Source organism: Carcharodon carcharias, chromosome 31, assembly GCF_017639515.1.
Source record: "Carcharodon carcharias isolate sCarCar2 chromosome 31, sCarCar2.pri, whole genome shotgun sequence".
Lineage (NCBI taxonomy): Eukaryota > Metazoa > Chordata > Chondrichthyes > Lamniformes > Lamnidae > Carcharodon > Carcharodon carcharias.
In genome coordinates, this window is record NC_054497.1 from 16,608,786 (window position 1) to 16,680,874 (window position 72,089).

The 72,089-nt window shown below is 42.6% G+C and overlaps 1 protein-coding gene across 3 annotated transcripts; it reads left to right on the top strand.

Annotated features, from left to right (window-relative positions):
• Window positions 1-12,317: 12,317 nt before the first annotated feature.
• On the top strand, window positions 12,318-56,796 carry LOC121271670 (branched-chain-amino-acid aminotransferase, cytosolic-like). 3 transcript variants are annotated; one of them, XM_041177795.1, is made up of 11 exons: window positions 12,318-12,451; window positions 22,729-22,803; window positions 31,560-31,760; window positions 36,230-36,340; window positions 36,913-37,032; window positions 38,843-39,006; window positions 43,425-43,567; window positions 43,972-44,057; window positions 46,272-46,412; window positions 48,428-48,502; window positions 52,065-56,796. In XM_041177795.1, the coding sequence occupies exons 1-11, from the start codon at window positions 12,410-12,412 to the stop codon at window positions 52,104-52,106; spliced, it is 1,200 nt and encodes a 399-aa protein (XP_041033729.1). In that variant the 5' UTR covers window positions 12,318-12,409; the 3' UTR covers window positions 52,107-56,796. The 3 variants fall into 3 exon arrangements, with proteins under 3 accessions (XP_041033729.1, XP_041033730.1, XP_041033731.1); XM_041177796.1 differs by having other exon boundaries at window positions 52,744-56,796; XM_041177797.1 differs by lacking the exon at window positions 36,230-36,340.
• Window positions 56,797-72,089: the final 15,293 nt, after the last annotated feature.

A 72,089-nucleotide genomic window follows, 5' to 3' on the forward strand; every position in this document is an offset into this window, starting at 1 on the left:
CTTCTCAACTTTGACTGCCAATTGGTAGCTATTCTATCAGCAAAGATACATCTGTACAAGCTTTTTTTTAAGTTTACAGTTTTCTATTTTTTTAAATCATTGCCCATGCCTGGTTTTGCCAGGTTGTGCAGCATATTTACCCTATATGTGCCTCTCAATTTTAAAATGCTGAATCAGAAGTGGTAGCATGGTGGTAATATCATAGCTGTATATCATGGTTTTAAAGCAACCGTTTTGTTCCTAGCTTTCTCTACGTAATATCTTGGGAGGCACCAAGTGTAAGTAATCTGATACCTTTCCACAGGAGTGAATGGAAACTGGAGGGTCAGTTATTCTGACAAGAATGAGATGGAGATTTGGCAGCTTTTCATCTGCTCTTGCTGTAGGCTGTGTGTGATACAGCGCAATGCAGGATAAAAATAGGGGAAATAATGTAGGGGAAAAGTACTTACCAAAAGAATAAAAGTTGAATGAAGAAAATAACGAGGTAGAACAGTGTTGATACAGCTCTGGGACCTCAGTTGGAATCCAGGTCAATTTGATGTAATATTAACACACTGTTTTCTGCTCAGAATTTTGAGTAAAACTAGGTTGAATAAGAGGGAACCAACCAAGTTTGAAAGGAGCATAGGTCTACTGGATCAAGTCGTGTGTAACTGGCCTATTCTTATACACTGCTTGAATCATAAAGGCTGTCCCAGTGTCATCCCAGTCACATGATGTAATCATGGCTATCACTAACCCCAGAGGCTCATTGGTGCTAAATTCAAATTCAATTTAAATTAATTAAAAGACATACAAATTAATTATCCCTTTGTCGAACCCTTTTGTAATTCCTATACTTGAACCAGGCTGGTCAGCAGGACACAAGCTGTTGGTTATTGACCAACAAGCTTGGTTTACTATTGGAAGCTGGCAGAGTATAGCTGTGACTTGGGGCTCAGTATTCTTTCCGTTCAGTTCTAGATAACTCTGCATCTAGTATCACCATGTGTAGGGAGATCCCGGCTAGACCAAACAATGAGAATCTTATCAGTAAGCTGTGCCAGTAATCTGCGTGACTTTAGTTAGTTGAACTCAAGTAATGCTCTATATATAGTAGATAGGAAGTTACAAGATTCTGATCTAGTGATGTTAAGGAACTAACAAAATGCCCCTGTTTCCCATTTCTGTACTTGCCATTCCTCAATTTCTCAGTAATGGTGACCAGGCAACTATCAATTGTTGTAAAAACCCATCTGGTTCACTAATGTTCTTTAGGGAAGGAAACCTGCCATCCTTACCTGGGTGCAGGATTCCCAAATTGAGAAATTATTGATTGAAAATGGAAAGTTCCATCAGATAGAGGCAAATGTTTTAATTCTATTGTGATAATTCGAGTCTCTAGGTATAAGGACAGAAATGAGAATTCAACCAGTCCAAACTATAAGCACGTACAAGGTTGTGAAGGGAAAGAATATCATTTTAATGGATGATGATTAACCTTGAAAGCATTCTGAAGTGAATATGCATGTTCCAACATGAAGCTGATCAACTCAACTTCAATTGACTAAGAATGAGGTTATACAAAAAATCTAAGGATAATGTTAAAACTAGTTATTGGCAATGTGCTGAATTAAATATAAATGTTCAAAACTATTAATCTATCAGCCGTACATAAAATCCAACTGCAAAATAGCCTATGTTAATCTTACATGTTGACTATTTATTACAGAACATGAGTTACAGAGTCCAGTTGATGTTTTGTATGATATATTTAAATAAAATCTAAGTGTGTAAAGATTGAAACTCAACTAAAGATAACAACCTGGATCTTGAGAGAAGCAACAATCATTGTTGGATTACTGCTCCGCTTGAATGTGGCCCCGCCTTGAAGCAGCTCCATATTTCTTGCCAGGTCTTCCATACCTGACTTTACCAGAAATGCCACCACTGGGACACTCCGTCACAATGCTGTAGATATGGGGGGAGTGGGAACGGATGTACACGACATACCCCTTTTTACAGCATTAGCTGCCTTATGGCAAGTTTAAAGATCCTAGGAAAATGTTAGTGAATGGGCGAGGTGATGAATGAGTAGGGTAGTAGATCAATGTTAATATAATGAACATATTTTCATTAGTCAATAAAGGTTAGAATTGCTCATTAGTTATTAAAGCTACTTTACTCTCTTAGCCTTACATGATAAACTGGACAGCACCAGATAAAATTAGCTTTCTGGTGGTTCTCCCATTCTTACTCAGACATCATAGGCTTGTAACTTTGACGGGTCTAGGTCTATCGAGAATTTCCTAGAATCCAGCATTATGATTCAACACCACTTTTTGGACTATTTTTCCTACAAGGCCCACTTCATGCCTCTTGATCCCTTCTCAACACAGCTCCTGTCACTCAACTACACTTTTTTTATTCATCCACAGAATGTTGGCTTCGCTGGCTGGGCCCACCATTTATTGCCCATCCCTGGTTGCCCTTGAGAAGGTGGTGGTAAGCTGCCTTCTTAAACCGTTGCAGTCCATGTGGTGTAGGTACACCCACAATGCTGTTAGGAAGGGAGTTCCAGGATTTGGACCCAGCGACAGTGAAGGAACGGTGATATATTTCCAAGTCAGGATGGTGAGTGGCTTGGAGGGGAACTTCCAGGTGTGGTGTTCCCATCTATCTGCTGTCCTCGTCCTTCTAGATGGTAGTGGTCATGGGTTTGGAAGGTGCTGTCAAAAGAGCCTTGGTGAATTCCTGCAATGCATCTTGTAGATGGTACACACTGCTGCTACTGTGCACCAATAGTGGAGGGAGTGAATGTTTGTGGATGTGGTGCCAATCAAGCGGGCTGCTTTGTTCTGGATGGAGCCAAGCTTCTTGAGTGTTGTGAGAACTGCACTCATCCAGGCAAGTGGAGAGTATTCCATCACACTTATGCCTTGTAGATGGTGGACAGGCTTTGGGGAGTCAGGAGGGGAGCTCCTCATCGCACGATTCCTAGCCTCTGACTTGCTCTTGTAGCCACAGTATTTATATGGCTGGTCTAGTTCAGTTTCTGGTCAATGGTAATGCCCAGATAATGGGGGATTCAGTGATGGTAATGCCATTGAACATCAAGGGGCAATGGTTGGATTCTCTCTTGTTGGAGATGGTCATTGCCTGGCACTTGTGTGGCATGAATGTTACTTGCCACTTGTCCAGGTCTTGCTGCGTTTGGACACGGACTGCTCCAGTACCTGAGGAGTCACAAATGGCGAACATTGTGCAATCATCAGCGAACATCCTCACTTCTGACCTTATGATGGAAGGAAGGTCATTGTTGAAGCAGCTGAAGATGGTTGGGCCAAGGACACTACCCTAAGGAACTCCTGCAATGATACACTGGAGCTGAGATGACTGACCTCCAACACTCACAACCATCTTCCTTTGTGCTAGGTGTGACCCCAACCAGTGGAGAGTTTTCCTCCTGACTCCCATTGACTCCAGTTTTGTTAGAGTTCCTTGACGCCACACTTGGTCAAATGCTGCCTTGATGTCAAGGGCAGTAACTCTCACCTCACCTCAGGAGTTCAGCTCTTTTGTCCATATTTGAACCAAGGCTGTAATGAGGTCAGGAGCTGAGTGGCCCTGGCGGAACCCAAACTGGGCGTCAGTGAGCAGGTTATTGCTAAGCAAGTGTCACTTGATAGCACTGTTGATGACCCCTTCCATTACTTTACTGATGATCAAGAGTACTGATGGGGTGGTAATTGGCTGCATTGGATTTGTCCTGCTTTTTGTATACAGGACATACTTGGGCAATTTTCCACATAGCCGGGTAGATGCCAGTGTTGTGGCTGTACTAGAACAGCTTGACTCGGGGTGTGGCAAGTTCTGGAGCACAAGTCTTCAGTACTATTCCCAGAATGTTGTCAAGGTCCATAGCCTTTGCAGTATCCAGTGCCTTCAGCCATTTCTTGATACCACATGGAGTGAATCGAATTAGCTAAAGACTGGCATCTGTGACCCTGGGGACCTCTGGAGGAGGCCAAGATGGATCATCCACTCAGCATTTCTGGCTGAAGTTTGTAGCAAATGTTTCAGCCTTATCTTTTGCACAGATGTGCTGTGCTCCTCCATCATTGAGGATGGGGATATTTGTGGAGCCTCCTTCTCCAATGAATTGTTTGATTATCTACCACCATTCATGACTGGATGTGGCAGACCTGCAGAGCTTAGATCTAATCCGTTGGTTGTGGGATCGCTTAGCCCTGTCTATCACTTGCTGCTTATGCTGTTTGGCACGCAAGTAGTCCTGTTATTGCTTCACCAGGTTGATATCTCATTTTTAGGTATGCCTGGTGTTGCTCCTGATTTGTCTTCCTGCACTCTTTATTGAACTAGGGTTGATCCTTTGGCTTGATGGTAATGGTAGGGTGGGGGATATGCTGGGCCATGAGGTTACAGATTGTGTTTGAGTACAATTCTGCTGCTGCTGATGGCCCACTGCATCTCATGGATGCCCAACCTTGAGTTGTTAGATCTGGTCAAAATCTACCCCACTTAGCACGGTGGTAGTGCCACACAACACAATGGAGAGTATCCCCAATGTGAAGGCGGGACTTCGTCTCCACAATGACAGTATCGGTAGGAGTGCCCACCGCACAGTCATGGACAGTTGCATCTGCAGTAGAGATCTGAAGAAGAGTCATACGGACTCGAAACATTATCTCTGTCTCTCTCTCCACAGATGCTGTCAGACCTGTTGAGTTTTTCCAGCATTTTTTGTTTCCATTTCCAATAACAGTCCTTTGTTTAGAATGTGATGCTTTATGAGCACATGCACAGAAATCTGCTAATTACTCCTTGTTTCAAATAGAAACAAAGATTTTAAAAAGTTTTTAATACAGTGAAAAGGATTATGATGGAGAAAATATAGTGCCTTCTGCAACACATCTGATAAAGAAGGCAGCTGTTAACAGCATTTTTGGATTTGTTTTCTCCAGGGAATGAGTGTACAAAGTTTCCAGCCTGACAAAAACACTGCCCTTTAACTGTCCTGAACCTTTAACCTCTAAAGGCCATTCTAAATGTCTTAGAATGAATTGTATATTGTAAAATGCTGTTTCTCTGCTGGTGGGATCATTTCTGGATTAGCATTAAAGTGGCAGCAGTTGTATTCCACTAGCTCCCTCCTTACCCTCGGAAGCCATTTCAAACCACTAATCTCAGGCTTTGTAGACCTTCGCAATATGTGACGAAATGAAAGCAAATAATGTTGATATTCTGATTTGAGTCATAGGAGCAGGGGTAGGCTATTTGGACCTTCGAGCCTGCTCTGCTATTCAGTTAGATCAGGGCTGATCTTCTACCTCAACACCTTCTTCCTGTTCTATTCCCGTATCCCTTGATGTCATTGGTTTTTTTTGATTATTCATTCAGGGGATGTGGGCATCGCTGGCTAGGTCAGCACTTATTGCCCATCCCTAGTTGCCCTTGACAAGGTGGTGGTGAGTTGCCTTCTTGAACCGCTGCAGTCCATGTGGTGTAGGTACACCCACAGTGCTGTTCAGGAGGGAGTTCCAGGATTTTGACCCTGCGACAGTGAAGGAACGGTGATATATTTCCAAGTCAGGGCGGTGAGTGACTTGGAGGGGAACTTCCAGATGGTGGTGTTCCCATCTATCTGCTGCCCTTGTCCTTCTAGGTGGTAGAGGTCACAGGTTTGGAAGGTGCTGTTAAAGGAGCCTTGGTGAGATGCTGTAGTGCATCTTGTAGACGGTACACACTGCTGCCACTGTGTCAGGTGGAGGGAATGGATGTTGAAGGTGTTGGATGGGATGCCATCAAATGGGCTGCTTTGTCCTGGGTGCCAAGCTTCTCGTGTGTTGTTGGAGCTGCAATCATCCAGGCAAGTGGAGTGTGTTCCATCACACTCCTGACTTGTGCCTTGCAGATGGTGGACAGGCTTTGGGGAGTCAGGAACTGAGTTACTCTCCACAGAATTCCCACCCTCTGACCTACTTTTGTAGCCACAGTATTTATCTGGTTAGTCCTGGTCAATGGTAATTGCCTGGATGTTGATATTGGGAGATTCAGTGATGGTAATGCCATTGAATATCAAGGATAGAAGGCTAAATTGGAGATGGTCATTGCCTGGCACTTGTGTAGCGTGAATATTACTTGCCACTTAATCAGCCCAAGCCTGAATATCATCCAGATCTTGCTGCATTTGGACATGGACTGCTTCAGTATCTGAGGAGTCACAAGTAATGCTGAACATTGTGGAATCATCCGCACTTCTGACCTTATGATGGAGAGAACATCATTAATGAAAGAGATGAAGATGGTTGGGCCAAGGACATTATTCTCAGGAGCTCCTGCAGCAACGTCCTGGATGATTGACCTCCAACAACTACAATCATCTTCCTGTGTGCTAGGTATGACTCCAACCAGTGGAGAGTTTTCCCCCTGATTCCCATTGACTCCAGTTTTGCTCAGGCTCCTTGATGCCATGGTATCTAGAAATCTATCGACCTCTGCTTTGAACACACTGAATGACAACCTCCACTGCTCTCTGGGATAGAGAATTTCAAAGATTCACCACCCTCTGAAGAGATTCCTCTTATTCGGAGACTGTGTCCCCTAGTTCTCAACCCCACCCCCCCAGCCAAGACAAACATCCTTCCTGCATCTACTCAGTTGAGCCCTGTAAGAATTTTGAATGCTTCAACGGGGTCACACCTCTTTCTTCAAAACTCTAGAGAATATAGGCCCAGTCTCCTCATCTCTTCTCATAGGACAATTCTGCCATTCCAGGGATTAGTCTGGTGAACCTTCTTTGTATCCCTTCTATGGCAAGAATATCCTTCCTTAGGTAAAGAGACCAAATCTGTACAGGTGCGATCTCACCAAGGCTCTATATAACTGCAGCAATACTTCCTTACTCATGTACTCAAGCCCCCTTGCAGTCAAGGCTGATGTACCATTTGTCTTCCTAATTGCTTGTTGCACCTCCATGTTAGCTTTCAGTGACTTATGAACAAGAACTGCCAGGGCCCTTAGGCACTTCCCAATCTCTCCCCATTTAAGAAAGACTCTACATCTTTGAAGCTATCCACTTTGGGAGGAAAAACACATTTTTCCACATTATATTTCAGTTGCCATGTTCTTGCCCAACCACTTAGCTTGTCTAAATCCTCTTGGAACCTCTTTGCATCCTCCTCACAACTTACATTCCCACCAAGGTTTGTGTCATCAGCAAACTTGGAAATATTCAATTTGGTCATCACATCTGAATCATTGATATAGATTGTGAATAGCTGGGGCCCCGAGCACTGATCTTTGCGGCACCCCACTAGTCACAGCCTGCCAATGATCTGTTTATCTGTACTCTTTCTGTCCATTAACCAGTCCTCAATCTATGCCAGTAGATTACCCCACTCCCACGTGCTCTGATTTTGCCTGCTAATCTCTTGTGATACCTTTTCGAAAGCCTTCTGAAAATCCAAATACACTGGTTCTTCCTTATTTATCCAGCTAGAAACATCCTCAAAAAACTCCAACAGGTTTGCAAAACATGATTCCTCTTTCATAAGTAATTTTATAACACTAAAGCTAGGATTAAAATACCAGAAATATGCAACAGGTCTGTCAGTAACTGTAATGAGAAAAGAAGCATTAACATTTTGGATACATAACCCTAACCAGGACTGGAAGGCAAGCGATTGGAAAGAATCACGTACATTGCCTCCCATGACAAAAACAATTAATGAGTTGAACAAAACAAAAATTGCTAGAAAAACTCAGATGCAGATGTTCTGTGGAGAGAGAAACCGAGTTAACATTTCAAGTCTGTATGACTTCTTCAGAACTAAAAGACCTGCTGAGTTTTACTAGCAATTTTTGTTTTTTTTTCAGATTTCCAGCATCCGTAGAATTTTGCTTTTACCGTAATGAATTGAACAGCTTATGAGTGAGAAGTTGCTGACAACAGTTCTTGACCTTGAAGTAATGTTAGCGGGGGGTGTTGGAAGAAAGGATAGGACAAAGAATTAAGTTAATATATTAAAAGCTGTTCAGTATAAGTTGATATTGACAATGACCTTTTGAATATCGGTATGAGTCATTGAAGGATTAAAAATGAAAATTGAAATCAGTCTTTGCACGTTGTTAGAGTGGCAATCATACTATGTGCAGCCTCCGCTCCGTTTCCCATGTGGAATGGAACTAAATAACCTGTTACCTCCTCCCCCATTACAAAACCAGTCGGCTGCCGCCTCTTTGCATCTCCTCCCACTGTGCAAAGCCAAAGAGACGGCAGCTGACTGGCTTTGCACTGGGGGAGGAGATGCAAAGAGACGGCAGCTGACTGGCTTTGCACTGGGGGAGGAGATGCAAAGAGACGGCAGCTGACTGGCTTTGCAATGGGGAAGGAGATGCAGTCAGCTGTCGTCTCTTTGCATCTCCCCGCCCCCTGCAACGCCAGTCAGCTGGAAAGACAAGAGTCACCCCTCCTGCTGAGGCAAGTGTTGCATGATGGTTTGGTACACAGTAATGCAAAGCCTCCAGATGGAATTGGCGCATATTCATAAGCAGACCCAGTGACGGATGGGCAGGAACGTTCCCGTGATCTTCAATTGTTGCCATTGCTATATGAAAATACAAAGGACACACAATGAGTTACTTTTCTGAAGCACAGTAACATGATTTACACACTCATAGATACCAATCACAAAAATAAACAAAGGGCACATGGTTACAAAGATAATATAAAAAATGTTAACAGAAAAATGAAAATATAAACTGATATGTTAGCTTTCACTGATATTGAAGTTTGTAATGCAAAAGTTCAGCTGACAATGAACTCGGTGAGTAGTGCCATTAAACTCCAAGATTTAATGCAGATGCTAGGTTCAATATTGTTAATTTTCTGTTCCTTCTATCATCGGAAGAGTTTGGGTGTTTGGTGAAATAATTCTGACTGGAAGAGTTGAATATTTACTCCCTATTCCACACGTTAGCGAGTATCAAAATAGGATAGAGCAGATGAATGCATGGCTGAAGAGGCGATGAAGGAGGCTGATAAGCCCAATGTGCAATCTGCAGACTCTGTCACATGTGGCGCAGATAACTCTTAAGAGTTCAGTAGGTGGATTGTTTGGAGTTTTGTGTGCTCCCTCTGATCACCTTGACTTAGCCTCTGCATGTACCCAATGAAGTCTCCCAACATGTTTGATGCCTTCCCAGATGAGCCTTCTCCATTATAGTCAGTCACAAGCCAGGGTCTCCCTTGAGTTGACAATCTCTTCAGGGATGCTTTGAGGACACCCCTAAAGCATTTCCACTCTCCTGTGTGTCTCCTTCCATGACTGAGTGCAGAGTAGAGCAATTGCTTCAGGAGTCTGGTATCAGGCATACGAACTACATGTCCTGCAGAGTGGAGCTGCTTTTGAGTGATTTGTGCCTAGATGCTTGGTAAGTTGGCTTGGGAGAGGATGTCACTGTTGGACTGCCTTTCTTGCCACCAGGATTGGCATTGTGTTATGAAAAATGTATAATTTTTAAGTTGAATATATATATTTGTGTGTTAAATAAGGAATAAAGCGATCAAGTTTCATTTCGGTTTTGTTTGTGAACCTTGGTGCCTGGAAGTCTGGATGGATTTCTGACTGAAAGGTCAGATCTTTTGGGTTTGTTTGTATGTGTATATTTTAAATGAGGTTTTACAATCCCCAAAGGTAAAGAGATGGGTTAAAAGTTTAGTGATTCTGGAGGAAAACTGTGCTGTTGCGTAGTGACAGTGGTCAAGTAACACAGACATAGGGAGAGACAGGAGAGAGTTCAGTGTGTGCCAGAGAGTGAAGACTGGTATTTTCAGTTCCCTGAGAAGAAAACATCAAAAGGGTATTGGGACAGTAGTTGACTGAATGGTCGGTTATGGAACTCAGTCAAGTGTTTGGTTTAGCAGACATGCTTCTGGGTGACTGAGTTTAGAGTGCAGTTTTTGGGTGTTTTGGGAAGAGATATGAGTTTGGTGAAAAGCATCGATTCAATGCTCAGGAATTCACCAGAAAAAATTGTTTGCAACTGTGCCAGTCCCAAGTGAGAAGCCTTTGGGTGTCAAGCTAGTGGTAACTTTTCATTGGTTTATGCGACTGTGAAGATATTGCTGGGGTAAAAGAATAGTGTGAATTTGAAGCATTTTCTTGTATTTGAATTGAGATCTTTCCAACATTTTTGCCTGGTGTAATATAGTTCATTTTTTTCTTATTTAACAAATATTTCACTCCTATGAATTTGTTCAGTAACTTTCCTCCATGGTTTCTAAAAAAAAGTTAGGAATCTATCAAGCCAGGTTTCACACTGGGATCTGACTTGTCCAGTATTATCAGCTGTGATCGTAACAATAATAATAATGTAAAGGGCAGAGAGGGAGGGAAAAGTTTCTAGTTCGTTCAGGAGAATTTTTGATTTTTAGGTAGTAAGAGTAGAAAAGCAGAATTTTTTTTAAAGATGTAAAACTTGCAAATCATGATGGTTGGAGGGACCTGGGTGTACTTGCACAAGGAACACAAAGTTAACATGCAGGTACATCAAATAATTAGGAAGGCAAATGACATATTAGACTTATTGCAAAGAAATTGGAGTACATGCATAAGGAAGTCTTGCTACAATTGTACAGAGCTTTGGTGAATTGTACCAGTGTACTTTGTGCAGTTCTAGTCTACATATTTAGAGAAGGATATGCTTGTGTTGGAGATGGTACAGTGGAGTTTTATTAGATTGGTTCCTGGGATTCAAGAGTTGCCCAATAACGAGAGGCTGAGTTAACTGGGCTTTTGCTTTCAGGAGCTCAGAAGAATGAGAAGTGATCTCATAGAAATATACGAGATCCTGAAGGGGCCTGACAGGGTCAACACTGGGAAGTTGTTTTCCCTTAGGGAGCAGGAGGGAAAAAGAAGTTGAGGCTGAGCATCAGCCATGATTGTATTGAATGCTGGAGCAAGAAGGAAGGAGGATGTAGGCGGAACTATATGGTCTACTCCTGTACCTATTTCTTTTGTTTTTATGCTTTTGTCAGACTGTTTCTGCTCCAACCAGGAAGGCCGATTGCTAGAATTGACTCTTGAGAATGGGATGGGACAAGTGAATCAGTTGTTAGTAGGACAATACTTAGAGGACAGTGATCATAGTATCATAAGGTTTAGGTTAGCTATGGAGAAGAATATGGAGCAATCCAGTGTAAACATAATTAATTGGGAAGGGCTAATATGCTGATGCTTATGCAACCTGTTTCTCTGCTGTGTATCTTCTCCGCTGATGCTGCCAGACCTGCTGAGTTTTTCCAGGTAATTCTGTTTTTGTTTTGGATTTCCAGCATCCATAGTTTTTTGTTTTTATATCTATAATTCTATACTGGCCACCCTTCTCTCCCTGCAATATTTCTGTTTAACACTGATCTCCCTGGTTGATATGCAAACATAATAGGAGCAGAATTAGGCTATTCAGATCCTCAAACTTGCTCCTCCATTCAATAAGAATTATTAGATCATGGCTGATCTAATTCTGGCCTTAATTCCACTTTCCTGCTCTATCTCTATATCCTTTGATTCCCTTAGTGGCTAAAGATCTACTGATCCCAGTCTTGATTATATTTAATGACTAAGTATCCACACCTCTCTGGAGTAGAGAATTGAGAAGGTTGACAACCCTGGATAAATTTCCTAAATAATTGATGCTTTATCCTTACAGTATGATCCATTGTTTTAGACTTTGCAGCCAGAGAAAACAGCATCTACCTTCAAATCATCTAAGAATTTTATACGTTCAATGAGATTACCTCTCATTCTTTTGAAACCAGATAATAAAAACCCATTCTGCTCAATCTCTCATTGCAGCTAGGATATCCCTCTCATCCTAGGAATTAATCTAGTGAGCATTCATTAAAGACAGGTGTATCCTTCATTGGGTAAGGAGACCAAAACTCTGCACAGTGCTCTAAGCTGTGATGTCACCAGAACCCTGTGAATTGTCCTTACCCTTGTACTCCAAATCAACTTGCAATAAAGGCTAACAAGTCATTTGCCTTCTTAATTGCTTACTGGACCTGCATGTTAACTTTGTGGCTGTTTACAAAAAAAACACGCAAATCCCACGAATACAGACAATTACTAGTCCCTCGCTTTTTTTTTAAAATCCTATTCTTCTTGCAACAGCAGATAATTTCACATTTCCCTACATCACGAGGGCGCGAGAGGCGATTTGGCCCATCGAGTCCATGCCCTTGTTAAAGTTATTGATAATTGCCTGTCTGCATTGCTTCGCAAGGTTGATCCCCTGACTCCTGCTCTACCCAGCTTGGCTGCAGAGGCGGAACCTTTATTTGCAGCGCTCGGGTGGAGCTGCTGGTGTAACCGACTCAGATTCCTTTTGAGGCTTTAGTGCAATGGCGGCGGTGGCAGCAGCAACGGGAGCGGGGTTGTTGAGGGTGAGTGAGGGCCGGGGGTGGGAGGCCGACAAGGTAGCACTTGGTTTAATAGTGCGGGGACTGAATGAAAAACTCGGGGCTTCCACATTTTAGTCAAACCCCCGAGGGTCAGAAGCTGAGGCCGGATCCTCATCTAGAGACACTTAATGATATTGTCCGTCCCCAAGGCACTGGTTCTGAAGTATCGCTCTACAGGCTGCAGCCGCCCTCGATACTCCCCAAAAGGGATCCTTCAGCTCTCCGCACAGGCAATGTGTTAAAGAACATTTCCATTTGATTGTGGAGGCATCCCGAGCCTGTGCCACCTATTGACATATGTGTTTTAAACCGGAGTCACTAGATGGTGATATGGTGTGTTACAATTCACTCAGGGAGTCCGAGTTGCTGTGGCAACATACACTTTTACGTGACTGTTGTAGTCTGGAGCTATGGCTAGCGATGGTAGAGGCTCCAATGTTCTCCATCACAACATGGCTTACCAGGAATCTCTCCCACTCTTACTGCCTGCCATCCGTGTGTGTTGGAAGTAATTGTAGGGTTGATGCTCAACCTGTTTGGCCATGTTATGAATGCACCTTTGTTGGCCATCAGGTCCTAGGGTAGGATTCAAACCATGAGCTGGTTTAGCAAATGGGGTGCTATGCACTGTGCCACAAGACCTCCCCAATTGCTGGATGACAATGAGGAAATACTCTAGCCAATTTCTCTCCTCGGCTTGGGGCACCAAGGACAATTGTAGCTGCAACCATTACTAATCTATCACCACTGACTGGGGATGCAACCTGGGACTTTTGGCCTGTGTTAAACTTGAATTCAAAGTTCATAAAGAACATTGGTATCTAAAGATTTTGGGACTTCAAAATAAAAGTGAAACAATTTGTCAATGCCCAGAGGACAGAATCCTTTAATTATAATTTATATATAAAGCATAATGTGCATTACTGCTTTCCATTTCCTCTTCCACAGAGGCTGTTATGCTATCATGGTAGATTGTATGGCTGGTTTGTGTGTATTCAGGAACTGTATGACACTGGAATTTGATTTTAATAAATATTACAGCCTTTGTTTTTAACTAAAGCATTAAAAAGTTGTAACATGGTAGTTTTTTTCAACAATGTTTATAGTGCTGAGCTATTAATAGAATTCTTCACTGCCTCTGATTTCCTCAGTGTTAAATGGAACAAAAAAATCCAGTAATGTAGGAAAACATGGAGTGAGGCAGCAAAGATCATTTTGTAATGTTGCTGCAATGTTATGTAATAAAATTGGTCTTTAACAGGGATAGACACACTTTGTATCAAGCTGTTTTAATGTTTGATGAGTACTGACAAAATATTGAGCTTTTCTGAGAAGTGTAACAAATTTTTAGTTTCAGGTGAGGGTCAGACAATAACATTTAAATATGTATCAGCCACATAGTGCAATGAGGATGTACTGCTAAACAGTTTATGGCTTCACAGTATTAACTGGTCAATGAGAGCTGAATAGTGTCTTACATTATGTGACTACAAGAGCAGAAGGAACTATTACCAACACACTCTTTTGCAAGAAGTTCAGAGTTAGAAACATGGTGGAGGCTCCTCCCAGGTAACAAGGTGTCCTGAGACCTTGGCGTGGTAACGTTGCTGTTTATACTGAGCAACTTGCAGCACTCCACATTGCACATCAAAGGTTAAGTGGTACAACCTGGTTCTGATCAGAGCGAATGGTACAGCCTGGTCCTGAACTCTGGGTGAGCCAGGTAGCCTGAACTACTTAAGTCAAGCCTCACCTTGTAGTTTATTGACACTAATTCCAGTCACGTTTTTACTGATGAGAATGCTGACGAAGGATGTGTCCTGTATTGTTGCAGTTGAAGAAAAATTGGTCTCTGATGAAGGTAATTTATGTTTTACAAACTGAAGTAAACTCATATTAAGATTGGGATAATTAGATGTAAAATCCTTATTTGAGAAATAAATCTATCGTGGAACTTTGTATTTCATATTTATTATATCATGCCGTATTTAGTTTGTTTCAAGTGGATCTGTATTAAGCCAACACAAATCCAGCAACTTATTCAACAGTCTGATTATAGTATAGCATTGATAATCATTTAACTTGTTTGTTGGAGTTAGTGAGAAATAAGTGATAATGTGTATATCTAACAATACTTCTACACACGAAAAGCAACCTGGCTATCAATTACTCCTTTGAGTAAAGGAGTAGTGATTAATTTGGAGTTTTAGATATCCCATTATCAAAAGATCATTAAAGTCGCAGATAAGATTCAGCAGGATGATACTAGGGTTTGGAAACTAGAATTATGAAGAGGTTTGAGATACTGAGACTGTTATTACTGGAACAGTGAAAGATGAGAGAAGATATAATAAGATCTTTAAAATTATTTTATAGAGAAGGATTTCCTCCGGAGGGTCAGTGGTGGAGGGTCATCAATGTAAAATTACCACCAAGATTTGAGGGGAGCCTAAGAGAAATGGCTTTATCTTTCATGAGTTGTTGGGGAATGTTTTACAAAGGGGATGACTGAGGTAGAGACCATTGCATTTTTTAAGGGAAAAAGGAGTAAGTGTTTGAAGCTGAATGAGATGGAGTTTGAGAAGAGATCAGGGTTGTGTAGTTTGTTTTGGATTGCTCTAGCAAAGACTGACACACATACAGGATAAATGATCTCCTTCTGTTGAATATCCTTCTAGCATTCTCTGGAATCATAAATGCGACCATTAGCTGAGTTCACTTTAACCTTGGCTCAGAATTTCTTTAAAGACTATATTACATGTAGCTTTTCAGTTTGTGCAAAAGCATATTTGGTCCAAATATGAAGCTTTATGTTTTGGTGGTATTAACGTTTGAGTTTCTGTACTCAGAATTACATCATAGGTCAAAGTTGACTCCTCGTTTGGTAGCTGGTACCACTCTTGCCTCCAAGTCAGAAGCTCATGTGTTTTAAGCCCCACTCCAGAGGTTTGAGTGCAAAAACCTGGGTTGTCACTTCAGTGTATTACTGAAGGAATGCTGCACTCAGAGGTACCATCTTTTGGATGAGATGTTAAGCCAAGTGCTAGCTGCTTTCTCAAGTGGACATTAAAGCTCCAATGCACTCTTTCAAGTAAGAGCAGGGAAGCTTTCCCCAATGTCTTGGCCAATAATTAACATTGTTAATGATGGTGACTGAATGATATCTGGTCATTATCACACTGGTGCTTATATGAACTTGTGGTGAGCAGATTGGCTGCTGCATTTCCAACATTACAACAGTGACTACACTTTCAAAAGTAATTAATTAGCTGTAAAGCACTTTGGGATTCCCAGAGGTTGTGAAAAGTGCTAGTTAAATGTAAGTCTATTTTTATGGTTGCACTTTTTTTCTCCCTGTCCTCCATAACCTCTTCCTGTTGCTGGTTCATTAGGTGTCACCTTCTGTGTTCTGCTTAACTTTACTTGAGTATTCTTACTTTGCAATCTCATTAGGTAAATTTGGACATCCCTATGAGCAGAAGTTATTGACTTTGAAACTAAAATGCTGTTTTTGAAATCTATCTATTTTGTTACAATCATTCCCATTATGCCATCCACCCCCTTAAACTTCCACTCCCTCCACCACCAATGCAATGGCTGCAGTGTATTATATTCAAGATGCAATACAATATTACAGTTTGTGCTTGCAAGACTCAGACCATAATGTCCATTAGACGTGATTCTGTGATTGGACAGCCCTTGCTGAACAATCCCAAGTTTGCTACGCATTCCACTAACAACCAATTTAAGGTTACCAGTCGGGCTCACAATGTGGCTCATTTATGGTTGCTAGAAGCTACAAATATTCATGTGCAGGTACCTGTCCTCTGCAGGCAAAAGGAACATGTCCAGGCATTGCACCTCGTTTTTATTAAACAAAAGCCTGGGGGACAATAGACATTCTCCATGGCAATGCCTCCACCAATCAGTATCAACTTGCTGGCCAATCAGCACCCTTTTCTCATACAGTTTAAATTGTTGCTCCCTTTGAAATTTGGCATTTTTGCATCTATCCTCATGAGTGGAGGACAAAGCTTCATCAGCAAGTCTCATTTTTCAGCAATACTTATGTTCTGTACTGTTTTTCAATTATTTGAACACCATATTAATATGAATTCCATTTAAAGTTTAGAAACTTTGCATTCTCTAGCCCTAGAATTATTGACAATTTCCACAAGAGATCAGTTAACTTAACATGGATATAGTGGTTGTCACAGTAAGGCAGGAGTGGTGGTGACATCGTGGTATTGTCACTGGACTAGAACTCCAGATACCCAGGGTAATCCCACCATGACAAGTGGTGAATTTCAATTCAATAATCTGGAATTGAAAGTCTAATGATGAAACCACTGCCGATTGTTGTAAAAACCCATCTGGTTCATTAATGTCTTTTAGGGAAGGAAATCTGCCTTCCTTACCTGGTCTGGCCTACATGTGACTCCAGATCCACAACAATGTGGCTGATTCTTAAATAGCCTAGCAAGCCACTCTGTTCTCAAAGGCAATTAGGGATGGGCAATATACGCTGGCCCAAAGAGCTTGGGATGTCCAGCATGTTGATGGTGTTTGGAAGAGTCAAAATGCATTGGCATTTTGGAAAACAATGTCTCAAAGCAGAAGCTTTCCTCAAATGGTTTATCATCTGTAAAATCTTGTGCTGATTGTACTCTAGGGGAAAGCCTGGAAGGATTTTCATCTATTTTAGGCCAGCAATGGCAATTGCAAACTTTCAGTTACCATAACTGAGATTAGCCAGTTTAATGTTATAGTTTTAAATTTGACTGACTTCACCTGCAGTGCCAGAATGTAATGAAGGGCTTTACCTTGCAGTTAATGATAAATAGAGCATAAAATGAAGGGGAGAATTCCTCATGATTAGAATTGAATTATCTGCAGTACACATTCAACGAGATACACAACACATTAAGCATTCAATGCAGGCAGTGCATAAGTGATTGCTTTGTTGACAGACTTTGGAGCCTCATGAGCTTCTTCAATCTTTTAACTTTTATCTCTTCTGTAAGCTTCCCTGCATAGCTCTAGAGGTTCTTTAAATGGATAAACAGACTGGCGACCCCGTCCCTGTCCCAATCTCCTTGACAGTAACTAAACCAGCATCTCCGAGATTGAATTGAGGAGATAACAAACTATAAGCAGATCCATGAGCACCTGAAAGAGGAAAAATAATTGCAGCCAACATGGCCAGACCCATGTTTTTCTTCCTGATGGGCTTGTGTATTTTCACCAATTCCTATGTATATTTCCATTTCCGGAATTGGCAAATTCTTTTTATCTGAAACCTCATAGTTGGGTGGGTGGGGGGAGGAACCAGCTTTGCTAGTGTCTGCTAAGGACAGCATTTAAATCTTAAATTCTTAAAGCCCAAGATGCTTGAGTATAACTGTTCCAAGTTGCATCTCATTAATACGGCTAAGGGTTGGTGCTGGGTGTGGGCGAGTTGCCCAAGAGTCGCTAAAGAATTGGATGAAGGGAAAATACTGACTGTTGCTGTTTTTTACACAAACATTAAGAGTAGAAAATATTATGATATTGGGATTTGGAATTATTTGACAGCTGGCTGGTGATTCCTGCTAGATATGTGTTTGCAGACGTTGGACAAAAACTAGCTTGTTTGTCCCTACAACCACACCAACCCCCTCCACTTCTCTCTCTCTCTCTCTCTTTCTCCCCCGCCCCCAACCTTAAACCAGCTTATATTTCACCCCTTTCTTGGATTCACTCAAGTTCTGTCGAAGGGTCATGAGGACTCGAAATGTCAACTCTTCTTCTCCACTGATGCTGCCAGACCTGCTGAGTTTTTCCAGGTAATTCTGTTTTTGTTTTGGACAAAAACTAGTTCAGATTTCACTCAACAGCCAAACATGAGGAGCAACATCATGGGGTGAGTTTGGAGAGAGCAGCCACTGTCCAGGCAGCCTCACTCAGCAATTGTCAGGAGCGGAGGGGAGTATAACACACTGTCACAAAGCCTCTGCCATAGTATGTTGCCTATGTATTAGAGCAACAAAAAACGATGTCTGTATAACAAAACCTTAACGTTGATACACCACAACCTCTTCGAGATTACCAAGTGCTTATGGTTCTTCCTCTAACAGACAAACCCTTGCACAACATCACACTTTTCATTGCTTTTAGAGAAAATGTTTCTTTAATTTCCTTACCTTGAGTATCGCTGATTGCCTCGACATTCCAAAAAGTTCCAGTGATTCTACTTTTTTTTTTAAAAAGTAGAACATAATGTAATTTTAAATAGAGGGAAACCTTAATTCTAGTTCCATTTTTTTATTAGAGCTTCATGAGCTTCACTGCTAGCAATCTCCACTTAATGTGTCCACAAGCAAAGGACTGTACTTTGGACCAAGCAGAGCAGTTTATATATTAGAAAAGATCCTTTCTTCTAACCTTTGAATTGCTGAGCTAGTGAAATGCAAATGAATCTTTGAGCAATAAATAATTGAAGGCCGTACTGTTTGGAATTTGGAATTCTGATTAATGTATCCTGCATTAACTAGCAGTGTTCTGCTTGAAGATTTTATTCCATTTACATTTTAAAAACCTCTAAGTGATCAGTGTCAGTCATTTGCTGTTCACTTCGAGACGATTCACATTGCTGTAGTCTTAGGCTGCCTTTCACTTACTTCAATGTGCACTATTAGTGCACTATGTTGAGAATTCTACATTCTGCTTTTTAAAAAAAAAAGTAATGCTTTTATTACTGCTCGGAAATGCTTCTCAAACAGCATATTTTGATGTACAAGGACTGTTCTTATGTAGGCAAATGTGATGTAGTCGTTTTGAACATGTTGAGACTCCCACAAGTGATTTAAGGGAAAAGTTGTTGGCATCCTTCCATCTACAAATGATGGACACACAGCAAACAATCTGTTTAAGTTGGGGGGGGGTGTCTTGGTGCACCTTTGTTGATGGCTGTGAAGGCCAATCCTTGAGAGGCAGGCTCTGCCACCAGTACCACACATGAAACTACCAAAAACTTTGCACCTTTTGCCAAGCCACTATAGCCACTGGTCATTGTGGTAGTGCATATCAGCCTAAAGGAGTTGTTGCCATTTCCCTCTTTTGCCAGCTAGTGACTCCCAGGTGCGATAGTCAATGTTTAGAGCTTTCATGTCCTGCTTGCAAACACCTTGAAGCATAGCCCTGGGCGCCCTACTGGTCACCTGTCTCCAGCTACCTCACCATATAGAAGGTCCTTGGGTATGTGACTGCCTTTCATCCTGTGGCCATGCCCAATCCACTAAAGCCACCACTGTTTTGATTACTGCCAACACACTTAGGATCCCTGCCTTTGAGAGGACTGCCACATTGTGATTTTGTCCTGCCAGATTATACCTGTAATGCACTGCAGACAGTGAAGATGGAAATTAGTAAGCCCCTTTTCCTGGTAGCTGTAAGTCACCCATGTTTCACAGCTATACAGCAAGGTGCTGAGAACATAGGCCCTATAAACCGTCAGCTTGATGTTATCCCATGCACATTCTGTGAGTTGGCCAAAGGTGGTAGCTGCTTTCCCTATATGTACATTGAGCTCTGCATCAAGGGACAGATTCAGGTGAATGCAAGGAAACATTATTTGCTAACCACTTCCAGTGGGCTGTTGTTCAGTGTGATCAGGGGTGGCGATGCAACAACTTGTCCCATGACCACAGTTTCCTTGATGCTTATAAGTTTAAGGGAAAAGTAGAAATTGTTCTGTTGATAGAACCATAGAAAAGTTACAGCACAGAAGGAGGCCATTTGGCCCATCTTGTCCATGCCAGCCCAAGGACACCCAGGTGCCCTTTCTAATCCCACCTTCCTGCACCCAGCCCATAGCCCTGCAGCTTACAGCACTTAAGGTGCAGATCCAGGTACTTTTTAAGAGTTTAGAGTTTCTGCCTCTACCAGCAACTTGGGCAGCGAATTCCAGGCACCCACTATCCTCTGCGTTTTTTAAAAAAAAAATTCTTCCTCATGTCCATCCGTGTCTTCCCCCCGCACCCGCCCGCCTCCTCCTTCTCCACCCCCCCCCCCAAAACCTTCTGCCACTTATCTTGAATCTATGTCCCCTGATTCTAGAATTCTCCACCAAGGGAAACAATTTTATCCTGTCCACTCTATCTATTCCCCTCATAATTTTATATGCCTTAATCAAGTAACCTCTCAGCCTTCTTTGTTCTAAGGAAAATACCAATAACAACCTATTCAATCTCTCCTCGTAGCTACACTTTTCTAACCCTGGCAACATTCTTGTAAACCTCCTCTGCACTTTCTGCAGAGCTATTACGTTCTTCCTGTAATGTGGTGACCAGAACTGCACCCAGTACTCCAATTGTGGCCTCACCAGTGTTTTATACAATTTCAACATTATATCCTTACTTTTATATTCTACACCTCTGCCAATGAATGAGAGCATTCCATATGCCTTCTTTACAACCTTGTCTATTGAACTGCTGCCTTTAGGGACCTGTGTACTTGTACGCCAAGATCTCACTTCATCTACCCCTCTTAGTATATTCCCATTTATTTTGTAATCCCTGTAACTGTTTGACCTCCCTAAATGTATGACCTCACACTTCTGTGTTAAAATCCATCTGCCACTTTTCCGCCTACTCCACCAACCTATCTATATTGTTTTGGGGATTATGGCTATCCATTACTCGGCCAATCTTTGTGTCATCTGCAAATTTCCCAATCGTGCCCCCACGATAGTTGGAAGAAAGAAAGCTGACTTGGATTCTGGAAGTCCAGTCTGATCTTCAGATTGACAATTAGCTTTCAATTTTAGTTAAGAATCTAACAATATTTAGCAAATAGCACTGTTATCACTGGACATGCATAGTGAATGAATAAAGATGCACAACAGGAAAAAAACACAATCCAATAAAATTTTGCACTGAGAATCTGTGCTACCATGTAGGGGATTGCAATATAATTGGGTGTGTATCTGAGACTAGTATCTGTAGTAGAATGGTGTAAAGAGTAAGTAATTAAGAGTACTGCAAGCAGGAACCTGCTCATCCTCTTGCTTGGATGAGTCCCACCCTAATATGAGTCAAGGTGTAGCAGTGATCGCTGTTGAAATATTTTTGGAATGGATACTTGCTAATAAATGCTGAAACAAATTAAACACTGCCCTGTTAACAGGATACAAGTGTTGTGCAGTACATTATATTTGTTTGTCTTGCCAGCTTTTGCCATCTCCAGTCTTCATCCCCTCTCCTCTGTCTGGTTCACAGAAGAAACAACATAAACCAAGTAGTTGAACTCAATTTTCAATTTATTTTGCTGAAGAAATCGTATCAGAATGCTGAAGAGGGAAGGAGCACTCAGAAATCCATTTAGATAGGATATTTATTTGCATAATATGCAATGTCTGTACTATCTGCACCCCCCCCCCCCCCCCCCCCCCCCCCAGCCCTGCCAGCCAGCCCAGTACAGAGCACTGGAAAGCTGATCACTCCTTGTCTGACAAGGAGCACTGAATATTTTCTTACAAATGTGTCAATTAGACCATAAAGCTCACATCAGGTTTTTTCCCCTCCAAATGAGTCACTTTATCTAACCCCCTTCCCCAATTGTTTCTTGTACCCTTCAATTACTTTTTGCAGGCAAGTTTTATAGACTCTGCTTCAGGCCTGTTATGCAGAGAATTCTGTATTCTAGTAACCAACTCTGTAAAATAAAACAGAACCCCAGCCCCTAGTGATCCTTCTAGATCCTAAGGATCAGACTGCTCAGTTATCAATAGTGCCCTTCAACATGTTGGAGTCAGCTTGTCACATGTGCCTCACAGGAGCAACTTGGTTGCAACCTTCCAACATAGTGTATCATTTTGGAGCCCAAGTGTCTCAATAGCACCATACCCTCACCCCACCACTGGAAATTAATCACCCATTGATCATTAACCAAGAGTCATTCAAACTCAAACATTAATTGTATCCCTCTCAGCAGATGCTGTCAGACCTGCTGAGTTTTTACATGTATCTTTGTTTTTGTTCACCTTTTGCTTAAGTTAGGCTGATGGCAAATGTCAGCTGGTTTAAAATAATTGAAAATAATTGTTTATTTGTAATGGTTCTTTAACGATCATGCCTGTCTATAAGGAATGCCTGAAGTCTGCGTGGCTCAAAAGTCCTCTGCTATAAGTGCAGTATTTAGTCTGCAACAGGATTGTCTTTGCAGATCCAACTTGTGCAGTAATTTCACCTGATATTAATTTTGGGAATTTTTTATTTCAGATTTTATCAACACAGTTGTTCCAGGCTCATGGCTTTCGTAATGGATCTCGGAGATCTGTTAGCACAATGTTTAAGGTAACCTGGTTGTATTGTTCTGTAGTACCTTGCAACAAATCGATTCTTGTAACTCTGCAGTAATGACGTCTCATTTTTAATGCAGTGCAGATATCAGCACTTGAGTCATTTTTTATTATATTCATCAATGGGAATTGGGTGTTGCTGGTGAGCCACTTTGAACCACTGCAGTCCATGTGGTGTAGGTACACCCACAGTACTGTTAGGGAGGGAGTTCCAGAGTGAACTGACAATTGAAAGAAGAACGGCAATCGACTGGGTAGGAAGCGGCTTTGTTAATGCTGGTGCCAAGGTCAATGCCAGATAGTCTGGCCAGTTTTATTTTTCTTGAGTTTTCTGCATTGATTTGATACAACTGCCTACGCTGGCTTGGCAGGCCATTTCAGAGCACAGTTAAGGGTCAACCACATTGCAGTGTATCTGGAGTGACAGGTAGACTAGATCAGGTAAGGACAGCAGATTTTCTTTCCTAAAGGACACTAGTGTAGTAGATGGGATTTTACAATAGTCCAAGTATGATCATCATTTACTGATATTAGGGCCATAATTTTACTCAGGGTCGGATGCGCACTTGACCCGACCGAACATAAAATATTGTCAAATGATGGCGGGCGTGCTCACACTAAATTTCGCAGTCAGTGGGCATGCGCATGAATCAGATCTGCAGCTGCTGGTATGTGAGGGGCCAATTAAGGCCATTAACAAGCCAATAAAGTGATTTTACACTGCCTATGCCTTTTTAGCTCGTTGCACAGGCAAAAAGGGTGGGCGGAAATCACGTCTTAATCATTTCCTCATCCATGGGCTGGATAAAAGGCAGCACTTCCTCTGTCATTGCCAATTTGTCATTGCCAGTTTGTTGCTGTGAGTACAGAGCTGTCCCAGACTTCCTTTGCATCTCATTTGATTGGCAAGCCTGCCGTTCAGTGTCTCAGGCCCTCACCTTCCCTGGAAGGTTCCCCTGAGTATTGCAGCATTGCGCTCTTTCATTTTCAAGGCAATGCTCCATGAATCCCATTTAATGGGGATAGTGTATTCCACTGGGGGAATCTCCTCTGAAGAGGAAGAGAGGGGCAGTGGGGGGGAGAGGAGGCCAGGTGAGTGCAGGCAGCATCCCAAGGTTAGACCTTTAACAGGAGAGGTACAGGGTCAGCAGGGAGGCTCAGGTGGGAGGGCATGCTGAAGACACCACTACCCAGTGGCTAGAATGTTCAGGCAGCGCTCCAACTACCTCCAGATGTCTGAGGTCCAGTGCTGCAGGAGGCTCTGCCTCTCCAGAGACACTGACAGCAATATGTCACAAGATAGGTCCAGAAATCACCCACAACTGTTTGGGCGGGTGCCCCATGCCAGTGGCTTTGAAGGTCAGTGGCCTTCAACTTCTATGCCTTTGGTTCGTTTTGGGGCTCAGTGGGGGATCTGAGGCGTGTCTCGATCAGCTGCACACATTGCGTCAAGCTTATGACTGATGCAATCTTTAGACACATCTACACATTCATCCAATTTGGGACAGAGTAGGTGAGCCAGGCAGAGAGAGCACAAGGCTTTGCTGCAATGGTTGGGTTCGCCTGCATTCAGGGTGTAATAGATTGCACTCACATGGCCATCAAGGCACCAGTAGGTGAGCTGGGAGCTTTCATAAAAAGAAAGGGGTTCCACTCGATGTGGTCAGTGTCCTGACAACAGGACAAAGATTCTCCAAGTTTGTGCCCGTTACCCTGGAGCTCTCACGATGCTTACATCTTGCGGCACACTCAGGTACCAAAGGTATTTGTAGCTCCTGCACAAAGAATTATTCAGGATAGATTTAGTCTAGCAACAATTTTTCAGGATAGAATTAGTAGTCACATGGAAAAATGTGTTGGAGGAAGAGCCAGCATGGATTTCTGAGGGGAGATTGTGTTTAACTAACTTGCTGGAGATTTTTGAAGAGGTAACAGAAAAGGTTGATGATGGTAATGATGTTGATGAGGTATATATGGTTTTCCAAAAGGCATTTGATACAGTACCACTCACAGACTTGAGAAAAGTTATTGCTCACGGTATAAAAGGGACAATGGCAACACTGATACAAAATTGGCTGAAAAATAGGAAACAGTGTAATGGTCAGTGGATATTTTTCGGGATGGAGGAAGGTTTGTGGGGAGTTCCTCGGGTTGGTATTAGGACCCTTGCTTTTCCTGCCATATATTAATGATCTAGATCTTGGTGTACAGGGGACAATTTCAAAGTTTGCAGATGATATGAAGCTTGGGAGTGTTGTAAACTGCGAGGAGGACGGTGTGGAACTTCAAGAGGACGTAGACAAGTTGGTGGAGTGACCAGATTAGGTGGCAGATGAAGTTCAATGCGGAGAAGTGAGGTGATGCGTTTTGGTAGGAAGAACATGGACAGACAAGAATCATACCCCTTATTAAGGGGATGCAGGAGAAAGACCTGGGTGTATATGTGTATAGATCATTGAAGGTGGCAGGACAGGTGGAAAGAGCAGTTATTAAAGCATTTAGTATTCTGGGCTTTATTAATAAGGGCATAGTGCAAGAGCAAGGAGGTTATGCTGAATTTAAATAAGCTGCTTGTTACACCACAGCTGGAGTATTGTGTACAGTTCTGGGCACCACACTATAGGAAAGATGTGAACCCATTGGAGAGAATGCAGAAGACATTTACGAGAATGGTTCCAGGGATGAGAATCTTCAGCTATGAGGATAGGTTGGAACTGTTCTCCTTGGAGAGGATGAGTCCAAGAGGAGATTTGGTAGAGATGTTCAAAATCATGAGGGGCTAGGCAGAGTGAATAAGGAGAAGCTGTTCCTGCTTGTAAAAGGATCAAGAACAAGAAGGCACAGATGTAAAGTGATTTGCAAACGTGACATGAGAAAATACTTTTTCATGAGTGGTTTGGGTCTGGAATGCACTGCCTGGAAGTATGGTGGAGGCAGGTTCAATCGAGGCATTCAAGAGGACATTAGATCTATTTTTGAATAGAAACAATGTGCAGGGGAAAAGGCAGGGCAATGGCACTAGGTCATAATGCTCGTTTGGAGAGCTGGAGTAGACACGATGGGCTAAATAGCCTCCTGTGCCAGTAAAATTCTGTGGATGGATGCCACCTGGATGACAAGGGCTAGCCCTTGAACAGGTGGCCGATGAACCCACTCTGTCACCCAAGAACTGACACCGAGGAGAGATACAACAGGAGTCATGCTTCCACAAGGACAGTGGTGGAGAGGACAACGGGCTGCTGAAGATGTGCTTCAGATGCCTGGACCGATCGGGGAGCATTGCAGTATCCTCCAGAGTGTGCCTCCCTTATAATTGTCAAAAGCTGTGTCCTAAACAACCTGGTTCTGGCAAGAGGGAACCCATTGGAGGCTGAGGAAAATGAGGCAGCTCCACAAGCTGGGGAGGATGACTCGAGTGATGGATCAGGGGAAAAGCCTGGAGAGGTACAGGGTGAGGACCTCTAGGCAGAGGACAGGAACCATGGAGGCAGGGACACCGGGGATGCTCTGATCCAGCCAATATTCAGCTGGGTATCCAAGGCATCGATGCCTCGTCAAGCCAATGGCACTGTCTCCTTTGCTAACAATCAATAAATAAGAACCCAAACCAGTATGCCAGCACCATATAACATCACACAGCCTGTGCTGCATCTGGCTCCTATTCAAACCATCCAGCCAACTCAGCCCATTTAAGTCTTCACATGAACATAGAGAATGAGCAGTGTCCATCCTTAACACAAAACGTCAAAATAATTAATGCAAATAATGTCACCCGTGACACCCCCATTGTGCTCAAGGTGCCTTCAACTTGCACCTGTGGGGTGCTGCATTTTGGCCCCCTCTGCCTGCCTGTCAGTGGCATTGGAGGCAGCCTGCTGGCTCTGTCCTTTTGGACAAGGCTTGGCGGTCATCCTCTGGCTTCCAGAGCCTGAGCAGGCTCTGCCTGGGAGGGTGCATCCAGCCCCATAGCTGGGCACTCCTCAGTTGTTGCACCATCAGATGCAGCGGTCACTGGCAGATGGGTGGAGGAGCTGGTGCCCTCGTCCAGAGCACCCTGAGAAGCTCATGGAGACCGGGCAGCTTATCTGCCAGCGTGTGGTGTTTGCATCACTCTGCTCACCACTGATGGACGGGCACCCAGCAGAGAGACTAGGTGCCTCATCCATCTCTCTCACTGGCAGTGACCTCCTGAGGCTGTGCACTGGTGCTAAAGGTCAACGCAGAACTTATGCTCCACATTGACTCCTCCATGATGGAGACCACAGCACGCAGACCCTCATGGATCTCCACCAGATCTCCCCATGCATCCTGCTAGACATCCAGTATCTGTCACCTGATGGATGACCCCAGAGGCTCGTCATCTGCATCGAGCGCAGCATGGTCCTGTTTTCCAGCTGTGCTCACTGTTGGCTCCCTGGGACCTCTGCCTAAGCCAGCTCCTCCGAGTGGGGTGTGCATTACCCATGCAGCTGAAGCCCACCGACATGAGTATCTGTGCTGATGCCTGGTTCAGAGAGACAGTAGGGCCCTGGTGCAGATGTGCTCTCATCCTTGGAGCTTAATGGGGGGATCCTCAGGGTCACAGGTGGTTCCTGTGGATGATGCATCTGTGGGAGGAAGGCAAAAGCTCAGTACGTTCAATCATCATAGTCGCTATGCATGCTAGGCAGGCTGAGGAGACAGTGGAGACCTGCATGGTGCCATCTGCATTGGAGCTTCAGTGGGCTCTGGCTGCAACAATTGTTTCTGTTGCAAGGAGCCTGTTTTCAGTACCCACCACACAAACATGTCACCTGCACTTCTAACTTCATCCGAGACCAGCTTCAGTGCGTGGCTTTTGTACTTTGTGAGGGTGCACAGATTTGGCACTCTTCCACCTTTTCTACAGCACTCTGTGGTGTTATGACTGCTCTCCTCCTGACAGGGAAAAACTGCCTCCATTATTGCTTTGTCTCCCTAAAGGTCCTTTTCCTCTCTGTCTCTTTTCCTTCTCTGTCTCTTTTCCTTCTCTGTCTCTTTTCCTTCTCTGTCTCTTTTCCTTCTCTGTCTCTTTTCCTTCTCTGTCTCTTTTCCTTCTCTGTCTCTTTTCCTTCTCTGTCTCTTTTCCTTCTCTGTCTCTTTTCCTTCTCTGTCTCTTTTCCTTCTCTGTCTCTTTTCCTTCTCTGTCTCTTTTCCTTCTCTGTCTCTTTTCCTTCTCTGTCTCTTTTCCTTCTCTGTCTCTTTTCCTTCTCTGTCTCTTTTCCTTCTCTGTCTCTTTTCCTTCTCTGTCTCTTTTCCTTCTCTGTCTCTTTTCCTTCTCTGTCTCTTTTCCTTCTCTGTCTCTTTTCCTTCTCTGTCTCTTTTCCTTCTCTGTCTCTTTTCCTTCTCTGTCTCTTTTCCTTCTCTGTCTCTTTTCCTTCTCTGTCTCTTTTCCTTCTCTGTCTCTTTTCCTTCTCTGTCTCTTTTCCTTCTCTGTCTCTTTTCCTTCTCTGTCTCTTTTCCTTCTCTGTCTCTTTTCCTTCTCTGTCTCTTTTCCTTCTCTGTCTCTTTTCCTTCTCTGTCTCTTTTCCTTCTCTGTCTCTTTTCCTTCTCTGTCTCTTTTCCTTCTCTGTCTCTTTTCCTTCTCTGTCTCTTTTCCTTCTCTGTCTCTTTTCCTTCTCTGTCTCTTTTCCTTCTCTGTCTCTTTTCCTTCTCTGTCTCTTTTCCTTCTCTGTCTCTTTTCCTTCTCTGTCTCTTTTCCTTCTCTGTCTCTTTTCCTTCTCTGTCTCTTTTCCTTCTCTGTCTCTTTTCCTTCTCTGTCTCTTTTCCTTCTCTGTCTCTTTTCCTTCTCTGTCTCTTTTCCTTCTCTGTCTCTTTTCCTTCTCTGTCTCTTTTCCTTCTCTGTCTCTTTTCCTTCTCTGTCTCTTTTCCTTCTCTGTCTCTTTTCCTTCTCTGTCTCTTTTCCTTCTCTGTCTCTTTTCCTTCTCTGTCTCTTTTCCTTCTCTGTCTCTTTTCCTTCTCTGTCTCTTTTCCTTCTCTGTCTCTTTTCCTTCTCTGTCTCTTTTCCTTCTCTGTCTCTTTTCCTTCTCTGTCTCTTTTCCTTCTCTGTCTCTTTTCCTTCTCTGTCTCTTTTCCTTCTCTGTCTCTTTTCCTTCTCTGTCTCTTTTCCTTCTCTGTCTCTTTTCCTTCTCTGTCTCTTTTCCTTCTCTGTCTCTTTTCCTTCTCTGTCTCTTTTCCTTCTCTGTCTCTTTTCCTTCTCTGTCTCTTTTCCTTCTCTGTCTCTTTTCCTTCTCTGTCTCTTTTCCTTCTCTGTCTCTTTTCCTTCTCTGTCTCTTTTCCTTCTCTGTCTCTTTTCCTTCTCTGTCTCTTTTCCTTCTCTGTCTCTTTTCCTTCTCTGTCTCTTTTCCTTCTCTGTCTCTTTTCCTTCTCTGTCTCTTTTCCTTCTCTGTCTCTTTCCTTCTCTGTCTCTTTTCCTTCTCTGTCTCTTTTCCTTCTCTGTCTCTTTTCCTTCTCTGTCTCTTTTCCTTCTCTGTCTCTTTTCCTTCTCTGTCTCTTTTCCTTCTCTGTCTCTTTTCCTTCTCTGTCTCTTTTCCTTCTCTGTCTCTTTTCCTTCTCTGTCTCTTTTCCTTCTCTGTCTCTTTTCCTTCTCTGTCTCTTTTCCTTCTCTGTCTCTTTTCCTTCTCTGTCTCTTTTCCTTCTCTGTCTCTTTTCCTTCTCTGTCTCTTTTCCTTCTCTGTCTCTTTTCCTTCTCTGTCTCTTTTCCTTCTCTGTCTCTTTTCCTTCTCTGTCTCTTTTCCTTCTCTGTCTCTTTTCCTTCTCTGTCTCTTTTCCTTCTCTGTCTCTTTTCCTTCTCTGTCTCTTTTCCTTCTCTGTCTCTTTTCCTTCTCTGTCTCTTTTCCTTCTCTGTCTCTTTTCCTTCTCTGTCTCTTTTTTTTTTTTCCCCCCCCCCCCCGGCCAAAACTCTGAGCATTAGGCGGGCCATGTCACTTGAATATCTCATCCTGCAATGCACTGAGGCCACTCATACTCCCAGCCTGGGCAGCGAAGGGCTCTTAGACCCCTGAATGTTTCAAGCAACGGGCACCTGACTAAAAGTTCTTGGCACAGGTCCATGCCATCTCTGCACTTACCCTTGCTGACTGCAGAAGATCACCTAACCTTTTGCAGCACTGAAGCCATGTATGTCACACCAAGTTGTGCCTGGTGACCTCTTGGTTAGGTGGGGCGGCCTCTCTTGCTGTCCCTGGGTATCAAGATATGCCACCTGGTACTAACCACCTCAACCAACACTCCCAGGGACTCATCTGAGAAATAGGGGCAGAATGCCCAGCTGACTTGACCTCCTGCCTTCCATGACCACCAGGTGCTGAGGCCATGACTGCACACCAGGATGCTTCTTGGATAGCTTCAAAACTGCACCCTTAGCCTCCCCCACAAATCCTGGCAACCTTCAGGGAGCCACTTCCTCTGTTTTTGAACACCCCTCTGGGTCCCCATTGGACCTAATGCCTGACACATTCCCAGTCCCTTGCACGGAAAGACTAGCCAGCAGTCTCATTTCACACTGGGCGGGCCACCCAGCATAATATCACATTCACCGTACGATTTTGGCTGGGAGTGGGTTTTACATCCACTCTGGCCATGCCATCTTCGGGCACACCCCAAAGTTAAAATTCAGGCCCAGATTTTTATTCCATATATATTAGACCATAAGACTACCAATGCATCCACTATCTCTTATTAATTAATTGAATTTAAATTCCCCAATTGCTGTCTTGGGATTTGAACTTCTGTCTCGGGAGCACTAAACTGGGCCTCCACATTACTAGTCCAGTAACATTACCAATATGCTATTGTGCCCCTAATTTGGATATCTTTACAGTAATGCATCACAACGCTGGAGTTTCTCAATGATTCAGCTGGTAATAGCAACATATGACTGAGTCATAGAAAGTGAGATCCCAAGTTGCATCCTAGTCTTGGGGATGTAACTGTTGGCCTCAGTGGCCTAGAGTAGTGAGATCAACCAGGATTTGTGCTCCTGATTGCAATCCAGGGCCTTCTCGTGTGCTTTGTTTGTACATGTCCATGCCTGGCTGTCCTGGCATCTTTAATTGAATATCCTGACAGCAGTCACTGTCTTTGCATGCTCATAGCTGAATGGCCATTTGGGTTAAGTTCCAAAGGGTGGTTGTCAAGAGGTGAGCTTAGATCAAAGATCAGCCTTGATCTTACTGCATAACAGAACAGTCTCGAAGGGCTGAATGGCCTGCTCATTTCTAATGCAGTAGACAAGTATGGCATTGAGTGAGGAAATGGCAGCTCAGTTTGCTTCAGCTTTTACACAGGATGGTGATAGAGATTTCAAAATTACCAGAGACAAATGTAGAATGATTGGAGGAGGTTATTATTCAGTGGTGGTGTTACTGTTTGTTCCTGGAATAGGGTGATGAAGAATCAGCTAGGGTCTGATAGAGAAAGGGACAAAACCCATATCAAACCCCTGCAGAACCTTTCACTTCATCCAGTATCTTCAGTTCTGCACTATTTGTGGAGATGGCTACTGCAAAGGTATTGCTCTTGAGTGGCAATTTTGAACTTCAAGACGGTATCTCATTTTTCTCCTTGCAGTGCTGAGAACTGCAATGAAACCTGAAACGTTAACTCGGTTTCTCTCTCCACATACGCTGCCAGACCTGCTGGGTACTTCCAACATTGTTTTTATACTATTCATGATTGCACCCATTCTTCTTTAAGAAGACAGCATGTTAACTCTTTCTCCTCCACAAACAGGCTGCAGATTTGCAGATTGAGCTTACCAAGCACTCCAAGGAGAAGCCTGACCGTGACAACCTAGTGTTTGGAAAGTCATTTTCAGATCATATGTTGACAGTAGAATGGAGTGCAAAAAAAGGCTGGGACAAGCCCCATATCAAACCTCTGCAGAACCTTTCACTTCACCCAGCGTCTTCAGTTCTGCACTATTCTATAGAGGTAAGCTGTCTCCTTACAGTGGCCATGAGATGGCAGATTTGAACTTTAGGACAGTATTGCATTTTTCCCTTGCAGTGCTCTGATATGAAAATGATTCAAAGTTTCTGATCTAACACACTGCCTTATTTTCCTATTTCATTTCTTGCATTAGTTTGCCATTCATTCCTTTTTTGAATTGTTTAGTTAATTTTCTTTCTAATGCCCTTTTCACAACCTGAGATATTTATGCTATGGTTGGCAGTTTTTCACTTCCTTATAGGTTTTGTTTTTAATAATTCATAAACTATTAGACCTGTTAACTGCTACTTTATGATAGCACTTGATGTTTTTCTGTTGGTCTCCCCTCCCCTTTGTTAGAGAGGCTTATTTCTCCAATTTGACAAAGTTTACATTTACAATGGAGATCTTTCCCCTTTCAGACACTTAGCTGCTAAGTATTCTCAGCCCTTTACACTACTAGTCACATGGTCTCAATGTAAAAGTGTGATGCTGTGCCTCTGCTTTCTTTGTGGTTGACTCCTACATTTGCCATTTTTAACTCTCGGTTTTGGTTTTCAATGACTTTCCTCTACTACTCCTTTAATTTCAGAATAAATGACAAGCTGGCTAACTAGCCTGTATATACATACCTTCCCTCAGTTCCCAGCGAGCTCACAACTGCATGTACAAGTTATGAATCAATAATACACCTAACCAATCGGTACTGCATCCTGAATCCACTCCTACAATCCGTCACATGTAGCATTTCCAATTTCAGCCTGCAGCCTTAATGAAACACCTAGCAGAGTCCCAAAAGGAAGGGAAATCTGAGAAACCCACCTCTGGGTCACCTGTCCTCTCGGCCTCAGACCAGGAAAAGATGAAAGCTCATATGCAGGCAATGTAGCTGTCATCTTGGCTTTTACAGTCATGATGGTCGTGAATAATCCAGTCGGGAATTCAGGAGAAACTTCATTCAGAGTGGTGAGAATGTGGAACTTCTTACCACAAGGAGTAGTTGAGGTGAATAGTTTGATGCTTTTAAGGGGAAACTAAGATGAGGGAGAAAGAAAGGATATGCTAACGGGGTGAGATGAAGTAATTTGGAAGGAGGCTCATGTGGAGTATAAATGCCAACGCACCAGTTTGACTGACTGTATATTCTGAGTAGCTATGCAAATGAAGGAACAAGATGACAATATAAAGTGTTGTACTGTCCCATTTTTTTGTATAGCTCGGTCCCTGCTTAATTCTGACTATAATTTAGAGCAAGAGACAGCAGAAAAATTACATAAGGACAGAGATTCAAGGGTTTCAGTAATATAGCCTTTGGCCTTTGATTTCTGCCTATATTTTTTTTATCAAACACAATTGTGCATCCCCCTTTTCCAATAACCAGACCTTAGTTTGAAGCTGAAGTAACTCGGAAACCTAGCAGATGGTGTAACTTCTCCAAAGCAACTGGTTTCAGTTCTGCTAAATTTTCATTTGATGATTATGGTCAAGGTGAATGCTTTGAGTTGTGGTTTTAATTTAAATTATTAAACGATTGAAATAGATGCGACTAGACATCGTGCACAAACACAAAAGGCTAGATTTTACGGAGCGCCATTGTCCTCGACTGCCTGGCTTAAAAAGTTGGTGGTGAGCACACCCACCGTAATGCTGGCTGCTCATTAGCAATTTAACACTGGGAGCAGTGTTCATTGCTACAAGGTGAGACTTCCATCCGTCTCAGGAGGAAGCCTCGCCTTAAAGAGCTGCCAGCCAATCAGATGGCCAGCAGCTCTGTAGTCCCAGCAGCGCCAGGCAGGAGCAGTGGCTGCTGCTGGGATTACAGGTGGTCCACATGAAGAGGAGCAAAACATGGATGCTGAAAATCTCAAGGTCATAGAGGTTTACAGCATAGACAAAGGCCCTTCAGCCCATCAAGCCTGTGCCAGTCAAACAAGTACCTAACTATTCTAATCCCATTTCCCAACACTAGGCCCATATCCTTGTGTGCCATGGCATAGCAAGTGTGTATCCAAATACTACTTAAATATTATGAGGATTTCTGCCTCTACCACCCTTTCAGGCAGAGTTCCAGATTCCCACCACCCTCTGGGTGGAAAAATTTTTCCTCGCATCCCCTCTAAACCTCCTGCCCCTTACCTTAAATCTATGCCCCCTGGATACTGATCCCTCCGCCAAGGGGAAAAGTTCTTTCCTGTCTACCCTATCTATACCCCTCATGGCTGTTTTTTACTTCGCCAGAGATTAATGCGGAGTTGGTACAAACTTTCACATCGCCCTTTACTGAAAGTCCTGAGTCAACTCTCACTGGACGACTAATTGACATCAAAGGGTGTAGCAGCAACAAGTGACCCTCCCAATCCTGCAGGAGAGCGAAAAACAGGCAGAATAAATAGAGGGGGGGAGGCTCATCACGGAGCCCCTGATTTAAGAGTATTCAATTTCATAATGGACAGGCACTGTGCCAGCTTCCTGCCGATGTGACACCACGTCATTTCTATAAGAATGTTGGTTCTAATGTGCAGTGGTTGCCTCACTCGACTTGTAGCCCAGAGGCCTGTAGCCAGGAAAAACAAATTCAAATCCCATCGTGCCAGTTTGAATTTGAATTCAGTTTTTTAAGAAAAAATGAATATAAAAATCTGGTCTCGGTAAAAATAACCACAAAGCTGTCAAATTTTCATCAATCACAGAAGGTTCACTAGCTTTTTTTCACAGGCGTGAACCTGCCGTAAACCAAACTGATTCAGCTTTGCCGAAAAACCCAAATCATTATGCCCCAAATCATTATGCCCAATGTCAACCATTCACCAAGTGACTTTGTCACTGGAATCTCGGTGCCTGCTTTGTACTCCATCCAGTTGATTGGTGATGTAATTAGACTCTCCATTCCGGGGTGTCTCTGGACACCGAGAGCCTGAAAACAGAGAGGAACTATGACAGGTCAGTTATAGTCGAATTTGAGATGAAATGAGGGTACCAGAGAAATAATGTATAGGTTCCAGTACACTAGACAAGCAGTAACAAACCAGTTGCAGCAGGAGAGCTGGGCATTTGCAGTTTGATCGAGGAGTGACAAACTCAACCAGCCACCGATTATTCACGTGATCCTGACAAGGGGCGAATATAATGGACACGCTGACAGCTCTGGGAAAGCTGGTCATGCGACACACACAGGCAATCCTTTTAAAGCGTGCTCCGATTAGATTCCTTACTGTTGGTTCTTCACAGCTGCAGGAGCCAGGCACAACGGCTGTTAGGCAGGCAGGAGAGATGAGCACACACCTGCTTTTGGGAGGGGTGACATCCTCAGGCAGACAGATGGAGAGAGCTGACCATCTTTTGGGAGCAGAATGAGACTGGAGCCCAATGATCCCCTTTTAATTGGGGTGGGGGGGAGGGGAGTGGGGAGAGAGTTGGACACAATGGAGCCTTAGAACAAACAGCCCATGGTAATTAAAAGTGATCTGAAAGCTGGTTTCCAGCACAGTTGCCCTGTGCCGCTATCTAAATCGCTTGATTCAAATTATTAGATAATTCTACTTTTAGCAAATAAAATGACCAAGAGACATCAGCTATAGACTGCATATAACTCTCTTAACATTGTATTTCTTTTGAAATCTTTTACTGAATAACAAGATATTCCAAAAACAAATTTTTGGATAATCACAAGTTTCCAGTGCTCTCTTTGGACAGGATCAGTTCCCCTTTCTCTCTCTCTCTCTCTCTCTCTCCTCTGACCAATGCACACTTGCTTGCATCTCTGGGTGCAGAGAGGACTTGAGACAATTAAGTGTCTCTCTCTCTCCCCCTCTGTACCTGTGACCTGTTCTAAAAACAGTTAATGTTTTAGGTCAGTGACCTTTGGGTAAGGTCATTGACCTGAAATGTTAACTCTGTTTCTCTCCGCAGATACTGCCTGACCTGAGTATTTCTAGCATTTTTTCTTTCTGTCCTCAGCAAAGAGGAGCCCTTTGTCTGGGTCAAGCTGGCAGGGCCTTGGCAAAGTGGGAGGTGGGCTGGATTGGGGGTGAGGGTGAAGGATGACCTTTGGGAGCATGGGCTTCTCCAGTGGGCACAGGGAACCTGAAAAGGCGGTTTTTCCCCCCCCCCCCCCCCCCAATAGCAGCCTGTAAACTAAAGCTGTTGGGCTTCCCACAATGGTGTGAACCTTCAACTACCACCTGGCGCTGCCACCCTTCCTCCCCCCACCCACCCCTGCCCCGCAGCCCCCTCCATCCCTGTGTTCTCGCAAGATGCATCACATTGGCAACAGCTCCCTTGAGTCAATAGCACTCACTCACTCCTATTGATACCATGGTTCTGAAGGGAGGTGAAAAAAGATAAATGAGCTGATTGGGGTGTAATTCTGTAAGTATATTTTATGCTCTTGGGTGTTACAGTTGAAGTCATTAAAAGACTGCAGTACAATTTGAAGGCAAATGTTTTTATTTCTCTGCTCTTTTCTCCAAAAGCTGTTTGAAGGTATGAAGGCTTTCCGAGGTGTAGACAACAAGATTCGCATGTTCCGACCTGATTTGAACATGGAGCGGATGCATCGATCAGCACTCCGAGCCTGCCTGCCAGTATGTAGGACACAGGACATTTGGACGTATTCTATACCGATTGCATAAAGAATGAAAAAGAAAGATGTGCCTTTACATGGTGCCTTAACATATCTCACAGGAACATCTCAAAGTACTCTCTCTCAATGCATGATTGAAGTGCAGTGACTGTTATGTAGCCAAATATGGCCACCATTTTGCACTATTCTGGTTCTACTCCAGGACTTGAACACTAATGCTGTATTGAGGCAGTGCTATATTGTCAGAAATGTCACCATTCAAATGCAATATTAAACTAAGGCCCCCACTTGCCTGTTTGCAGATCAAGCCCATGGGTACAAAGAAAAAGCTCATTTACACTAAAATAACAATGTGTTTTAATCCTAATCTCAGAAAAGCCTACCAGCATGGTGCTCTAATATTCAACAGCATCCGTTCTCGTGGCTTATCTTTTTTCTGACTGCGGATTTGGTGCAGTAGCCTGCTGTTGTACAAGTTTTCTAAATGATTATTTCTGTGCATGTTGCCCTTTTAGACTGTAGTGGTTCTGCATTCAGTTTCGGAGGAATGCTAACATTTGCTTATACTTCTAGGACTTTGACAAAGCAGAGCTGGTGGAGTGCATTCGGAAACTAATCGAAGTTGACAGAGAATGGGTTCCATATTCTGATGCAGCAAGTCTCTACATTCGGCCCACCTTTATCGGAACAGAGGTATAAAATCCCTGTTCCCAGATTGTTCTGTTATGTCTAGAATATTGTTATGCAAGCTTGTTTAACAGATTCACCTGCCAGTGTTGTTTAATCATGCATACATTAATCATCCATACAGAAACAAGCTACTGGCAGCATTCCGCAGGGATTGTTCCCTCCAGGACACCCTGGTCCTCTCCTCCATCACCCCCTACACCTCAACCCCCTCCCACGACACCTTCCCATGCAGCCGCAGAAGGTACAACACCTGCCCCTTTACTTCCCCTCTCTTCACCGTCCAAGGGCCCAAACAGTCCTTTCAAGTGAAGCAGGATTTCACTTGCACTTCCCTCAATTTAGTCTACTGCATTCGCTGTTCCCAGTGCGATCTCCTCTACGTTGGAGACCAAACACAGACTGGGTGACTGCTTTGTGGAATATCTTCGGTCTGTCCATAAGTATGACCCAGACCTCCCTGTCGCTTGCCATTTCAACACACCACCCTGCTCTCATGCCCACATGTCCGTCCTTGGCCTGCTACGATGTTCCAGTGAAGCTCAACGCAAACTGGAGGAACATCTTCCGACTAGGCACTTTACAGCCTTCCGGACTGAATATTGAGCTCAACAACTTGAAATCATGAACACTCTCCTCCGTCCCCACCCCCTTTCCGATCCCCTTTTTTCCAATAATTTATATAGATTTTTCTTTTCCCACCTATTTCCATTATTTTTAAATGTATTACCATCCATTGTTTTATCTTTACCTTTTAGCTTATTTCGATCCCTTCCTTCCACCCCACCCCCACTAGGGCTATCTGTCACTTGCTTGTCCTGCTTTCTACCCTTAATGTCATCATTAGCACATTCCTCAGCTAATATCACCACCGTCAACACCCCTTTTGTCCTTTTTGTCTATGACATCCTTGGTAATCTCTTTGCCTCCACCTAATCACTGGCCCTCTTTTCAGCTCTCTCTGTCCCACCCCCTTCAACCAGCTTATCTTCCACCTCATTTCTATTTTTCTTAGTTTTGATAAGTCATTCGGACTCTAAACGTTAACTGTATTCCTCTCCGCAGATGTTGTCAAACCTGCTGAGTTTTTCCAGGTATCTTTGTTTTTGTTACTGGCAACTGATCATTGTTTGGGTATCGGTGTCACAAGATCTTCCTCCAGTGGGCTAGAATCTCAAATTTCAGAATAGCCGGGGTGATTTGTTCTTGTGAAGCCAGCACTGTCACAATAGCTACCAGCTTTAATCGTCTTTCTCTCTCCATTGTACCCTGAATAATTTACTCCTCATTTCTCCCCACCATTTAAAGGATTCCTTAAAACTGATCTTTTTGAGCAGGCTTTCAGTGCATTGCCCAAATTCTCCTAATCTCACTCTCTGCTTTCAATGTGAAGCATCTAGAGATATTTATTGGGTAAATGCACTTTACAAATCCAAACTACTGCTTGTCCAGTTCCCTCTTAATTGTTTTTATTGATTCAACCTCAGCAACTGGCTGTGGTAATACATTCCTTTGTGTGAAAATAATTTCCTCTGACCTTATCCTTTGTGCATTTAGTACTAACAAGTGAGTGAATCAGTCTTGTCACTGATTCACTCACCAGTGCTATATGTGATCACATGCCATGTATTTTCTCAAATTCTTAATCTTCTGTGCTACACAAATAATCAGCTCATTTTTGAAGTCCCTGCCATAATTCTCATCTCTAATATTGTGCTCATGCATCTGATCAGCAAGATGTTTTGCTCTCCATTAAACATTTGAAAAGCTGCAGGGAGTGGAGAACAGTTTCACATTACCACATATTTTTTCCCAGCCTTCCCTTGGGGTGTCTCGAGCTGACCATGCCCTACTCTTTGTTATCATTGGGCCTGTTGGACCCTACTTTGCCACAGGAAGTTTCAACCCTGTCTCATTGCTTGCTGATCCCAAGTTTGTACGTGCTTGGAAAGGTGGCGTGGGTGACTGCAAAATGGGAGGGTAAGTGATATTAAAAATGTAAAAATTACATTTGAATGTTTACTTCAATGTTTCTGAAGGCATGATGGAGAGAACTCCATGAAGTTACATGGTCTAGCAGATAAGGTGCCACTCTTGTGGTCTCGGCCTTACAGTCCAACAGCTCCCACAAATGATTCCCTGTCTATGGTAAAAGGGCTCCCATTGCTGATTTATAATCCAGTTATCACTGGATGGTGCAATATGTGGCATCAGGTGAGCATTGAATTTGGTTTAAAACATTTCCTTAAATAACCTGCCAGCACTTGCTCTCTAGGCATACATTTGGAGAATGGCCATTTGAGATCAGTGTCAATGGGATCATAGCTTAAGACATATTGGCATCAACAGGAGAGGAGTTTCTTAGAGCTAACTTTAATTGTGAAATCCAGTTACCAACCCAATAACTAAATTTTATAATCCTGATTTACAAACCTGACCCATCAAATGTTTTATTTCAGTACAACCAGTTATCTACAGCCTATCTACAGTTTCAGGGTGAAAGATTTTTCTTGGGGCTAGATTCCACCTGTAGTAAGGATATATGTGAAAATAGTCAGTGCAGGAAGTAGCACAGAACATTTATAAAATTACAATACAATCAAGCAGTCAACATGTTTTTATGAAAGGAAAATCATATTTATATAGTGAGTTCTTTGAGGATATAAAAAATGGGATCAATAAAGAGGAAACAATAGAAGTAGTGCATTTGGATTTCCAAAAGGCATACAAGAAAATAGGAGCAGGAGTAGACCATTCGGTTTGTTGAGCCTGCTCTGCCATTCAGTGTGGTCCTGGTTGATCTTGGGCTTCAACTCCATTTTCCTGCCCACAACCCATATTTCTTAATTTCCTGAGAGTCAAAAAATCTGTCTATCCCAGCCTTAAATGCATTCAGCAATGGAGCATCCACAACCCTCTGGGGTGGAGAGTTCCAAAGATTCGCAGAACATTGGATGAAGAAATTTCTCCTCATCTCAGTCCTAAATGATTTGCCCTTATCCTGAGACTGCCCCTGTGTTTTAGATTCCCTGACCAGGTAAAACAATCTCTCAGCATCTACCCTATCAAACCCCTTTGGGATCTTGTAGGTTTCAATGAGATCGATTTGGTGCCACATAAAAGGTTACTACACCAGATAAGAGCTCATGCTCTTGGGGGTAATATATTAGCATGGATAGAGAATTGGCTAACTGACAGTCAGTCAGGATAAAATGGGTCCTTTTTTTTTTGTGGATGAGATGTAACTAGTGGAGTGCCACTGGGATCAGTGCTGGGGCCTCAGCTATTTACAATCTATATTAATGACTTGGATGAAGGGACAGCCTGTATTGTAGCCAAATTTGCTGCTGATACAAACTTTGGTAGAAAAGCAAATTGTGAAAAGTACACAAAAAAGAATCTGCAAAGGAATTAAGATATGTTTTTGTTCATTCATTCATGGGATATGGGCTTTGCTGCATTTATTGCCCATCCCTAGTTGCCTTTGAGAAGGTGGTGGTGAGCTGTAGTCCATGTGGTGTAGGTACACCCACAGTGCTGTTAGGGAGGGAGTTCCAGGATTTTTGACCCAGTGACATTGAAGGAACTGTGATATATTTCCAAATCAGGATGGTGAGTGGTTTTGAGGGGAACTTCCAGGTGGTGGTGTTCCCATCTACCTGTTGCCCTTGCCCTTCTAGTTGGGGGAGGCGATAGCGTAGTGGTATTGTCACTGGACTAGTAATCCAGAGACCCAGGGTAATGCTCTGGGGACCTGGGTTTGAATCCTGCCACAGCAGATGGTGGAATTTGAATTGAATAAAAATCTGGAATTAAAAGTCTGATGATGACCATGAAACCATTGCTGATTGTTGTAAAAAAAAAAAAAACCATCTGGTTCACTAATGCCCTTTAGGGAAGGAAACCTGTTGTCCTTACCTGGTCTGGCCTACGTGTGACTCCAAACCCACAGCAATGTGGTTGACTCTGAAATGGCCATGCAGGCCACTCAGTTGTAACAAACCACTACAAAGTCACGAAAAAGGAATGGAATCGGATGTATCACCCAGCATCGACCTAGACACTGGAAACAACAAAGACAATCTCAGCCCTGTCGACCATGCAAATTCCTCCTTACTAACATCTGGGGGCTAGTGCAAAATTGGGAGTGGGGTGTCTCAGACTAGTCAAGCAACAGCCTGACATAGTCATCGTCACGGAATCCTACCTTTACAGATAATGTCCCAGACTCCTCCATCACCAACCCTGGTTATGTCCTGTCCCACCGGCAGGACAGGCCCAGCAGAGGTGGTGGCACAGTGGTATACAGTCGGGAGGGAGTTGCCCTGGGAGTCCTTAACATCGACTCTGGACCCCATGAAGTCTCATGGCATCAGGTCTAACATGGGCAGGGAAATCTCCTGGTTACCATGTACCGCCCTCCCTCAGCTGATGAATCAGTGCTCCTCCATGTTGATCACCACTTAGAGGAAGCACTGAGGGTGGCAAGGGTGCAGATGCACTCTGGGTGGGGGAATTCAGTGTCCATCACCAAGAGTGGCTCGGTAGCACCACTACTGACCGAGCTGGCTGAGTCCTAAAGGACATAGCTGCTAGACTGGGTCTGTGGCAGGTGGTGAGGCAACAAACGAGAGAAAAACATACTTGACCTCATTCTCATCAACCTGCCTGCCACAGATTGATCTGTCCATGTTAGTATCAGTAATTCAGGGCTACAGGTTGACACTTCATTTTTAGGTATGCCTGGTGTTGCTTCTGGTCTGCCCTCCTGCACTTCATTGGAGCCAGGGTTAATCCTCAGGCTTGATGGTAATGGTAGACGGGGGGATGTGCTGGGCCATAAGGTTACAGATTGTGTTCAAGTACAATTCTGCTGCTGATGGCCCACAGTACCTCATGGATGCCCAGTCTTGAGTTGCTAGATGTGTTCGAAATCTACGCCATTTAGCACGGTGGTAGTGCCAAACAACACGATTGGAGGGTATCCTTAATGTGAAGGCGGGACTTCTTTTCCACAACCACTGTGGTAGTCACTCCAACCGACACTGTCATGGAGAAATGCATCTGCCATGAGGTCAAGTATGTTTTTCCCTCTTTTTGGTTCCCTCACGACCTGCCCCAGACCCAGTCTAGCAGCTATGTCCTTTAGGACTCGGCCAGCTCAGTCAGTAGTGGTGCTACTGAGCCACTCTTGCTGATGGACATTGAAGTCCCCCACCTGAAATACAACCTGTGCCCTTGCCAACCTCAGGGCTTCTTCCAATTAGTGTTCAACATGAAGGAGCACTGATTCATCAGCTGAGGGCGGGTGGTACATGGTAATCAACAGGACGTTTCCTTGTCCATGTTAATTGGGCAAAAATTTGGCAGTTGGAGTATAATGTGGGAAAATGAGAGGTTGTCTACTTTGGGAAGAACTGAAAAACAGAATATAATTTAATTGGAGTGAGACTGCAGAATGTTGCAGTACAGAGGGATCTAGATGTCCTTGTACATGAATCTCTCAGCCTGCAGGTACAGCAAGAAATTATGAAGGCAAATGGAGTGTTGCCCTTTATTGCAAGGGATGGAGTAGAAAAATTGGGAAGTCTTGAACATCTGTACAGGGCACCAGTGAGACCACATCTAACGTACTGTGTATTGTTTGTCTTCCTTATTTAAGGAGTGATATTGAAGGCAGTTCAGAGAATTTCACTAGGTTGATTCCTGGGATAAAGAGATTGTCTTATGAGAAAAGGTTGAGCAGGTTGGACTTCCGCTCATTGGACTTTAGAAGAATGAGAGGTGATCTTTATAGAAACATAAAAGGTCCTGAGAGGACTTGACAAGGTCAATGCTGAGAGGATGTTTCCCCTCAAGGGGGAGTCTACAACTAGGGATATAGTTTCAAAATAATGAGTCTCCCATTTAAAATAGGGATCAGAAGAAATTTCTTCCCTCAAAAGGTCATTAATCCTTGGAATCCTCTTCCCCAGACAGCAGTGGAGGCTGGTCCATTGACTATATTCTAGCCTGAGTTGGACAGATTTTGATGGATAAGGGGGTTATGGAGTCAGGCAGGAAAATGATGGTTAGGCCTCAATCAGATCTCCCATGATTTTATTGAATGGTGGATGGGCTCAAGGAGCCAAATTGCCTACTCCTCGTATTTATGTTCAGGAATAAATGCTTAATCTTAACTGTTAATGTGATTAAGTTTCAAATTATTCTGATTTCTAAGACTGCTGTATAAAGTCCCGTTGATGCTGCTTGTGGTATGATATTTTAAGGTAGATGAAACAATCAAATCTATTTCCAATCACAATTGTTTGCATTTTATGCTCTTAACGTTGTGAATAATTTCCTCACCTGAAGGTGTAACATCTAATAGAATCCTTTTCTCATTTCTCGCTACCTAGAAATTATGGTCCTACAGTCTATGTTCAGAATGAGGCTCAGAAACAAGGCTGCCAGCAGGTTCTATGGCTCTATGGCGATGAGCATGAGATCACAGAAGTAGGAACCATGAACATCTTCGTTTATTGGAAGAATGAGCAAGGTGGTACGTGACCTGGCAACTCCAGCTCCACCCAACCTGGCTTTTACATGTTTAAAATGTGTTATGTCCTATTCTACCAACACCACAACATTTGTTTTAAATTTTCAGACTCCTGAAAGGCCAAGCTTGGTATTACCTAATGACGACAGTTTCTGATTCTCTTCATCTTTGTCTTTTTCCAGCTTTTTAGCTGTCCTGCACCATTGGCCTTGGCTTTTCACCTGTGCTGCTCAATAATAAACAACAGGTTACAGATTTTAACTGAGCCAATGAAAGCTCCCTAGTTTCAAATCCCCAGTTAAGATGATGGTGAAAGAACCCTAGCCACGAATAGTTGCTGTTGAACTGATTTTGGTCAGTATTTAGGTTTTGTTGCTTGTTAAAGAATCCTACATTTCTTTCTTCAGAGGTGGAATTGCTCACTCCTCCACTGGATGGTACAATCCTTCCAGGAGTCACGAGGCAGAGCTTGCTGGACCTGGCTCAACAGTGGGTATGTTTGCATTGTGGTAACCAATCTTTATTTGATGTGTGTTTACTGGGAATATATGATATACTTTGGCAGAGACTGTGGAGTAGTGGTAATGTCACTGGACCGGTAATCCTGGCTATAACACACATTGCTGGAAAAACTCAGCAGGTCTGGCAGCATCTGTGGAGAGGGAAAGAGTTAACATTTTCATTCTAATGACTTTTCACAACTGGAGGAAGTTCTTGCCAAAGATGTTGCCAGATCTAAGTGTTTGCAGCAATTTGTTTTTATTTCAGATCTCCCAGCATCCAGGGTATTTTGGTTTTATTTATGGTAATCCCGGCTAATGCTTTGGGTACACTTGTTCAAGTCTCATCATGGAAGCTGGTGGGACTTTAATTCAATTAATAAATCTGGAATTGAAAGCTGGTCTGTAATGGTGGCATGAAACCATCATTGTCTTAAACCCATCTGATTCATAAAGGTCTTTTTTAAGGAAGGAAATCTGCCATCCTTACCTGGTCTGGCTTACAAGTGACTCCAGACCCACAGCGATGTGGTTGACTCTTAATTGCCCTCTGAAATGGCCTAGCAAGCCACTCAGTTCAAGGACAGTTAGGGATGTATAACAAATGCTGGGCTTGCTAGCAATGCCCATACCCCTTGAAAGAATGAAAAAATACCAATCACCCATTTACAGATCATTTGGGATTCTGTCAATGATTTTATTTATCATTTTCCCCATTTATTCTGTCATGTCCTTCTAGATGTGCCTATCTGTCACCTACTGCCTGCTACAAGGGCAGGTCAGAAGCTGGGAATTCTGCAGAGTAATTCACCTCCTGACTCCCCAAAGTCTCCACCATCTACATGGCACAAGTCTGGAGTGTGATGGAATACTCTCTCCAGTTGCTTGGATGAGTGCAGCCCCAACACATTTGAAGCTTGACACCATCCAGGATAAAGCTTGCTTGATTGGCACCCCATCTACCACCTACAACATCCACTCCCTCCAACACAGTGGCAGCAGTGTGTACCATCTACAAGATGTACTGCATCTTTGGCTGCACCTTCCAAACCCATGATCTCTACCAATTGGAAGACGAGCAGCAGATAGATGGCAACACCACCACCAGCAAGTTCCCCTCCAAGCCACACACCATCTTGACTTGGAAATATATCGCTGTTCTTTGCTGTCGCTGGGTCAAAATCATGGAACTTCCTTCCTAACTGCTGTGGGTGTAACTACACCACATGGACTGCAGCAGTTCAAGAAGACAGCTCACAACCACCTTCTCAAGGGCAACTAGAGATGGGCCATAAATGCTGACCTAGCCAGTGACAGCCACATCCCATGAATGCCTTTTTTAAAAAAGGCAGCAGTTGAATAGAGTTCCCAGCTGCTGCCAGCTAGTTTCAAAATGTCAATAGGATTATCTACACCACTGGATTCTTGGTAGGAATAAAGTAGCAATGATTCTGAGCAGTGTTTCAGATCTGTCTTGGGTTCTGCGTCACAAGCCACCCTTTGAAGTGGACCTTGTATCCTCTACGAACTGCCCAATATCTTGCTAAACAATAGCTTGACCCTGGGCATTAACAGTAAGACCACCGTAACACCATGATCTTCATGTCTGTTTCTCCTCCCTTTGGAAGGCAAACTGAAAAACATTTTAGTGAGGTGTGGTCAATTGTAAATCAACAAACTGATTTATTTTGTGATTTATATGAGTAAAGAGTATATAGTTTCACAGAAAAGCTTGACTACTTTCAAAATAACTAACTTTACAGGCTGTTGCACTAACTGGCACTGACTTGCTAAACAAGGTGCTTTGCCTCATCATTGTTCCAAATTCAAACCTACCGCACTTTTTCTTGCTGAGAGGAAGCCAAAATCCTAACAATTTTTGTCCCTCCCTCAGCTCCCTGCTGATAAACTATTAATTATGTTTTTGAAGTGTAATTTAAAATAAGGACACTTCACATTTTGATCAAGAAACAAATTGGTACTTTTATCATTTGGGGATGTTGTTGGCAAGTTCAGTTGTTGCGTATCCCTGGCTGGCCTGACAAAGTAGTGATGGGTCTTCATGAACTGCAGTGATCATTCAGTGATGTTAGGTAGGGAATTGCAAGATGTTCATTATGTTGATGAAGGAACAATTAATGCAGGTTAATGAGAAGTCATGGACTAGACTGTGGGTCCAGCACTATTGAACTTTTGTTTATTTTCAGGGTGAATTTAAAGTTTCAGAGCGAGGGATGGCAATGTCTGAGCTGATCAAAGGACTACAAGAGAATCGAGTGAAAGAAGTTTTTGGCTCTGGTACAGCCTGTGTCATCTGTCCAGTTAGTCGGATCTTGTACCAGGGTCAGGTGTGTCCCTTTTTTTTAAAACATCTTTTATGGAAATTTTTGCAGACCTGATGAACAAAGTGTAACAAGCAGAAAAAGAAATGAAAAAAGCCAAACAAGCAATTCATGAAGCAACGAACACAATCTATCATTCAGCTTGGAGGGACTCCAGAATCAAAGGATAATAATTCTGACATCTCCATTGCTCCAGGGCATTCCAGATATCTAAAAATAAACAATTCTGGCCTAAACTAGATTTCAGCATGTGCAAATTTAACCCATTGGATTTGCAACAAGAGCTCTACTTTGTTTTAATGGGGAGACAAATCCCAGCATTTTTGGTTCCCATAATGCATTTACATGCACCCCCGTTTCTCATAAAGCACTGTTTACACACATATAAAGGCCATGTCACTTTTAAATCACATTACATTTTTATAGGTGGGGTGTGTACCCACATTTTCCTCTAAATTTCTCCCCTCCTCTCTGAGAGCATTGACTCCTTGCTGAGGTGTCGTTCCATAGTCTAGAAGCCCTTAAGCATATTATCCAAAGGCCAATCCTCAAGTGCAAGCCAAGTGAGTTTAAGCAGAATCGTGAATTGTAAATGCCATTTACAACCAATTAAGATTCTCTGTTTGAAATGTAAGCAGGCACGCTGCCATGAAGGCATTGTATATTGTTCCCCTCACTGTCCACTGAGACTAACTATAACGCCCCAGTGCTAGCCCAGCTGAGGTCAGATATTGAACGTAGACTGGAGTTGGGCTCTGGCATCTTCTGGTGTTTGCAAATCAACTGAGCATTTGCTTTACCCATTGAAGCAGCCTCAGAGTTCCAACACTTCCCTGTCTCAGGGCTGGGAAAATTCAGCCCACTGTGATGGTAGGTAGGGAGAAGGAGGAGCCACATCAGGATGGCGTCTGCTGCATTCCTGCCACTGGGCAAGTTTTCCATGGGCATGGAATGGATGTCTGTACCATGGACACAGGCATCCAATTAAACTTTTTCAGACCCAATTAGGCCTTTTTTTTTGTGGGTGTGCCAGCATTTCTGTGGCAGTGGAGTGCTGTCTCTCCACCCCCCCCCCCCCCCACCAAAATCACACATGGAGTTTGCCATTCCTGTGGAGGCAGTCTGCCCCACCAGCAGAGCCAGAGACTCCATGCTCCAAAGAGGGGCCTGCCAGAAGGAAAGGTTGTACATACAGCCCAAAGTATGGACCTGAGGGGTTTCGCCTCCACTTTGAGGGTCGCAGGATCATACAATTTAGGACACAAAGGAGGCCATTTGGCCCATCATGTCTTCAGCCCTAATAACTTTAACTTTAAATATGTGCCTCCATGTTAAGGCCCTCTGGCTCAGCAGTATCATGAACCCACCCATTATTCTTAATGTGGGGTCAGTAGCATAGTGGTAATGTTACTGGACTAGTAATCCAGAGCCTGGACAAATGCTTTGGGGGCAGGAGTTCAAATCCCAGCACAGCAGCAGACACATGGGAACACCACCTGGAAATTCCCCTCCAAGCCACTCACCATCCTGACTTGGAAATATATCGCCGTTCCTTCACTGTTGCTGGGTCAAATCCTGGAACTCCCTCCCTAACAGCACTGTGGGTGTACCTACACCACATGGACTGCAGCAGTTCAAGAAGGCAGCTCACCACCACCTTCTCAAGGGCAGCCAGGATGCTGGCCCAGCCAATGAAGCCCACATCCTGTGAACAAATTTGTAAGAAAAAAAAAGTGCTGGAAAAAAAGTATAAACTGTCTTTCTCTCCACGGATGCTGTCAGACCCGCTGAGTGTTTCCGGCACTTTTTCTTTGTTTCAGATTTGCAGCATCCTCAGTATTTTGCCTTTATATTTGGAGAAAAAAAGAAAACTGAACATCATATGCTAAATGTCAAAGACTCTCATAATGGAACAAGTTTAAAAACGTCATCATGCTATGCAGCAACTTTATTTTTAATGTATGTTAATGATGGAGTTCTGTCGATAAAGCAATTCTTTAAATTTTTTTCTCTTTCTTTAGAACTATCACATTCCCACCATGGAGAATGGCCCAGAGCTAGCTAAACGTTTCCTGAAGGAACTAACAGATATTCAGGTAGAAGTTCAGCATATTACACTAAACTTTGTAAAATATCTAACTGACTCCCAAGATCAAGGTGATAACTGCATATAACTTTGTATAGAGTTTCATACAAACGAGGAGCAGGATTAGGCCATTTAGCCCCTCAAATCTGCTCCGCCATTTAATAAGATCATGGTTGATCTTGATCTTTGACAGTAACCTGAAATCTGCATCCTGCCTACCTATCACCCCCTTACCAAGAACCTATCTACCCCGCCTTAAAAATATTCAAAGACTCTGCTTCCACCACCTTTTCAGGAAGAGAGTTCCAAAGGCTCATGACCCTCAGAAAAAAATTTCACCTCATCTGTTTTAAATGGGCAACCCCTTATTTTTAAACAGTGACTCCTAGTTCTAGAGGAAACATCCTCTCCACATCCACCCTGTCAAGATCCCTCAGGATCTGATGTTTCAATCAGGTCATCTCTTACACTTCTAAACTCCAGTGGATACAAGCCTAACCTGTCCAGCCTTTCCTCAAAGACAATCCCCCCCAATTCCTGGTATTAGTCTGATCAACCTTTTCTGAATTGCTTCTAACACATTTACATCCTTAAATAAGGAGACCAATACTGTACATAGTACTCCAGATGTGGTCTCACTTGTGCTCTGTATAACTGAAGCAGAACCTCCCTGCTTTTGTAATTAATTCCCCTCGCAATAAATGATCACATTTAATTAGCTTTCCTGGAGATAGTGCAAATCTGGGACAATTTCTCTCTCTCTCTCTCTCTCTCTCTCTCTCTCTCTCTCTCTTCTCTTTTCCCCTCCCCCACCCAACCACCCAGTGCTGTTTTAAGGAAAGTGCAAATCTGGGACAATTCTCACCCCCCCCGCCCCCATAGTGCTGTTTAAGGAGAAGAGACTAAGTGTGGTAGCAGGTGAGTTTTCAGGCCGGCCATGACGGTGGGCTTTCCTGCCATAACATTCCAAACCTGCCACATTATGCATGCATTCCTGGGAAACATGCCATTTCCATGGTGGGTGGGCTGTCATTCACCTGCCACACCATCACCCTGCCTCTTCATCATGCCAGGCACCACATTTTAAAGTACAGTGCTCAGGACTGCAGCAAAGAAAACATAGCCTCAAAACACAAGCAGACTGCAGCCCTCGAGTGCCTTTTAGACACTCCGGCCACAGGAGGGACAGTAACATTACCACTCCGGCTTGGTAGGTGATGGCAGTGGTGATCAGTGCCAGTGCTGCACAGAAGAGGCTGGCCATCCAATGCAGATAGAGGATGAATGATTTCATCTGTGCAGCCAGGGTATGGCAACCATCTTATCACTCTAAAGTCACACACTCGAGGCCATCACATATTCACTGGCATCTCACTTGCTGCCAGTTCAAGGGACATCACATACCCTCATATCTCCATCTGGCCTCATCTCCTCCAGAAACTGCTTCCTCAGCCCTCCTCATCTTGAGGCCATTTGCACAGATTGACATGTGTCCCCACACACACCCTGGGATACCACCTCCCCCACTTCCCCAGTACAGCCCTCGTCCTTCAGCCTCTTCCCTTGCCTGAGGCCACTACTCCCCCTTCCCCAAGCAAGCCCTAGCCCTGTAGCCGTTTGAAAATCCACCCAGATATGGCTGACCTAGTAGGTAAAGACCTACCTGTGAGCTCCCCTGAAAGTGATGTGATGCTGTCTGTGAAGCCTGGCGCTGATGACTTGAGTGTTAACCAAAGCAAGGTAGGCAAACAAACTTGGAAGTCCCGAGTGAAGTGCAGCTCGCCGGGTGCATGCCTTATACGTACTGTTGTGAAACACGTCGGCGTGTTTTCCCTATGACATGGGCGGACAATCTAGCCGGGGGGGGGGGCAGGTGGAGATGAATCCTGCAGGCTGGCCTTGTAATGATGTGCTAATGTCTGGCAGTGAGGTTCCCGATGTGGCCTGTTATCAGCAGGTTAAGCGGACGATCGCAAACTGTTTTCACGCCAGTGTGAAACCGATCATGCCATATTGTCTGCTCACTCCACCGAACATGCTGGTGGGCTCGGAAAATCCTGGTCTATGCCTTTATAAAGCATTCCTTCTAAAATGGAGGAAACGATCAGCCAATGTATGTATTGGGTGTATTCCTCCTTCCTCAATGTTAAAAATATTATCTTCAGCCCAGAGATCAGCCAGCTCTGTGATGCCGCTGCCCATAAGGTGCTCTAGAATGGCTGCATGGGTCACAACAAGAGTTGACCTTTTATCTGTCTGGAAGCTGACCCTGAGACTTATTACAGGAAACTAAATTACCATCTGGAAGTGCAGAGCAAAAGACTAGCATTTTTATAAAAAATACTAATTTTTAAAATATCATTCTTGGGATATCGGTGTTGCTGGCAAGGCTGGTGTTTATTGTCCATCCCCTGAACTTTGACAGTTTGAAACCATGATTTCAAGTTGAATTACTTCTGACGCAATAGGGTTAACCATGTGTGAAACTGAAGTCACCTTGGCCCAGAACTGCGGACTTCCTTCCCAAAAGGACAGTCGTCAATTATTATTCTTTTACTAGAATTCCATAATTCACATTTCTAAAGTTACATTTTGAATATAGAATCACGGGTACCCTGAATGGGATATACTCTAGCGTTTACCTTCCCTCTAAAGGGAACTATGGATTAAAGTTTTCTCTTAGACTTAGACTCCAGTACGTTTTCTCTCTTCTCTAATCCTATCAAGTAGCTGAGGATCATTCCAAATGGCAGGTGCTCCATGGGATATTTTAGTTTAAAGATGTGCAAGGCAGACACTGGTGGACTGGGGAGAAAAATCAGTTCTAGAACCTTGGATTACTTTATCAGGAGGCACACAGCACTGATGTTAAAAGGTGGTGCCATTGACTGAGAGATTTACCTTGCAGAGTAATCACTCAATCCTCTGGCAAACTAGGGTGGGGGTATGGGGAAAAAGTGAGGATGACAGCTCTGGGATTAACAATTGGAGATGCTAACACCTTTGGAATTTTGTACAGTGGGAAAGTATGTATTCTATTGAGCAATTTTTCTTAGTGCCTTAGGGAGAGAGGGAAACTGAGTTCTGCTGGTTTTACTGTTAAGCAGGTGCTAACTGCCCAGTTGGCACTGTGCCCAAGCGGGCATTCTTCACACATGAGCCTGGTGTTTGTGAGCTGTTCAACAGTGGAAGGAAACCCAAGCTAACTTGATTCTGTCCTTGTCTGACAGTGCCATATGTTTTTCAGCAAAAGTGACTAATGTTCAGGGATGGAAACCCTGGCTGATTTTTCTCCTCACTTTCTTACTCCAGGAGTCCCCAGGCCAATTGTAACACTTCAGCTGTTGCCCTGGCATAGACCAGGGAATCTGGTTTGTCTGGCACAAATAAATGTTGGATGTGGTATTTAGTCACTCTCCTGGAAAGTGAGAAAGATATCAAATCCACTGCAATCCTTTACCTGAATCTAGTGTGCGATTCTCTGCTGTCAGCATTATAACTAAGGTGTGTTATGGGGAGGGAGAATTGATCAATATAGTATGATTAAAAATATAATTGTATTCTAATTTCAGTATGGCCGGACTTCGAGCAACTGGACTCACCTGGTCATCTAAGCACTAGAGATCTGTTTCCCATTCCTCTCAGTCCTGAGTCAGATGCCATCTCTGTGTCACTTTGTGTTAGAATACGTGGTATCCTTTGTGTTCCTCAAGGAAATATCTGACATATTACTCAATTATAGATTTAGTCAAAAATTTGGATTCAATGGTGCTATCTTTTTTAGATTTATTATTCTGACTAAATATATATTACTAATTGCTTCTCAACTATGTTTCTGTTCTTTATGGAATTTTGGAAATTAAATTCTAATTGATGTCAGTGACTAGCCAAAGGTAGTGCTACCAAAGTGCTTGGAGTTACTGACCTTGGTAAAATGAGAAACTCTTCACTCCAGACGTTAAAAGAAATCATTCATGCTGGAAGAACTGAGGAATGTTTGTCCCTTTTGCACCCTTACCTCCTGTCTGTTAGTTATAATAATCATCACTTAAAGCAGAAAATGTGAAGAAGTTACAGCACATCTGTCAGTGCCTGGAACAGGAATGTCAGTTTAACATTTTGGATCTACACTGTTACACCTGACCTCAGAACACTAAGTTAACAAGGCCTTTTTGTTTCAGATATAGATTAATCTGCTGTGCAGTTTGTATTTTTAGACCATAATTCAGTTTCTCATTCTTATTCCTATAGATATCAGCTGCAGGATTCTGAGTCTCATGGTTTTGCTGGGATAAGTACCAAGAGTTGAGCAGGCTCACTGACTGTAGGCTGCTGAGTCTCCTCCACTGGGTCAGGCTGTCTCTGAATGCAGCCTTCTGCTGTCTCTAGAGAATAGGAACACCTTTGCCATCACATTATACTGAAATTGTTCTTTCTATCAGCATGTTCTCTCTGCTTCTACACATAAAGGCTGCTAGGATGGTGCTAAGTTGTTGGTGGTTGCACTGACCAGTACAAAACATTGTGCATGTAACATTTTTAATGTAAATAATTCAATATTCAACAGCTCCTTAAATTTGACTTTTTCTGTATTGCTGTGTTCCTTACTAAATCAGGAACATATTTGCATTTCTCTGCTTGTGCCTCACTGAAAGACCCTGAAGATACACAGAAACATGGATATTACCATCTGGCATTTTTTTCCCCTGCTTTTAATTTTTTTTTCCCCCTCAAAACTCTCCACCCAGTATTGAGTGCCTGGCTTCCATGCTGTGCTTCCTCCTTATAGATGATTAAGGTTATAGCCTTTGGGGGGGTGGGGGGGAAGAAAAAGTTCAACAACAAATTTGATGAACAAACCAAGGTTATGATGAAGGGTCATAGACCTGAAGCGTTAACTCTTGTTTCTCTCCACAGACGCTGCCTGACCCGAGTGTTTGCAATATTTTCTTTCATTTTGGATTTCTGGAATCTGGCAGCATTTGCTTTTGTGTTTGACAAGCCTGTTGTGCTGTTCTGTGCTGCAGTGCAGTGACTGAACTCACACATATAAAGAAAGCATGAACATTGCCAATTCTTAACTAGTCAGTCAGCACCTGTAAGAGGCAAACAGGTTAATAAGGGCGGAGATGTTGCATAATTCAACATGAATCTCCCCACAAATCTGACTTTTCTGATTGTGAGCACTTTCAATTTTTCCCCTGGTTGTTTTATGCTCTGACATCTCCTGTTCGTGAACAGCACTGTGAAAGTCTCACAACCCAGTCCATTAATGGTATAAGTGAGTAAAATTGGTACCACTCCACAATCTCTATCAAGTAATAGTAATGCAGTAGGCTTCTTCCACAAACCCCATACCATTAAACCCAATCAGGTTTAATATCTGGGACTGCCCTTTGTCACCTCCTTTTCCCTTAAATGTTTTGTGGTTCAGTCTTTGATCTGTGTAGGTTTTTTCTGTTGCAAAACAATTGATCTAGCAAGTGAGAAAATTTCATTCTTGGTTAACTTCAATAGTATTTTGTGACCTTGTGTATATCTGCGTGTCTTAGTGTGACTGTGTGCACCGAAATGTCTGTTTTTCCAATTTCTTAACATGTCCAAGTGTGTATCTGCATGTCTGTCCAAAAGCAGCTCTGCATGCGTGCACATATTCATGTGTCCATTTGTGAATGTGGATATGTACATATAATCCATATGCATGTCCACGTGTTTGTATATTTACATGTGTATATAAACAGTGTCTCATTATTACTGCTTACAATATTAATTCAAAAGCTGCATTTAATTCAGTTGTTATGCCACAAATGATGCAGAACTGCAATTTTGTTTTAAATGCTGATGTTGGGGCTGTAGGTTTAACTCCTTGAACTGGTTTTGGGAACAGCTGAGATTGTGCTCTAGTCTTAGCTGGGTTGACGAGGTTTGGAAATGAAGAGGTTTCTTTAATTTCTGACTGGTCAACTCCAAAGTAATTGTTCCAATTATGCCATCTACTAGCTTTCTAAACTCTTAGCTAAGCTATGCAATCTTCAACAGTATCTACATGAACTATAAGGAGAAATGCACACCCGCCGACCTGAATCTAAATGATGCACAGTGATGTCAGAACGCCTGCCCGACGTCACCGTGCGCCATTTTACACATCGGCGAGTGGGCCCTGCACTGCTCACCAACCGTAAAATTCTTCCCTTTATTTCACCTTATGGCCCTTCCCAACCTCCCAAACATTGATATTCATAATTTTCACTTTATCTAGGGCATTTTAAAATTATTCTGCATTATCTTCTGACTCAATGCTTCAAGCCTTCAGTTTACTGAATTTCTTTCTACACCTCTCAACTGAATCACTAAACAGAGCGTGGTATTCCCCATAGTTAGATGACCAGCTTGGGGTGGGGTGAGGGAGAGGCTGGAACAGCAGGGATGAAACCTCAGTCAGCCAGTCTATTCTGCCCACTAGTGATAGCAGCAGCTGTGGGGAGTTGGAGAACAGAAGCACAAACAACATGTTTTGAGATGTTAGTGTGAAGATCAGGCCTTTAATCCAGTAATCCAAATACAGCTGTTGGAAGGGAAAGTCAAACCTAACAACACACAAACTAATCAATCCTTTGCTTCCTGCCCATAGTTCTGTGCTGGTGAAGGAGGAACAGTGGTCAGGCCCCATGTTCATTCCAGTGTTTGCACCTCACATTGTCTTTAATTCTTCTTCAAGTGGAAAGATGTACCATGTAGTAAAAATCCCAAGTGATTTTAATCACCTTATGCTCTCTTCAAATCAGACTCTAAAATAGTTTTGAAATTGTCATGTTTTTTTGTAGCCTGATTTCTTGACTAGAAAAATATATTCATATTTACTGTGTACAGCTAGATGTGTGTGTAGATACTTCTTTTAGAAGTAACAAAAAAACTCAAACACAGAAAATGCTGTAAATACTGGGTGGGTCCACAGCAGCAGATTGAGGTAGAGACTGTATTAGGTATGATAAAGGGAGCCACAAAGCTGTACTGGCGTTTCTTGGCTGTCCTGTGCTGCATTTTATAGTTTTACCTCTATAATTACGGGTTTGCTTCATTACAGAGGCAAGTGTGAAAAGCCAAAGGGAAAACGTTTTGCAAAATAAATTGATTTATGTAATGTGTGCAGCAGTCAGCAATTACTTTAGTGCAGGTACTGAATGTGAGTTACCGACCTCACTCTGCAGGCTTTAGAAACGAAGAACTTCAACTTTGGAAATGTTTTCCTGTTTTTTGAACTAAGATTGTTAATCAGGTAAGAAAATAATTTTTTAGGGTGAGACGGAGCGCTGGGAATGGAAAGATAGTGGGTGGAGAATCAGAGGGTGGAAGGTTAGTGTGGGAAGGGGGGCTATGTGGAGAGGTTAATGTGTGAGTGAGATGTACTGTAAGGGCAGCTCTTGTCGCTGGATGGTTTTTGATTAGAATCAAGAGAGAAAAACTGTTTCTGTCAACCATTTCTGTCAAATCGTCATAGGTTGAAAAGGTTGAATTCAGCTCGGGCATTGTTGATCCACTGTCAATCTGGGTCAAGTTTCCATTTACTGCTGTGCTCAATGGCATTGTTTAATGTTCGAACATGTGCTGAATACCTCCCAACAAATGCTTGTTGATGGGGTTCAGGACTAATTCAAGGTCTCTGCTAGATCTGAAATCTGTCATGAGGTGCAAGGCAGGATCTTGGTTGCAGATTTTCTGATTTATACTTTACTGTGGCTTTTACAGTGTATTTCCTCTTCATGATTGAAAGGTTTAGTTCAGTACCTAATTATATGTAGTTTTCAAATGAAACTTATTGCTGTAATTACCATTGGAGGCTTTAGGCAGCTATATAAGAGTAGATCAATTGACGGACTGCTGTTAGATTGGAGTTGTTCATTGCAGTCATACCTGAATAGCCAACTGGCAGCTTGGGATGTTACAATTTCTGTAAATAAACAGACCACCATCTCCAAAACCTGGGTTATTTTGAAAGCTTGATTAAATATTCAGCTATTTATAAAATATGCAGCTTCATCTTGTTTTGCTAGTTTTTCATAAATAGCCATTTTCTCTTTTAAAGATAGTATGCCTGATGGTAGACATGTGTCCGTGAGTATATTTGTCTATCACTGTAAATGTGTGACTGAGTATATTTGTGTACCTGCTTTGAATTCTGCCTTTGATACCTGCATGCTGTTTATTAATCTGCATTCATTTCATTGTCAAAACTGTTATGCACACTTGGACTGTTATCGCATCCTATTGCTTGGACAATTCAAAAATAAAACCATAAAAATTAAAGGGTGTTGTATGGTTTTATACTGAAGTGTTGTGTATGCACACCTTAGCTACACTGAGGTGCAGTTATTCACCTAAATGTCACTGGTCACACCAGTGATTAGCCAAAGATTTTTATTAGCACCAAATCATGGGTAAGTTTGTCTGCCTACCCACACTGGATTTTTGCACTCATCTTTAACTGTACCCATTTATAATGGGTACATTTATACAGAAGATTTGGTCCAAGTTCTAATGGTGAGGTCAGGGAGTCCCCTCCGTCGGTTTTAAAATGCCAGACAGGTGGTCTCAAAATGAAGGGGAATGATTCAGAGGAAATGTTTCCCTCATTGTTAGGGAGAAATTAAAATTGCTAAAAGAGAATACAGTAAGAATTGACTGAAAAACCATTAAAATCTCCAGGCAGACATGGCTGCTAAACATATTAAGAGCTGAAGATTACCAGATGAACATTGCACAGAGTCAAACTGGAGAGATAAGTATGACACAAATTAGATTAAGTGTACTGCCCTCACATAGGGAAGGGGCAGATAGTTTTAGCTTAGATATGGGAAGATGAACAATGGACAGAGGGGGGCTTTGATGAAACACAGTCTTGAGTTGTAAGAACCAAGGTCTTTGCGTATGTGTTTTAATTTTGATTGGATAATATAATGTATACATCCTTTAGAATAATTGGTTAGCAAAATCACCTGTTTATGTACTCAACAGGATAGAGTTAGCATGGGACCAGTGTGTTGGTTACTGATTGGATGTATTCAGATGTACTCAAGTGTATTATGATAAAAAGTACAAAAGTAATGAAATGTAATCAATCTGGGAGCTGGGTCTTCATTCTTAGGAATGATTGCGGCTCCCTTGCATATTCTTGAATAAAACCGGTTAAAGGAAGCCTGAATCTCTGTGGTTACTGTGTGATTGGTGAGTGTAACTTCTCTTCAACTGGCCTATGTGGTAGTTGCAGGATTGGAGGTTGGTGTAGTCAGCAGGATTCGCCTGGACCTCTCCGAAGGCGGAACAATGATCTGGTGGGTATTTTCATTTTGAAAGATACACTCCAGTTGTTCATGTCAGACTAGAACAGAGGCCTAATAGGGCATATCTAAACGTTTTTGACCAGGGAGATTCGTTGGCCAATTGAGACGGAATGTCTCGAACTGGGAGTCCCTGTTTAATGTGTGAATGTGAGTATGACTGAGAAAACTGAACTTGAGTTTGTTGCAGAATGGGGAGGTGAAGGAAACCATGTCCCTTCACCTCACCAGGAAGCATAAAAGCTGATCAGAATGAAACAAGAAGGTTGGTAGCCGAGCAATTCCTCCACACACACACACACACACCCCCCCCCCCACTCACTCTCTAAGGAGCGGTGGAAAGCTCAGAATAACAATAAAACTGACAAAGCTACAGTACTCATTTTGAGTCTGTATTTGCAACAAACTAAACTAAAACAGAAATGTCTCAGTCGAGTTGCAGCGGCAGATCGATTTCTCCGAGGCCACCACCCATATTGGGAATATGTGGAAGGATAATGGGGACTTGAAAGTTTCCTTACTGAATTTTTGCAACTTAAAAGAAATGAATTGTTCTGAGTTTCAAGAGCTTTGTGCTGAAGAGAGAGAGAAGGGGGTATCCCTAGGGGAGTTAGAAAATGACGGGCAGGAGCAGAGGGAACGTGAACTTCAGCAAGTTTGTCTCTTTTTAGGTGGAGCCTCCAAGATCCCTTTTATTCCCCCAACTACTACTTGAAATTTCGTTCTGAGTTAAGTTCAATATTATAGGAATATAAATACATACCCTATGTTTGTGTGCAAGGAAGCATTTGTATGTGAGCTTTAATGTGTTTTCTTCCCTCAATTGTCATTTGTGTGTAGTTGAGCACTTTAGAGTCGAAAGCCCCATATTAGATTAAAGGAAAAGTATATTCAAACATTCCAAGGTTTTGAGTATAAGGTTTGAGTTGAGATTTCAGGCAAAAATACCAATTTGAAGGTAGTGTAAAGATAAAACAGGGTTTGCCTTTGTTTGAGATGAACCAACCCTTTCACCATCCCCTTGCAGATTAATAGAGGGTAACCCTTATCACCAGATTCCAAGCTGATTGGGATTGATACATATGAGTTAGTATTCTAAAATTGAGGAAAAAAATTATCTGATTCAAAAGGATCCTAGGAAAACCAAAAGACATAAACACATGGTCTAGGCGGTTCCAATGGATAAAAAGGGGTTTCTTTTGAAGAGGTGAATTAAATATTAAAGGAAATCTGCATTCCAACAGCACTAATTTAAATTTGGGACAATCTTGATGTAAAGTGCAGTGTAATTTAACAGGTTACTTTTGAATAATGAGGATGCTATCCAAAGATAAATGTCAGTAAACCTTACTTCTAATCTGGATACAAATCATTACACATGAAAGAGGTAGTTTTAATTTTGATGGTGTAAATTACAGTTCTTACAAAGTTTAAAATTTGAGGTTTTGGTTCTTGATAAAGTTCTCCAAAGGGAATTTTCATTTTAAAGGGTTTTTGACAACAATTGGCACTAATTCAAATACTGCAAGCTTTTGTGTTTGAGTCCGTTCCCAAAATGTGAAGTTCAGCTTAAGACCTTGACAAAGTTTGGCAGAAATCCAATTTTTGGCCGAGTTATTGAATCTGGTATTTTAAAAAAAAAAGTCAGACATAGTTTAGTGGGTTACTTTTGAGACAAAATGTTGTTTGAGAGGAAGATAAGGAAGCAAAACATGCCAATGCCTGACTTCTGTTTTACAACTGTTATGAGAATACTTTATTGGGCTGTAAAGTCTCTCCTGACAACCTGAACGAGATAAGATAGTAGCTTAGTAACTCGAAACGTTGACTCTTTTCTTCGCCGATGCTGCCAGACCTGAGTTTTTCCAGGTAATTTTTTTTGTTTTGGATTTCTAGCATCCGCAGTTTTTTGTTTTTACATTATATAAGATAGTAGCTGTTGCATGTGTAAAATGGAACGAGGAAAGGATTAAGGGTAAGGAGAAATAATACTTTTACCCATCTTGTGGTAAATTGTTAAGGGAAAGCTGAGAAAAAGGCTAAATAGATGTATTAAAAACAAAAAAAACTGCGGATACTGGAAATCCAAAACAAAAACAACAATTACCTGGAAAAACTCAGCAGGTCTGGCAGCATCGGTGGAGAAGAAAAGAGTTGACGTTTCGAGTCCTCATGACCCTTCAACAGAACTCAAGTTCTGTTGACGTTTCGAGTCCTCATGACCCTTCAACTCTTCTCCACCGATGCTGCCAGACCTGCTGAGTTTTTCCAGGTAATTCTGTTTTTGTTTTAAATAGATGTATTACTGACTATAATGTGCTTGTGAGCTATAAAGAGTAAAACCACAGGATCAACACCCTGATGACAGGCAGAGTTAAGCAGCTCCCAAAGAGAACTGCCACTGGAAGTGAAGATAGCGAGCCATTGAAAGATAGGATAAGGTGCATTTGTAGAGTTGTGTAGACAGCTTAAGGAATTGAGGTCCGACATGAGGCAGCAGCAGGAGGTAGAAAACTGGAAGGAGTGGGGGGTGCCTACCCCGATGGATTCAAATCAGGGAACTCATTTCACATGAGTCATTGAAGAAATGTGTAAACTTATGGAGATTAAAACAATTCCATATTCCTTACCACCCCCAGACTTCAGTTCATCCTTTCCACCACCCCTGAACTTTTTTTAAAAAAAAAATCTATAGCCAAAGCAATTCAGAAGACAGGGAACAGCTGGGCCGTCGTACTGCCCAGTATTCTGATGCGTCTTAGGACTACACCAAATAGGACTACTGTGTTCACCCTATTGAATTGATGACCGGAAGGGCCATGCAATTACCTGAAGGAATTATAGTAGGAGGAGGAGATGTAGGGCTGCTGAAAGGAAAAATACGGGACTATGTAAGGGAACTAAGTAAGCAATTACATGAGTTGAGAGAGGAAGTTAGAGACTGACAGATGATTAAGGATATGGAAACAGGCAAATCCATAAAGCAAAAAACCACCCCCCCCCCCCCCCCCCCACCGAATGGGGATATAAGGTGATGGGCAGGGTGAGCCCTGAGTGAGCAGGGTTTGGCCCAGATGGCATGATCATGAGGTAATTATGACAGGTGATCTGTGTGCACCTGTAGATATGAAAATGGGAAATAAATGGAGTCATTACACATATATAAAGATATATGATGAATCACCAAGCAGTAACCCAGACAATGGGAGCCAATGTTAATGTTTCCACAGGTCAGTGATCCTGGCTATGGGTGTGTCAGTGCTGGCATAGGAAGCACCAATGGTCAAAGCCAATAATGACTCCTTGGGCAGTAAGTACTACTTTGCCAAGGAGGAAGTGGGGAATGGATAAGAAAACCCAATGCCTGGATTATGGATCAAGTCACTACATGGACACATCAAACGAATAATTAGGAACAGGACCCCCACGTGTGATCAGAGTTGTAAGAGTACTTTACATTTAACAGCACCAGGGCAGCTAGTCCAGCTAACACCACTCGAGTGTAACAACAGGAACTTCACGGGATGGTGGTACTTACCCAAGGTTAAGGACAATAATGAACTGACACACATACATTTTTGAGGATACACCCCAGCAGGAAATACACACCCAGTAACACCTCATTAAGCATAAGTATAGACGTGAGAGGTGGAGTAATGAGAATTGGGATTTATGACAATAGAACTGGACTGGGTTGGTAGCTTGGGGGATGTAGAAAATACGCGCCCCCTGCCAATTTTTCATCAACAAACATTTGGATGTATCAAGAGGTTAATGTGACCCCCGGATGGACAGATCTACTTCCCTTTGTTTTGGAACCGGGTCTTGAGGGACAATATTGTCAAGAAACATTTAAATATCTAACAGATAGGTATGATTGTTATGATACATGGTGTTTTACTTTGACTACGTGTGGATATTAAAGACCCAATGTCCAGATGTAGTAAGTCGTTCTCTCTCTTTCTCCCCCCCCCCCCCCTGCCCAACACCGCTTGGGATTGTCAGGATAGGGAAGTTGAAACCGCTACTACGTGATGTAACTATGGTTTCCTTGGAAGTGACATACAATATCTCGGGACTCCTGTCAGTGTTACATACTGCTTGTCACAGCCACCAGAATTCCATAAAATGGGATAGAAGCCAACTGAAGAGGATAGTCAAAGGGTATAAATTCTGAATTGTCCTGGGAATTGGAGGAAAAGCACAGGCCAGGTTTAAAAAAAAAAGTATACTAGGAGACAACAGAGGGCTATTTGGGAGTGCCAATTCCATGCTTAATTCCGATCAGATCTATGACTTAAATGATTATGCCCACTGGGTGGCTGCTGAGACTGTCCGAGGGTTACACTACAGTGTGCGTGGGACAGGATATGCTCTGACAGCCGGGCAGCTACAAGGAGGGTCTGCTAAGGATCACGAAATTTAATTGGAGTAAATTGAAGATATCAGGTTCGGAACAATTCCCGAACACGTGTTCGAGTCAGTTTACCAATTAAACCTCAAATTTACGCAAGGAGCGGCAGGAATTGGTGGTTTCACAATCCCAAGGTGGAGGATGAAGTCATAAAGTTCATCATGGCCATTCCCCAAGAACATCATCCTGAACAGCTATAGGTTTGAGTCCCTAGGAGTAGATAAAGGGGGGAATGGTATTCCGCATAGGGCTACGTGGATATATATCCTATGTAAAAGACATGGTACTGATGAGTACTAGAGACTGTTGTTCAGAATCAAGAAATTACGTTGTGTGCTCATCCCAAACACTGGAGGTATTTACAAACATAAGCAAAATTACATTCACCGCTTTACTGATTTCAGGAAGCATTTAAGGCAATTCAGGTATCCTCAATTCAATGGTGCTTCATGACCAGCAAGGCGGAGTTCCTTTTATGGGGACTTACTTTGTGCTAACAACTCGAGTTTCTGCCTACAGGTGACTGATCCTTTTACTTTAGGAGACTTCCATTTGTCAGGCAGAACCACAGGATACTTGTTTAGCCCTTGGTGGGATGTTCACTGATCAAACTCCTGTCAGAATAGCACGCTTAGCCATGCAGGAAGCCACGATAATAGCTGAATCACACGTACAAGCTTCTGGAGAGCAAATCGCAAGGGGGGTATGTGCAAGTGGATTTAGCCACCCAATCGGTCAGGAGGTTAGCCCAATCAGCTACTTTCTATGCCACAGCTGGAAAGTTGATGAATTGGCGGGAGGTGGTTAGAATAGGTGTGACGATAGGCACAGGAATTATGCTCTGATGGGCTATCGGACTCTGCTGTTACCAAAGTAAAACTTGGAAAGGGACTCTTCAGGCACAGACAGTAACAAACCAAAGGTGTGCATCAGTTCCCTGACCTATGCATACTGCAAGGGAGAAGACAGGAGAAGAGAAAGTTAGGTTATACAATCAGGTGGTTTAGGACTCCTCTGGGGGTCTGGACAACTGGCACCTGAAGGACCAGCAGAGGAATCCTCAACTTAAGGTGTGGCCAGCTTGGGCCTTGCCAAGGGCCAAAAGAGGGAAATTAAAAATGCTAAAAGAGAATACAGTAAGAATTTACTGAAAAACCATTAAAATCTCCAGGCAGACATGACTGCTAAACATATTAAGAGTTGAAGATTACCAGATGAACATTGTACAGGGTCAGACTGGAGAGAAAAGTATGACATAAATTAGATTAAGTGTACTGCCCTCACATGGGGAAGGGGCAGATAGTTTTAGCTTAGATATTGGAAGATGAACAATGGACAAAGGGGACGGCTTTGATGAAACACAAACAGTCTTGAGTTGTAAGAACCAAGGTCTTTGCGTACGTGTTTTAATTTTGATTGGATAATATAATGATGTATACATCCTTTAGAATAATTGGTTAGCAAAATCACCTGTTTATGTACTCAACAGGATAGAGTTAGCATGGGACCAGTGTGTTGGTTACTGATTGGATGTATTCAGATGTACTCAAGTGTATTATGATAAAAAGTACAAAAGTAATGAAATGTAATCAATCTGGGAGCTGGGTCTTCATTCTTAGGAATGATTGCGGCTCCCTTGCATATGCTTAAATAAAACCGGTTAAAGGAAGCCTGAGTCTTTGTGGTCGCTGTGTGATCGGAGAGTGTAACTTCTCTTCAACTGGCCTATGTGGTCATTGCAGGTTCAGATGGTGTACCTTCTTCACTGATTCACACAGATTGAACATTTGTCTGCCCCAAATCTGCAGAAAATTCAGTTATTGGCTGGAAAATCTAAGCCTAAGATTGTTAATGTTTCCCACAGCCCCATGTGCTAGTTTAGTCAGGTTCAGGCCACATTTCATACTGAGCATTGGAATACTGACAGCAAAGAAATTAGGGAGGAACTTGTTAAAAAAGCAATAGAGAAAGAATTGTTAGCACAGGACCAACATGTTAACATTTCTTGCATTTGTTCACTCCCACATTGACTTTAAACTAAGGGGTAATTTTTTTTATGGTGAAAGAACAGAGACACCTGCCACCCAGACGTGTATGCACACAAATATTATGGTGGCAGGACAAGTTGAGAAGGGGGTTTAAAAAAATATACAGGATACTGGGTTTTAAATACAGAGGCATAGAATAAAAGCAAGGAAGTTATGTTAAAGCTGTTTTAAATCATTGGTTAGGCCCCAGCTGGATAATTGAGCCCAATTCTAATCACCAAACTGATAAGCCAGACAGAGGCTGCTGGTACTAAGGATGAAAACTTCCGTTTAGGAGAGAAACTGAAGTTGCTCTCCTTAGAGCAGAGAAGATAAAAACAGAAAATGCTGGAAGTACCGAAAAGGTCAGACAGTATCTGTGAAGAGAAAAATAGAGTTAATGTTTCGAGCTGATGAGCTGAAAGATTTGATCACGGTGTTAAAAATCATCAATGGTTTTAATGGAGTAAATGAACTGTTTCTGGTGACAGAAGTATTGGTAGCCGGAGGACACAGATTTAAGGTGATTGGCAAAATGTGGCATGAGAGAAAAAAAATTACATAGCAAATTGTTGTGGTCCAGAATATGCTGCCTGAAAGGCTGGTGGAAGCAGATTGAATAATACCTTTTAAAAAAAGGATTTGGACAAATACTTGGAAGGGGAAAATTTTTGCAAGGATATGAGGATACAGCAGGAGAGTGTGACTAATTGGCTCTTTCAAACAGCCGGCACAGAAATGATGGGGTGAATGGCCTCCTGTGCTATATGAACCTTAAGAGTCAGGCAAATCCTTAACACTTAACCAAACTATTGTAGCTTAATACACATTCTAATTCCAATAGATAGCCAAAAAGTGATTTGCATAATCCTTCTTACATTCATTAGTTTCAGATCGTTTCATAGTAATTTTTTAAAATATTGTGAATAATGTGAATGTGTTTATTCAATAATTGAAACTAATTATCAGGAGTTAAATATGGTAATTATATCATACTTTAAAACTTTTGTTATTTGATAATGTTGCCAAGTAAGCGAACTGTATCGCGCTTGCACCTGGTCAACTCTGATATTTTTCAGAGCAGCAAAATATCAGAATTGGCAAATGTTAAAAATAGCGAAAGTAAGCCAGGCATTTCCAGCTGATTATTACTGACCTTGACAACATGGCATTGACAATAGGCAAGGAATGGCGATCTACAAGTAGCAGTTGTTATAAACACAAAGTTTATAAACTATTGTGTTTTGGGACTGTCTCTTTGATTTAGGGTAAAATGGAGGAATAAAAGGGGTCATGTGACCTGTTCTGAATTCTGCCCAACAAGTTTGGTTGGCTTGGCTCTGAATTGGGGTGGGGAGAAAGGCGTTGTGGGGGGCACATTTGTTTACTGGGAAGACAGTTCAAGATGTTCACATCTGTGGACAATACCAAGGACATCTGTGTTTACAGTGGGTAGACTGTTAGGCACAGATTTTCACCACCAAAGCAGGTAGCTGAAGTTGGGAAATTTCCCAACTTGGTAAAAAGGCACCCGAATGCTGCGATTTTCACTCATGTTGGGGTCGAGCAGGGTGGTGGTGGTTGGGGGGGGGGTGGGGGGTGGGGGGGCAGTGAGGGATGTGGTGGGCAGGTATGGGATGGAGTTGGGTCTTCTGACCTAGGAAGCAGAGCATAGCAGTCATTGGGGTGGTTGAGTGCCAAGGCAGTCTAGTTAGAATGTCCACATTGGTTCTCTGGAAGTTTGCCGCAGTTGTATTAAAGGCTCATATCAACTGCCCCTGCCTCCCCCCCCACCACCAACTCCCTAAGCCACTTACCCTCCATGCCAGTTCATACCCCACCATCCACCCCCATGACCCTTTTATAGCCTTATGCTAATTCATGGCCCTCCTATGCTCATTCACGTGGTATACATAATGTACAGAACTAATAAGCTATATAGTAACAATGGCATTGCTCACAAATCTTATGAAAAAAAAACTACTATTCCTACAACCCTATAAAAATATCAAACAAACTACTAAAGTATTAGTAACAGGCTTCAAACATTTCACACCACTTAATCTTATGTAGATACGCATTGAGACATTGACAAAAGAGGTCACAGAAAGAACCACTTAAAGATGCCAATCAAGTAAGGTCAACAGTTCTCTCCAGTTGTCAAGACATAACCCCTTATGAATCTGGGCTCTCTACAAGCATGCCTAATGAGGGTAGGTGTAAGAGCACTTCCTGTAGAACTGGATGGCCTCATTAGGTATGCTTGGCTGAAAGTCAGCCACTGGAATTTGATTTTTTTTTATCAGTTTCTTCTGGGATTGTAACAGTATTCATTTTGGACCTTGTAATAAAATAAAATGTCCATTGATGTTGTTTGTTACTCAAGTAATTTAGAGTCATAGAGGAATGGCTGTTAATATTTGGTGTTGACATATTCAGGTGATGGCAATGTCATGCAGGCAGAAAAAAGCTGAAGTGTTGTCATTGTTGTAGGATAGATTCTGGAGTCAGGAGCATGTTCTGATATTTGAAAGAGGAGGAGATAAAAATCTAGTGTCAACGGTAGGCTGCTCCTCAAAAGTGATTTCAATGATGAGAAATGCTTTGACTCCATTTGCAGTATAAAATATTCAGATGAGGTTACTTGGAAATTGCTGGCATATTGTGTGAGGGGACAAAAGCTGTGAGAGAGTTTGGGAGAGTGATTTTGAGGCAGAAAAATTGGATCAATTATTTCTGCCCTATTTTCCTGTCAGAAATGTTACTTGTGCTGATTTTGCACTAGAACTACATGGAAAATTCTTTCTGAATACATTACTAAAGAAAGACCTGCGTCTATATAGTACTTAATTTCATCTCAGAAATCATAAAGTGTCCTATACAGTTATTTTAAAGTGCAGCCATCTGTTATGTAGAGTATTACAGCATTCAACTTGTGCACAACAGAGTCACACGGCCAAAGTGAATGGTCATGTTATAATTTTCATCCTCAGTGTAGATCAGGTCTGTGAAACTAATTTTCAATGGTGGGCCTAATCTGATATTAACACTCGGCATGGGCCATTATCAGCAAAACCTATTGAAATAGAAATACAGAAAGATAAACTACAGTGATATTTATTTCTACTTGGATCCTAGTTACTGCCACTGCTGTTGCCAATATCTGGCACCTCCTCGATTGGACCATTGCATTAACACCTGGTGAACAATTGGGCCAAGGCCTTTCGTTAATGGAAATGTGAGGACCACTTATCACGGCACAGCTTTGTGTCCCAACCCTTAACCCTGGAGTGAATTCCACAACTTGCAACTCTGTGTTCTAAATCTCTTACATTTAATCTTGACTCTATGACTCCTCATTTTGACCCTTTCAATCATTGCAAATAGTCTGCTACTATCAAGCCCATCCCATCTTTTAAAAATTGATATTGAATCTCTCTGGAATATGTGTTGAATGAGAAGAATGAGTCCGAACTGAAAGGCACAAAGTCAGAATGAGACTGAGACTGAGTCACCTACATTATGTTTGGAACCCACCTGTGTTGTTTGACTTCCTATCCTACACTGTTGTAAAAATACACAACCACAGCTGTCTGCCTCAGTAATGGTTACGTAGGGATAAAATCACAAGTACTTAGCACATTTTATTGCACAAACCTCGTAAGCTGTATCTCTCATGGTTCCAAAGTGCAGAACGAAGCTGCAAGAGGAAAGGAAAAGTGGAGCCCTTCCTTCCCACAGCGGTCCATGTGCTTTACTCTCTAATTTTCAAATAAAATAACATCCTTCAGATTTTTCAAAAGGTTCCTTTGGATGATCTCCCCTTTCGCAGTGACAATTGACTACATGGTGGCCCTGCCTCACTGCTGTCATTAACATAACCACTATAGAAGCATTATTTTTCATGTAATTATTTTTAACCTCGCCAGTCATAAAATAGCTCCCTGAATTAATCATTGAAGAATCTGTTCGCAATTTCCTCACTTCTTTAATGTCTTGACATTTTTCACAGATAAACGCAACATGGGAATTAGAGTTTGGGATTTTGGCACAGGATCAGGTGGGTGGAGGCGTTATATTGCTAACACTGTTGGACTGTCGGGAATACATGTCAGTGGGCTTGGCCTAAATAGCCAAGTGGTTATGGTACTGGGCTTGTAACCCCAAGATCAAGAGTTCAAATCTCACAATGGCAAACTATGAAACAATGTAACTTCATCTGAATAGGAACAGATGGAAACGTGCTTGTACTCGAAAGAGTTACATGTCAGTGACCCCAGCTTCAGCATCCACTGCCCTTCTCTCACCTTCACGACAGCTGGTGGGGGGGGCGGCAGGGGGGTGGGGGAGGGTGGTCCGGGGTCCTTGTGGGTGGTTCCAGGGGTCCCCAGACACTGGCTAATCTGGTAGGAATCCTCAATTCATGCTTCAAATAACCCTTTAAAATACATTTCTATACTCTATGGTTATAAAAGTAGACACATAGACCAAGTGCTCAAAAGCTTGTTTTTGAAAAAGTTTATTGATTTAAGTTAAACATTCAGACAACTGCTCTTTTCAGACAGGATGGAATTGTTAAGTTGATTCAGGGTGTGCTTCAGAGGACTTATTAAAAAGCAATTGCAACAATTTCCAAAAGTACTGAAACAAACGGAATAATTTCATTGGTAAACCAAACAAAAAAATCCATTGCTTTCAAAATTTCATCAGCACCTATCCCAGCAGAACCCCCTCTACCCTAGCAGATCCCTGACCATCCCAGCAGGACATACCCAACTAACTCTGCTCCCTCTCCACTGAGCTGCTGACATGACACAGAACTGGTCTAGCATAGAAGGAAGCCATTTGGCCCATCGTATCTGCACGTGTTCTCGAATGAGCAATTTACCCAGTGCCTCATCCAGTTCTGATACCTTATTAACATAAAGTACCGACAGCCTATCCAATACCTCCTTATCAATTTTAAATCCTTCCAGTGTCTGAACTAACTCTCCTTTCACCATGGCCTGGGTAGCATCTTCTTCCTCAGTAAAGACAGGTGCAAAGTATTAATTTAATATTTTAGCCGTGCCTTCTGCCTCCAGGCAGAAATCCCCTTTCTGGTCCCTAATCGGCCCTTTACTCCCCTTTTACCACCCTTTTACTATTTATATATCTATTGAAGACTTTTGGATTCCCTTTTATGTTAACTGCCATTCTCTTTTCCTGCTCCCTCTTTGCTTCTGTTTTTTGCATTTTCACTTCCCCTCTGAACCCTCTCTAATAAGCCTGGCTCTCCACTGTGTTATCCATGTGAAACTCTTTCTTCTTCATCTTCATTGCTATCTATGGTCATTCAGGGAGCTCTTGATTTGTTTGCCCTACCTTGGTGGATAGCTGTTAGAGGGTAACACTGTAGGTTGGGGCAGGGGGGGTTGGTAGGGAGGGCACTGTCTACATTGGCCACTGGGGAGAGCTTTGTTGGGAAAATAAATAAAAAAAATATATAAATTAGTACAAAAAGTTGATTCTGTTGCCATCCCAATGAGTACATGACTGTGGAGCAAATTTAGTATAACTGTACCTTAATGGAAACCTGTGAATACAGCTGATTTCAGAAGCTGTGGATACAGCAATCATGTTCTTTTTACCTGACTAGCAATGCGCTGAGAGGGTAAGGGAGGTTGGCTCATTATCTGTTGTATGAGATAACATGACAAAGCTGCCTCCATACACAGACCCACCTTTTGACGGTGAATCCATGTACACCTGGACAGTGCACTCTGGCTTAACTCTCAGCCTGCCTTCAGGCCATTGATGCACTTTTCATTCTGAACACATTATCTCCCCTCACCACCCCACAAAATAGGGAAACATAACATCTCAGTCGATGCACTGTGCAATCAGTGATCCAGTCTGTGAAGAGGCAAGGGACGTCACAAATACCAAGAAACCATTAATATAAATAGAGGACTAAAACAAACCAGTTTCAACATATCACTTTACATAAGCAGTTTATATAAATAAAATATATCATTCATATTGCACAAAGATCATTAACTTTTTAAATAAAGAAAGAATATTTGACAGTAACATCCATGATTCTTGCTGAACTCCTTCGCTGTGGTGATCTTCTCAACATTCAAGCATTCCCAATGGATCTGCTAAATTAAGATTGACGTGTCCAGATTGCAGACACTTGGTGACACTTGGTATCTCCCCAGGTGAAAGGTTGAGCTTTTTTGTGTTCCCGTGGTCATTTAAGGGGTTATTAGCATAGCTTTCTTTGAATTTGCAGTCTTCCGTCAACTGAAACTAAAAGAAACATCAGCTCAGAGAGTCCTTTTTAAAACCCAGATGGCTAAGCGGTGGTGGTGGTGGTGGTTTTGCTAATGGCCCTTTGGGGAAGGGAAATCTGGCTGTGGCTACAGACCCACAGCAATGTGGTTGACTTTTAAAATTAGGGATGGGCAATGCCCACATCTGCATGAATAAATAAAAAAGTCCATCCCTGGTCAATCAGGTACAATAGAGAATGGATTGTACAACTCCACTACATTAAACAATGTATCTCAAACCCTATCAGCAGATCATGTCTGATCAATGTGCATTCTGAAGTCCAAACATTTTTTTTACACAAATAACTGTCCATAACAAGGTTTTTGGCTCAATACTCTTAATAAATTGGTTTTGGAAACATCATACATAGAGCGTGTAATTCTTATATTGGGTAATGCCTCATCTCTAAACACCGTGAGATTCCTGGTTCAAACACCATACGCTGTTTTTTAACCAGGATGCCACAGCTCTTATGCTGTTTATGTTACACATAATCAGCAAATCCCTGCAGAGATTCACCTGCTTTATTTTTAACTTGGTAACAACAATACTTGTATTTATAATCACCTCTAACATCCCAAGGCACTTTATGGGAGCATATTCAGAGAAAAATTGACAATAAGCTGAAGGAGATATTTGGAAAATTGACCAAAGACTTGCTCAGAGGAAAGCTTTAAGAAACATTTTTAAAAAGGAGAGAGGAGGAGAGATTTCAGGAGGAAATTTCAGATCTCTGGACCCAGACTGCTGAAGGCATGGCAGCCAATGGTGAAACAAAGGAAACTGGGGCAGTAAAAGAGGCCAGATTTGGAGTAGCATAGAGATCTTGGAGGGGTGTAGAGGTGGAGTTACTTCAAGTGAAGGAGGAGTGAGTTCCCTACAGGGAAGTTTAAATTCAAGACTTTGGGACCTGTGAGCCAATGTCATTCATTAAGCACTAGGGTAGTGGGTGAATGAGATTTGGTGTAAATTAGGATACAGGCAGCAGAGTTTTGAATGTGGAAGATGTGAAGCCAGCCAAGAAAGCATTTGGATAGTCACATCTGGGAGTGTAAAAAACAGATAGGCTGATGCAGAGAGTGATGTTACGGATGTGGAAGTAGATGGTCTTGAGGATGAAGATGATATAGATCAGATGATCAGCTCCAGGTCAGGGATACTAATGATGCAAATGGATTGGTTTAGCCTCAGCGAATAGCCAGGAGAAGAGATAAAGTCAGTGGTTACAGAGCAGAGGTTGTTGCAGGGGGGAATGTTTAACTGGAGGAAGTTTCTACGTGCCCTGTTCAGGATGTCGGACTACACAGAGGCAATGGAGGAGTCAACAAAGGTAGTAGCAGATCAGGAATGATGTGGAACTTTGGATGCTGCTGCTGTGGGGCAGCATGTAGATCAGAAATAGGTTCTTGGATATCAGAAATAAATGAGTTCTGATTGGTTAGTTCTCATATAATTCAGCCAGGCATAAGAAATAGGAGCAGGAGTCGGCTGTTCAGCCTCTTC

Bases quoted from the DNA above. Each gene is read 5' to 3' on its own strand.
- LOC121271670 (XM_041177795.1), top strand. From the start codon at position 12,410: ATGGCGGCGGTGGCAGCAGCAACGGGAGCGGGGTTGTTGAGG. The intron at 39,007-43,424 runs GTAAGTGATATT...CTCGCTACCTAG, and splicing joins GGTGACTGCAAAATGGGAGG to AAATTATGGTCCTACAGTCT. The intron at 44,058-46,271 runs GTATGTTTGCAT...GTTTATTTTCAG, and splicing joins TGGACCTGGCTCAACAGTGG to GGTGAATTTAAAGTTTCAGA.